This window comes from Notamacropus eugenii, chromosome 4 (assembly GCF_028372415.1).
Source record: "Notamacropus eugenii isolate mMacEug1 chromosome 4, mMacEug1.pri_v2, whole genome shotgun sequence".
Lineage (NCBI taxonomy): Eukaryota > Metazoa > Chordata > Mammalia > Diprotodontia > Macropodidae > Notamacropus > Notamacropus eugenii.
Window position 1 is genome coordinate 71,498,929 of NC_092875.1, and position 56,849 is coordinate 71,555,777.

General features: G+C 47.2%; 4 protein-coding genes across 8 annotated transcripts; 2 read left to right on the top strand and 2 right to left on the bottom strand.

Moving 5' to 3' along the window:
* Window positions 1–707: 707 nt before the first annotated feature.
* TMIGD2 (transmembrane and immunoglobulin domain containing 2) lies at window positions 708–6,333 on the bottom strand. Of its 2 annotated transcripts, XM_072601818.1 has the most exons (5): window positions 6,019–6,332; window positions 5,017–5,370; window positions 2,117–2,152; window positions 1,600–1,698; window positions 708–1,223 (listed from the first exon to the last, which is right to left on the bottom strand). In XM_072601818.1, exons 1-5 carry the CDS (start codon window positions 6,062–6,064, stop codon window positions 1,024–1,026), a joined length of 735 nt encoding a protein of 244 aa, XP_072457919.1. In that variant the 5' UTR covers window positions 6,065–6,332; the 3' UTR covers window positions 708–1,023. The 2 variants fall into 2 exon arrangements, with proteins under 2 accessions (XP_072457919.1, XP_072457920.1); XM_072601819.1 differs by lacking the exon at window positions 2,117–2,152 and having other exon boundaries at window positions 6,019–6,333.
* A 6,097-nt stretch (window positions 6,334–12,430) lies between these two features.
* Window positions 12,431–32,787, top strand: FSD1 (fibronectin type III and SPRY domain containing 1). The gene is made up of 13 exons (XM_072601821.1): window positions 12,431–12,634; window positions 13,289–13,384; window positions 13,822–13,953; window positions 17,410–17,511; window positions 19,918–19,940; window positions 20,362–20,483; window positions 20,652–20,861; window positions 24,966–25,064; window positions 25,599–25,758; window positions 31,042–31,121; window positions 31,435–31,686; window positions 31,841–31,929; window positions 32,293–32,787. Exons 1-13 carry the CDS (start codon window positions 12,440–12,442, stop codon window positions 32,401–32,403), a joined length of 1,671 nt encoding a protein of 556 aa, XP_072457922.1. The 5' UTR covers window positions 12,431–12,439; the 3' UTR covers window positions 32,404–32,787.
* Window positions 32,788–33,430: 643 nt separating this feature from the next.
* On the bottom strand, window positions 33,431–41,387 carry STAP2 (signal transducing adaptor family member 2). Of its 4 annotated transcripts, none has more exons than XM_072601823.1 (14): window positions 41,172–41,386; window positions 39,718–39,789; window positions 39,186–39,311; window positions 39,050–39,106; window positions 38,499–38,599; window positions 37,453–37,587; window positions 37,151–37,220; window positions 36,869–36,971; window positions 36,615–36,689; window positions 34,765–34,908; window positions 34,593–34,648; window positions 34,020–34,112; window positions 33,827–33,910; window positions 33,431–33,705 (listed from the first exon to the last, which is right to left on the bottom strand). In XM_072601823.1, exons 1-14 carry the CDS (start codon window positions 41,268–41,270, stop codon window positions 33,655–33,657), a joined length of 1,266 nt encoding a protein of 421 aa, XP_072457924.1. In that variant the 5' UTR covers window positions 41,271–41,386; the 3' UTR covers window positions 33,431–33,654. The 4 variants fall into 4 exon arrangements, with proteins under 4 accessions (XP_072457924.1, XP_072457925.1, XP_072457926.1 ...); XM_072601824.1 differs by having other exon boundaries at window positions 34,616–34,648; window positions 41,172–41,381; XM_072601825.1 differs by lacking the exon at window positions 36,615–36,689 and having other exon boundaries at window positions 41,172–41,387.
* Window positions 41,388–46,125: 4,738 nt separating this feature from the next.
* MPND (MPN domain containing) lies at window positions 46,126–55,818 on the top strand. The gene is made up of 13 exons (XM_072601822.1): window positions 46,126–46,315; window positions 46,629–46,903; window positions 47,203–47,436; window positions 49,127–49,298; window positions 49,809–49,893; window positions 50,093–50,189; window positions 50,786–50,858; window positions 50,967–51,043; window positions 51,665–51,833; window positions 52,068–52,138; window positions 53,870–53,959; window positions 54,208–54,300; window positions 55,301–55,818. The coding sequence occupies exons 1-13, from the start codon at window positions 46,309–46,311 to the stop codon at window positions 55,385–55,387; spliced, it is 1,530 nt and encodes a 509-aa protein (XP_072457923.1). The 5' UTR covers window positions 46,126–46,308; the 3' UTR covers window positions 55,388–55,818.
* Window positions 55,819–56,849: the final 1,031 nt, after the last annotated feature.

Below are 56,849 nucleotides of genomic sequence, written 5' to 3' on the forward strand. Positions count from 1 at the left end.
TCTTTAATCCTATCCTCCCCAAGATCTCAGCCTCCCCAGCTCCCTCAAGAGAGAGTAAATGACTTGTGGAAGGTCCCTTTAGTTGGGTCAGCTGGTTCTGGGTAAAAATCCTGCCTCCTTTCTTCGGTCTCTTCATCGTAACCCCTGGACTTACTTTCACTCTCCAGTCTGCCTTCAAGTATCAGCCACCCAGAATTTACCTTCCCTAGATTCTAGCCCCGCAAATAATAGTTTTTTCAGATTTATCTCATCAATGCCAGCCCACAGATCCCAGTCTCTCCCCTTCAACCCTACTCCAATTTTAGTTTCCCCAGACAGTGATCTCCAAGGTCTAAGTGTCCCCCAGAGTCTAATGGCAATATCCCCAGATCCCAGCTCCCAGTCTCCTCTATTCCAGTCGCAAGGATACTGGTTTCCTCAGATCTAGGTCCTCTTCATTGCAACCCCTCAGATTTCAGTCTCTCAGACTCCATTCCTTCCCTTTTCCTTCTCAGATCCTCTGAGGTCTTACAGTCCACACCCCTCCCTGGTCTCATCAAAATGGGGCTTAGGTTTCTCAATGCTTGGCTTTATGGAGGGACTGTTAGAATACCAAGTCACTGGGTGTTAGGGACAGGGAAAGGGGGAGAGCATACTTGAACAGTGTCCTAGATGACACCCTAGGAGATGAGGGAGGTGGGGTATGAGAAGACTGACCTTCCATTATCTTTGTTTTTTTTCTTCCAATCAACAAGTATTTATTTTCTCTACTCGCTCCCCCAATTAAAAAAGAAAAAAACCCCTTGTAAAAATATGTGTGGTCAAGCAAAACATTCTCATGTTATCCATCTCCATAAATGTAAGCCCAGCTTATCTTTAAGCATCGCCTCCTCCATGCCTTGGCTGAAGTCAATTTCCTGGCTCCTGGGAAACTTTAGCCCTCCCTCCGTTTTTCTGTTCTCAGCAAGGCTGACCCCTCCCCAGGCCCCACTGGGCTGGGCAGAGAAATTCTAGGTTAAGTTGGGGGTGAGGTGGGAAGGAGCACTAGCAGTATGCAGGCTGGGAAGGGTCTGGGAGGGTTCTAGGGGACTGGACCCTCTGGGGTGGGGGCTTGGGGAAAGTAGTAGAGTAGATGCTCCCTTCTATCTTCCTCTCTGGTGCACATGCCAGAGTCTTGTCCTTGCTTGGGATGATAGCATTAGCCTTCCGGTGGTAGGAGAGAACATTGCCATAAAAGTGATTGCCTGTGGAGAGATACAGGGAGAATCCATCTTAGTCCAAAGACCTTTCTCTAGGGTTGATGTTGGGGGTTGTTTCAGTTTCCCAACCATCTCCTGCTCTGAACCATCCCCCATCTCCAACATCAGGAACTTGACCTAAATGTGTAGAATGCAGCTGTCTTTGAGGGTAGAGGAAATGTCTTTGGGAAGGTAAATTAGGGAGCACAGAGTAAATTGAATGGATAAGAAGTAGCTATGGATCAGATTTGAGTGTCTTCCCTCTTTTCTCCATCAGGGGCTGAGAACACAGTTTCCTAATGTAGTAACACTCTGAAATGGGGGCGTACAAGGGAGGGAGTCATGCCCCTAGAGGCTAACTTGGTACTGGGGGACTACATACCAGAGTCTCTGCTTCTCCTAAGGAATTGCCAGATCATTTTGCCCATCACAGTCCCTGATCCCACCATAACACTTGCCACCAGCAGCCATAAGAGAAGACCTAGAGAAGACATGGTTGGAAATAATAGGAGATTCCACAGAAAGGCAGTAGAGAGTTTGGGAAGAGGGGAGGGAGGAGAATGCGAAACAGAGGTACAGTGGAAAAAGTCCTGGGTTGGGAGTCAGGAGACCTGGGTCTAAACCCTCCACCCCTGTCTCTGACTCACTGCAAAACCTTTGGCAAGGTTGTGGTTTCTAAGGTTCCTCTCTTCCTAGCTCTAACAATCTGTGTTCTAAGGTCCCTCCCAACCCTGACATTCTCTACTCCAAGGACCCTTCAAGCTCTCACTGTTTATGTTCTGTGTTCTACCTGGGAATTGATGATAACAGCCAAGCTAATTAATAGAGATCATCTCATAAGGAGAAAGGAGGATCTGGGAACAGGAACAGGGAGACATCAGGTGAGCAGTGCTCCTTACCTGGAAATCCTTTGATCCAGTTGCTTTGGAAGGAATCTGCAGAGACATTGAGTGTCCCATGGTGTGATTCTCTGGAGGGGTTTTGAGCTTTTAGCAGTTTTGTTTCTCCCCTTTCCCTTCCCTCTAGGGGACAGAACCTAGCCCCTCAGTGTGATCATTAAGGCTCCTTGATTTCGGAGGTCCATAATCCATTGGGAAGGCAGTAACACACATAGTTCTCTGAGATAATCATAATATTAACATATGTCTGGAAGTTGCTGGGTCATCCACTACCCTCTCTACTTCACTCCCCTACCCATATCTAGTAAGAAATATTGCCCCTCTCCCACCCAAGTTAGGAGGTGATTTCTGTTTCTAAGGAATTCTGGTACGTTTAACTGTCCAAGGTGTGTATATGAAGAGCTCAGGATTGAATCTCCATCCCTTACAATTTTCCCAGGAATACTCCTCCAGGGAAGGGGGGAGGGCATGCCTGGCATAATTCCCCTCCCCCCAGTGCAGTAAGGGAGAGATCTGGGAGGGGGTATAGCAGCTGTCAATGTTGGGTCCTTGCCCAGGGGCCAGGCCAGAGCCAACACTGCCTCCTATGTCTCTGCTAATTGGTAATTGGCCCCTCCTAGCAGAATGGAAACTGGTAATTGGTAATTGGCCCCTCCTGGCAGAATAAAAACAGGGTAGGCGTGTGGGTGGCACAGACTGGCACCGGGCCAGCAAACCCATTGAATTTCAGAGAGCTGGGATATCTGTGGGCGGGTGTCATGGGCTGGCACATGGAAAATCTGGGGACATCACAGGGTGTCCTTTAGGGCCACGTCAGAGGCTGTGAGAGTCATTTCTGGGAGATGGTGGGGGGGGATAGAAGGGAGAAAAGACATAACTGGGAAATCAGCCAAAATAAGCCACAAGTCTAAGAATGCAAAAGGAAGAAGGTAGATAATTTTCCCTGGTAGAATCTTGGACTAGAAGTGAGGATCTTTGAGTTTTTAATCTTAGCTTTGTCACTAATCTCATATGACCTTGTCACTGCCCATGGACCTTGGACAAATCATTTCCTATCTCTGGACCTCAGTTTTCTCTTCTGTCAAATAAGAGAGCCATACTCAACTCCTTTTAAGATCCCTTCCAGTTCATTCATTCACTAATCAACAAACATTTATTAAGCTTGTGGACAATGTCCTATGCTAAGTACTGGAGATTCAAAGCTAGATGGGACATATACTTTGCTCATAAGAAGTTCACAATCTAACCATGGAAAGAAATCCTACTTAGACAGTTATGTTATGATAGAGAGTGAGAGAATTACAGAGCAGGGCATGGAACATAGGAAGGGCACTGGGATTTGGAGAAACAGGGCCCAGCTCGAATCCCTTCTCTGTGACCTTGGGCCTCTGTAGGCCCAAGATCATCTGTAAAATGGTGTTGAACTCCACAGACACTTAATGAGTTCCTTCAGCATGCTAGGGGCTAGAGATACAAATACCAAAGTTTCTCCTCTCAGGGGGCTTACATTCTATTGGACAGGCTGGGAGAAGTTACAACATGGACCCAAATAAGGAAATAAAAGGTCATTTGAAGAGGGTGAAAGAGTGAAAGATTGGAGGGATCCAAGAAAGGTTTTTCAGAGGAGGGAACACTGAAATGGAATCTTGAAGGAAGAAAAGGATTCTGAGAGACAGTGAGGAGGACAATAGGCACTCCCAGGCATCTATCAGAGAACAAGATATTCAAAGCCCGAAGTCAGGTATGAGACATTGAATGCCAGCCAGATCTGGAGAGGAACTACTAGTTCAATTTGTCTAGAACACAGTGTCCATGAAGGGGAAGAATACAAAAGAAAGCTGGAAAGGTAATTTGAAGTATGGCTTAATAAAGGCTATAATATAATGTCATACCATATCATATATAATATAATATCTCATATATCACATATCATATAATAATACTTATAATAAAAGCTTCATAAATGTCTGTTGTTGTAGTGAATGAATGAATTGGAAGGGAGCTTTGAGGAAGTTGTATTTTATCCAAGAGGCAATGGGGAACAGCTCAAGATTTTTGAGTATGGAGTAACATGGTTGTATCTAAGACCGTTGGTTATTTTGGCCCTTTCACGAATGATAGATCAAAGAGGGAAGAGATTGGAAGCAAGGAAAATAATTAGGAAACTATTAAGATAATCTAGACGAGAGGTCATGTGGACTTCCAAGAGATGAAAGAGGTGGTAAAGAAAAAACCCAGGGTGTGCTGGGAAATGTTTAACAATTGATTCCTCTCCCCACCCCCCACAAAAAAAAAGTTCATGTGACACACTTTCAAGTTTAATCAGCATTACTTTCTCCGTCACTTCTTAAAGTCTAAATAATCAAGAAAAAAAATCAAAGGCTAATGTGTAGAATTTGCCCATTTCTGAGGTGTAAATAAATGCTCACACTGAAAAACAGTTCTCTGGAGCCAGATCAAGCTGCCTCCAGCACAGCCTTGTATTGAATCAACAAGAACTGGTAAACAAGAAGGTAGATGGGAGAAGGGGGCAGCTGAGAGTTGAGGTCTGGTAATGTTGAAATAGGGATAGAAAACGATGGTGTGGAATTCAAGGACAGAGGGCAGTGATCCTTGGTCAACAGCAGAGTTGAGACTATGAAGGGAGGAAAGTAAGGTCACAGCAGGAATGATGGACAGGAAGAGGATGGCAAGATGGAAGGACTAGAAGCAGCTGTTAAGGCTAGGTATGCAAAGAGTGAGGAGGAGAGAGAACAGGAGAGAAATTTCAGAGTCGAACATCATGGAGGTACCACAGTTTAGGGTGATGTTGAGATCTAAGTCATGACCATGATCACTTGGATTGTCAAAATGATCCTCAACTCCTTTACTATCCTTCCCTCCTGCCTCCTCCCCCATACCTGAGACTATGAGATGTGTCCCATTGCTGTTAGCTTTCTTAAATTCTGGGATTTCTATTGTCACATGGCACACATGATGCCCGCTGTCATTAGCATTCACATCATCCAGACTCAGGATGATGGTGTTTTCTGGGATCCAGACCAACTTTTCTCTGGACCCCCATGTAACCTGGCTGGATTTCCAACTGAGGGGTGTGGACTGGCGCAGCTCCTTGCCATCCTTCTTCCACTTCACTCGGAATTGCTCCACTTCAGTCCAGGTGACATTACATGTCATGTTCACTTTGCCACCCGGGGCTACCTCCAGGACTTGAGGCTGCTGCTTCACCACCAAATTAGTCCCTCTTGAGAACACTGGGTTGGGGTAAGAGAGAAAGTTCAAGGTTGATATTGGGGGGACAAGCTTCTTTCTGGAAGCAAGTCAAGGCTCAATTCCTCTAGAGAGCCTTCTCTGACCACAGAATCTGAGAGACCCAAGGGACTTCAGAAACCTTATAGAGGCAGAGTTGGGATTAGAACCCAGGTCTCCTGACTTCTAATCCTGGGCATTAGCACTTTCTTTAATCCCTCCTCTCTCCCAACACTCTATGTTCTAAGGTCCTTATGAGATTAGATACTATGTTCAAAATCCCTCCAACTCCGATGCTCCGTTCCTATTGAGCTTTTTTTTCTTTTCTATTTTGGACATTCTGTTTTCTACTTTCTAAGAGTCTTTCCAGAACTAATTTTCTATGTTTTATGGTTCAGTAGTTTCTTCATACTTACTAAGAATCTGAACTACTGCCCCCATAAATTCAAACAGTGGACAGTTAGCTAGGGATTTGCTACATTCCTCACATAAAAAAGAAAGGAGAGCTTCTTTAAGACTCTTTGAGATCCCTCTGGTTTGAGAGGACAAGAGACTCAGCTATCATGGGACACCAGAGGGTCATGTTTTCTTGGATGACAATGAGGCTTAAGTGAGCCTCTTACTAGGCAGGGGCCTTGGACTTGGGTACTTACCTCCAGATAGTATCAGGAGGAAAAGGTCCATAAGGGGATATCCCATCACTTCTTCCTCCTCAGGCTCCCTCCTACCTTCAGTCAGCTCCACTGTCCCTTTTTGCTTGTACAGGCCAATGTGTTTCTCAGGGTAGCTCTACTCCTTCCCAGCTCCCCACCTCTTTTAACCCATGTCTAGATACGACTAATGTGTCACATACCATTTCCTGCCACAATATCTGCCTCTCCCTCTCTGAAAAACTTTGAAATTGATTACATGACATAGGAGATACTGTCAAAGTACTGCCCAGCATAGCATGTCCACTGCTGGGCCCACATGTATGAGTGAAGCAGAATTGTAGTAGCTCAAAAGAAGCAAGAGATGTGCAAATTTAGAGACGTCTCCACTCCAAATGCTCATGTAGACTATTTGTGCCCGAGCTGTGGTAGAGCCTTCTGAGCTCACAGTGGTCTGATCAGCCACAGCTGGACACACTGTACCTTGACTCCAAAATAATGATGTAATTTTGATCCTCTTTGAGAATGAAACAATAACCAACCAACTGGAGTGGTTTGCCATTTCCTTCTCCAAATCATTTCAACTGATGAGGAAACTAAGGCAAACAGAGTTAATTGATTTGCCCAGGGTCACCCAGTTAGTAAGTGTCTGAGGCTGGATTTGAACTCAGGGCCTCCTGACTCTAGACCTGGTTCTAATCCAATCTACCACTCTGTGGAGGAATCCTTTCCACAGATAGCCTGAATGTGGGGTAGGAGGGGAAAGCATTTATTTTCCACTTGGACATATGCTCACTACCACCAAAGCAGCCTTTTCCTCTATGGGACTGTCCTGATGGTTAGAAAATTCTTTCTACTGAAATCTGAAAAACACCTTTCCACTGCTATTAGCCAGACAGGTACAGATATACTATAGGTAGCTGGAGAAGGTTGATAAACACTTTGCAGAATCACAGGTTCTTGGGGCAGGAATCCCATCTACAACATCGTAGTCAATAACATGCTTGTAAATCACTTTCCATACATTTTCTCTTTCGATCTTACATGGCCACATGGTTGCACCTCTCCATCATGTATCCTTCCCCAGGAAACTCATTATTGGGACATCACATTAAGTTGCTAAATTGAATCTGCCTGGTCCTCCCATCTCATCAGTACCCTCTGACCCTGATCAGACCCTCTGGCTGGCATGGAGGACCATGGGCTCCAGGGTTGCTATTTTAAAAGGAGGCTTGACATCGTTTTTCTCCCCATTTTCCCAACTCTATACTGCTTCACATCATCCCCTTTTGGGTCAGGTTCTTCTCTCTCTTTCCCCCATCCCCCAGCTTTCAGCTTCCTTTTCTGTATTGTCTTTCTCCATCCTTGAGGACAGGGCGTTTGTTTTTATTTGTATTTCATCCCCGGTGCTTAGCACAGTGTCTGGCACACAGTAGGATCTTAATAAATGTTTATCGAGATTTACTGATTGAATCTCCCAACAACCCTGGAAGGGGGTATTTATTATTGGCATAATAACATCTCTCTTACAACCGGAAAAGCTGAAGCTCAGAGAGGTTAAAGTGCTTTAAAACTCATAATCAAACTAATTGTTTATAAGGGTCAGTCAGGCAATCAAAAAACATATATAAAGCCCCTCCTAGGTCCCAGGCACTGTGCTAAGTGCTGGAGATGCAAAGAAAGATCCCCCCCACCCTGCCAAAAAATAGTTTCTACTCTTAAGGAGCTCAACTTCAGTTTTAATCTTAAAACTGCACTAAGATTTTGAGAACACTCTATATAACTCTTTAAAGATCTGCACCCCTCTCTCTATCTGTGGTTTTGCATTTGCTCTTCCCCACAGCCCTGGGAATTTGGACAGAGGTGAAATATCAAATTAGGTCTTCCTGACTCCTTGTCAGCCCAGCGGTATGAGTTTAGCAGTAGAGTGGGAGACCCTGTAACCAGCAGTGGTGGGGAGATTTCCGGGCAGACAGCTACTACCATGCCCTGTCCCAGTTGCATAAACTCTGATGTGCATCCAGCTCCAGGCTGATCTCTTCTTGCAGGCAGCAGCAGCTGCAGTGGGGCCTGTCTCTTCAGAGGCTTCAAAGAACAGGTGGCCCTCCCCCAAACCAGGCTTTCAAGAGGCTTTAAAACAGCTGGGAAGGGTTCTGCCTTAGAAAACAACTTTCATTTTATGCATGAGGCACCTGAAATCCAAAGAAGAAAAGCAACTTGCCCACACAATAGTGATTCAGTTGGGATTCAAAGCCAAGCCTAGTGATTCCAATTCTAGTCCTCACTCCATTCTGTCCCAAACCAAGGACTCCATACCCTCTAGCCTTAATGGTCCCTTTACCCCACGGTTCATCTTCCCCTAGCCCTAGCTTCTCTGGGAAGTCAAAATCTCAGGCTTAGAAGGAACCTCAGAGATCAACTAACCCTGGAGCTCTTAATTGTGTGTGTGTGTGTGTGTGTGTGTGTGTGTGTGTGTGTGTGTGTGTGTGTGTGTATGAGTGTGCTGTACTCAGTTAGTGGTCTAGTGAAGCCTATGGATCCCTTCTCAGAATTGTGTTTTTAAATGCATAAGATAAAGTAAAGGAATTACCAAGGATACCAATTATATTGAAATATAATTATCACACATAGTTAAAAAAGTGTTCATGGACCCCAGGTTAAGAGTCCCCTTATTATTACAGATGGGAAAATAAGATTCAGAGACTAGAAATCACCTGCCAAGATTACACATGCAGTAAGTAGCAGATATTTGTCTACACTGAAAACCACTGACCAAATGATGCTGTTACCTGAAAATAACAACTCACACAGATTTTCACAACCACAATTAACTCTAAAAATAAAATAAAAACAAAATAAAACCAAAGAGCTAACAGTGGTCACAAGCAAAAAGCTTTCCTTATTCAGTTGAAGGAGGAAAGCTAGATACATGTGCCAAGGCCCCCCGCCCCCAGTAGGAGACCTGCTTTAGTGTGGGCAAATCTCAATAGATATACTAGTGGCTATGTAGTGAGCTGTAGCCTTCACAATGTCCCAGAAACAGTGAGATAAGTTTGATTCATAGCAGGGCTTCATGACTGGAACACAAGTATTAAAGGTGCCTGTCTGAGCTCAGAGACCATCTGATGCTGGTGTGAAACAATTCTTGGATTTTGCTTCAGCTGAGTTCATCCAGAGAGTGAGCACAAAGGATTGTTGTTATGTCAAGCTCAGGGTTCCGCTTGCTTGCTGGGACTAAGATCTGGAAAACAGGGTCTCTCCTAATGGTAAAAAGAAGGGAGTAAAAAGAGAGGAGTGGTCTTGGCATGGGGTTCCTGACAGATTCAAATTCAGATATTTTGACTTCATGTCCCAGTCTCTTTCTAATGCACCATAAGTTAGAAGGAGTGTATCTGGTAACTGGGCAAAAAATGGAAAGGAGTCTGGCAGAAATTAGGCTCAGTCCAATATCTTATACCATGTTTCACTATAAATTCAATTAGAAGAGAAGCATGTCATTGACCTTTTACACCTATGTGCAGATGAGTTCTTAACCAAACCAGGTATAGAAGTGATTGCAAAATATAAAATAGATAATTTTGACCATGTGAAATTGAAATGCAAAAATAATGCATCTAGGAAAAGAAGGGAAAGAGTGGATCCAGGAAAAAAACTCTATATGAAATATCTCAGATAAAGGTTTGATATCCAAGATACATAGACAATTAACAGAAATATATACAACCAAAAGCCATTCCCCCATAGAGAAGTAGTCAGGAGATATGAATAGTTTTTAAAGGAAGTATGAACTATTAATATTACATGATAGAATGTTCCAAATCATTAATAATAAGATGAAAATCAAACAGCCCTAAGTCTCACACTCAGCAAATTTGTAAAGATGACAAAGGACAATGGCAAACATGACCCATCAGCTTTGGTATTCTCTCCTAATTAGAGAGAGATGGAACCAGGAACCAATGTCCATTTAAGAAGGGAATTCAGCTCATGGCATCTCACTTCTCACAGAGATGGACTGCTTCAGACTTTCTCGGAGTTTTCCATCTTCCCTCCATCCTTTTCAGTTTCCTTCTGTGTGTTATCTTCCCACACTAAATTGTAAGTTCCTTGAGGGCAGGAACCATCTATCTTTTATCACTTAACACAGTACCTAGTATGTAGGTTTATTCAATCAATGTTTATTGATTGATCATTGATGGTGTATACGGAGAAGCCTGGAAAGACTTATGTGAGGCAAAGTAATCAGAATAAGGAAAACAGCAACTACAGAAATCTCAGCCACCACAAACAACAGAAGATTAATATTTGGAAAGGATAAAGAACAAGTTTGACCCCAAAGAAGAACGATCAGAAGATGCCGTCCTTCTCTTTTGAAAAGGTTGAGAGAAGAATTGTCCTTAGGTATGGAACATCAGATTTTTTTTCTATATATCCACTGGTTTTGCTACATTTCTTTCTCTTCATCTTCTTTAAAATTTTTTTGTTATACAAGATAGGTGGGGGGATATACAGGAGGAAAGCTAGGCAATACAAAACCAAAATAAAATCACTTAATTAGATGAGGCCTTAAACATATAAGGTCAGAAGTAAAAACTCCCTTCAATATTAGCCAATCCAACTCCCTCATTTTATAAATTGGGAAACTGACACAGGAGTGAGTGACTTACTTTGAGCCAATGTGTAAGAAACAATGGTTGTTTGGGAAGGTCAGGAAAATTGCCCTTCAATCCTTTAATCAAGTAAATCAACCAACACATATTTATTAAGATCTTATTATGGACCAAAATTGGTGTTAGGAATGCAGACAAAAAAGAAACAATCTCTATACATTGTATCAGAGGAAGCAACATGAATACAAGCATAAATATATACAAAATATATACAAATTAAATAGGAAGCAGCTAGGTAGAGCATCAGATAAAGCCTTGAGCCTGGAGTCAGGAAGATCTGAGTTCAAATTCAGCCTCAGACACTTCCTAGCTATATGATCCTGGGCAAATCCCTTAACCCTGTTTGCCTCAGTTTCTTCATCTGTATAATGAACTGGAGAAAGAAATGGTAAACCATTTTGCCAAGAAAACCCCAAATGGAGTCACAATGAGTTGAACATGACTGCAAAACAAGACAAAACAAAAAACATTAAAAACAAGACAATGTTGAGTGTTGCTGGGAACTTATTGGCCACAGAACCCAGGGGGAAAAAGTCTAATGTAGAAGGTGGAGGTTGAGCTGAGTTTTGAAGGAAGCTAGGAATTCTAACAGGCAGTGGTAAGGAGAGGATGCCTACGCAAAAGGCAAAAAAATGGGGAATGCAATGTCACATATGAGAAACAATAAGACAGTTGAAAAAGACCTTTGTCAGGACTCTGGAGACCTAATAGCTGGTGGTGTGTCTCCTCCCTTCCTTCTCCTTTCTCCCATCTGTAAAACAAGGAGGCTGAACCAGATCATCAGTTCTCAAAATTTTTAAATCTCTTAAAATGTTTTGAAGATCTCCTACCCCAAATAGCTTTCATTGATATGGGCTACATCTATCCGTAGTTACCATTTTAGAAATAGAAACATCTTGGTATTATTAGGAAAATAGTTTTGACCTCTCAGATGCCCTGAAAGGAAGTCAGTCATCCCCACCACATTTGAAAACCATCTCCTTTCCCCCACTAGATGATCCCTAAGAACACATTGAGCTCTGCCATTATATATCTTAAAGTCTTTCCCAGCATCAACCTTCTAAAAACCCTTCTAGCTCTGAGAGACTGGGTTCTATGTTCTAAGGACTTTTTCAGCTTTGATCACCTATATCTGGAGTACTAAGGTTCTGCCAGGTCTGAAATTCCATGTCCTACTGAATTCATCTTAAAAAACCAAAACCAAAACAAACAAGAAACCATTGAGGTCATGCTATATGTAAGGAACGGTTCTAGGTGCTGGAGATATAAAGACAGAACTAAAATAGAACGTGACCTCAAGAACCTTACTTATGTTCTACTGAGAACGCAGTGTGTAGGATAATGAGATAGGAGGTAATTTGAGAAGCGAGAGGGCAATTGTAACTGGGGAGAGTATGGTAGAGGTCGTGGGAGAAGTCAGTTAAGGCATAACAGAGGAAATGTCATCTGAGGTGAGCTTTGAAGGAACCAAGGATCCTAAGGGGTGGAGCTGAGTAAGTATGTCCCAGGCATAGGTGAGAGCCTTCGCTGACAAAGAAGGGAGGGATGTCTAGTTCAGGGAAGATCTAGTAAGCAACGCCGAAATGATGGCATGTGGAGTGAAAATAGAGAAATAAAATGAAATAAATACGGAAAGGCAGGTGGAAGTCAGATTGCGTCCAATATTCTAAATTCCTTCCTAGCTCTGCACTCTAAGTTACCCTTCCAGGAGCCTGGAATTCCCCCCTCCCCAACCCTGAACTACACTTCCCAAGATGCCTCGGCTTACACGCCTGCGCCGTAGAGGGGGTGATGGAGCGGCGAGGCTGGGGGTGGGAGAGGACCGAAGTCCCAGGCTGGGCGATGGGTTCTGGGCACCTTTGTGCCTAGGGGCGCGAGGCGGCGGCTGCGCGGGGCGCACGGGTGGCTCCTGCGAGCATCCTAGGCTGGGCGCCATGGGGGATCAGAAGGTAGGGGACCAGGGCCGGGATGAGGGTGGGGGTGGAGATGGGAGACGGGGCGGGGCGCGCGCTGCACCAGGTGCTGCGGCAGCCCACCCTCTGCCCCCGCCCCGGCTCAGGCGGGCCTGGAGTCCGGCACGGCATGTGGGGCCGCGGGGCGACAATAGCCGGCAAGGGTCCACGAGGGCTGGCGGGGAGGATGGACCCAGAGGTCCCCCCGCCACCTGGCCTGGAGCGGAGTTGGGGCAGCCCCAGTCCCGCCCACCATGCTGAAGACCCGCATTGCTGCTGCAGCCCAGAAGCTGGACTGGGAGGGCAGGCGGCTCCCTCAGCCTGGGGACTACTCCCGTGTGCAGGTCGTCAGCCCCCAGCCTACTCCCTTTCTCCCTTGCCCTCCTCCGGCCCCCGTTATTCCACGCCTCACCACCCCCACCCTTTCACACACACCCAGCCTTTCTAAGCTGTTCCTTCCTCTGGCTCCTCCTAGCACCCCCATCCAGGTTTCTTCCCGGCCAAGTCCAGTTCCCACAATTTCTTGTGTCTTCCTTGAACCCCTGGGTCTTGGGACATGGAGGTCCTAGAGCATATTGGGGGCCGTCTGGTCTGGGAAGGATTAGATAGACCAAGTGAGGGTGGGACCTTGTGTCTTGGGTGTTGGCACAGGAGGCCCTGAGGAAGATCATCACAACTCTGGCAGTGAAGAATGAAGAGATACAGAACTTCATCTATGCCCTGAAACAGATGCTGCTGAATGTGGAGGTAGGAGGAGAGGAGAAAGGGCAGGGAGGGGATGGGCCAGCCACCTGGGAACAGTTGAAATTCTGTGATTTTCCCATAGATCCCACTTTCTATGTTCGAAGGTTCCTCCCAGCGTTGATATTCTGTGTTCTAAGGGCCCACCTAGCTCTAACATTCATTCTATGGTCTATGTCAAGTGGGGAACCTGTAGCCTCAAGGCCACATATGGCTCTCTAGGTCCTCAAGTTCAGCCCTTTGAATCCAAATTTCACAAAAAAAATCCCCTTAATAAAAGGATTTGTTCTGTAAAACTTGGACTCAGTCAAAAGGCTGCACCAAGGACCTAGAAGGCCACATATGGCCTTGAGGAGGCAGGTTCCCCATCCCTGGTCTATGTTCTAAGGGCCCTTCAGCTCTGACATTTACTGATCTAAGATTCTAAACCATTGCCCTGCTAGGCCAACTCCAACAAGGTCCAAGAGGACCTGGAGGTAGAGTTCCAGTCACTGTTCTCCCTGCTGGATGAGCTAAAGGAGGGCATGTTGATGAAGATCAAACAGGACCGTGCTAGCCGAATCTATGAGCTCCAGGTGAGTCTGCTCCTTCTGAAAGTAAACTTCCCAGATCTAAGAGAAGAGGGTACAAGTTAGAAGCTTCTGAAAGGCTTTATTGGGCTCCCTAAACCAGCCCTACTCCTTTCCTTCCAATAGACCTTTGAAAATGTCTCTTCCCTTACAAGCCTATTTTTCTTTCCTGGGGTAGTGTGTGACCTTTAACAAGTCACTTTTCCTTTCTGAGCCTGTTTCTTCCTCTCTAATATGAGACAATTGGGCTACCTACCCTAGAAGGTCTTTTCCAACTCTAAACTTCTGCTCCTAGGATTCTACCTGAAACCAAACTTCATCTACCACTGGCGTGGACCATTATCTCAGCATTCTAGTGATAATAACCGACAGTTATATACCATTTGAATGTTAGTGTTTTTACCAGGGTCCACATTAATGCAAATGAGGAATCCTCTTTATTCTAATTCACACTATTTGAAATTTTAATTATGTAAAATTAGTTATTGATTCCAGGTGGTCCTGAAATCAATTTAACCTGGATTCTTGAGTTGCCACATCAAACCCAATGGAAATATGCAATGCATATTTGAGTATTATGCCTACTCCAGGAGATTCATTATTCACACTAATCTGGATCTAGCCATCCATACATTCTCATTTGATCCTCACAACAACCATGTGAGATAAGTGATTACAGGTATTGTTATCTTATTTCACAGAAGAGGAAACTGAGGCTCCAAGAAATGAAGGGATTTGCCCTTGTTCACAGAGATGGGATTGTAGTACAGACCTCTCTTGATATCAAGTCTCACCCTTGTTCTAATCAATTTCTTCTCTAGTCTTTCCCCATCTGAACTCTACCCTTCCTTTAAACCTGAACTTGAGCTATACCTCTTCCGTGGAGCTTTCCCAACTCCCACAGCACCCCATGTCAGGCTACTAGATTAGTCTGCCTAATGAGCAGCTCTGGTGACATTCTTCCCCTGCTCAGGGAGCGCTTCTGGCTGACAATGGGAGTCCAATGTCAGCAGCCTGGCATTGGCAGCCCTTTAGACCCTTCCCCCGTCTCCCTTTTTTAGCCTTCTCTTTCCCTTGCTCCCTTTTTGCTGCAGCCTGGTCTGGCTCTTCTCTTTCTTTTTCTCTCTTTTTCCTGAACAGTCAGTGTAGCTGTAGTGGAAAGAATGCTAGGTTTGGAGTTGGAAGGGCCTTGGTTTGAATTTCAGCTTTACCATTAACTTCCTGGGTGACCTTTAGAAAATGACTTCTTCCCTCTGGTCCTCAGTTTCCCCATCTGTAAAATAGATGTGGGTGAAATAGATGGCCTGTAAGGTCTCCTACAGCTTTAAATTTATGATCCTCTAAAGAAATCTTGAACTTGCTGCTTTTTAAGCCTTCCCTGGACTTTTAAGGCCCAGTTCAGTCACAAGGCTGTTAGCTAGAAGGGAATTGAGGCATTATCCAGTCTGACCTGTACTTCAATAGGAGTCAACTCTGTACATTCAGACCCATAGTAACAGACCTCTAGAGGGGGCAGCTAGGTGATGCAGTGGATAGAGCACCAGTGCAGGAGTCAGGAGGACCTGAGTTCAAATCTCACCTCAGACACTTGACACTCACTAGCTATGTGACCTTGGGCAAGTCACTTAACCCCAATTGCCTCATCCTGGGTCATCTCCAGTCATCTTGATGAATATCTGGTTACTGGATTCAGATGGCTCTGGAGGAGAAATGAGGCTGGTGACCAGCACAGCCCTCCCTCACTCAAAACAAAGTCAAGTGCAAGTCATGTCATCATTTCTCTGATGGCGTGGTCTTCTTCAGCAACGAAGGACGAGCACACACACACAATAGACCTCTAGAACTACCTTCTCTTGACAGAACCCATTTTTCTCTTGTTAGGAAATTTTTCCTTATATTGACCTGAAATCTTTCTCTGCAGCAACTTCTCCCCCTCCCCCCCTCCCCGTCACTCCTCTGCGGCCTCTTCATTTGTTAATTGCATCTAGTGTCCTTCCAATTCTCCAAATTCCACCCATCCTTTAAGGTCCAGCTTGAGTAGTATAGTGTAATATGCATAGCACTGGGCATAGTCTGAGGACTTGAGTTCAAATAAATAGGCATGGATGAGGTGCTTACCAAATCTGCATATGGCCTGAAGGTGGGGCAGATAGCTAATAAGTTGAAGACAGAGTCAGAACCTCAAAGGGCAGAATGATGTGCCAAATCTGAAATGATGAATGTAAAATCTTTCATTTCGGTTAAGAAAATCAATTGCACAAGCGCAGGATAGAGGAGGTGTCTTTTGAAAAGTTTATCTGAAAAAGATCTAGGGGCTCGAGTAGGTCACAAGTTCAATATCAGTGGCAGCCAGAGAAACCTGACATCATCTTGGGCTATATTAACAAAGACATAGTGTCCAGAGTAAGGGAGGTGATAGTCTCACTGTCCTATGCTCTGCTCAGATCCTATTTGGAAAATTGATGTTTCATTTGGGGGCACTGATAAGCTGGAATGAATTTAGAGGACGCGAACTCTGATAGTGAGGGGGATCAAAGGGTGAAAGGATCAGGTGAAGGAACTTGGGATGTTTAGCCTAAAGAAGGTGAGATACAGGGTAGCTTTCTTCAGGTATTGGGAATGCTGTCACCTAGAAAAGAGAGTAGATTCATTCATTCTGGTTGGCCCTGGAGTGGCAGAAGAGGGGGGGAATGATGATGGTACAGAACAGAGATCCATGGGGCGAGTTGCTGAAAGACAGAGTTAAACTTTCTATAAGGAAATTTGCTGATAACAAGCGTCCAAAGTACAAGGTGCTAGCTTGGGAAAGGACCCTCTTCAAGCAGATTGTGGATGACCGCTTTTCAGAGACCTCGTGGACAGGATTTCTTTTCAGCTATGAGCTGGACACAGTGACCTCTGAAGTTCCTTACACCACTGAGATTTTGTGATTCTGTGGATCTTGGCTGTGCCACTTACTGTGTGATGTGGACAAATAAAACCTCTGCAGGCCTCAGTTTCCTTATCTGTAAAATATAGTTTGGCTCACTTTATATCTGAAGGCCTTCAATCAATGAACGTTTACTAAGTACCTACTATGTGCCAGGTACTATGCTAGATGCTGGGCATACAAAGATGAAAGTGGAATAATCCTTGCCTTTATGGAGTTTATAGTCTAGCCAGGAGGCCGGGTTATAATATACATGTAAAGATATATGGATATGAGAGAATTTGGGGAGCAAGGTACTCATAGCTGGGGGGGGGCCTTGAACAAAACGTTAAACGTTTTGTAAACAAAACGTTCCCTTCTCTCCCTGGCTGTCCTGCTCAGGGGGCCCCCAAAGCTGTGAGGTCCCTTTGCTTGGCCCCTTCTCCATTTCTGTGGCTTCTTGGTGTCCAGCACAGAGCCTGGCCCTGAGCATAGGGATGCTTCAGGGTTTGCCTGCCCGACATTACCTCTTCTGCCTCATCTCTCCCCCTCAGAACCAGCTTGCAGCCTGCACCAAGGCTCTGGAGAGCTCCGAGGAACTTCTGGAAACAGCCAACCAGACCCTACAGGGAGCAGACAACCAGGATTTCCCGCAGGTTTGGGACTGGTGCTTGCATTTAGCTGGGGAGAGTCTTGGTGGGTAGGGCAGCCCAAGGAGAAGGCTAGGGATGGGGCTTGAATGGGGTGATAATAATGCTGAAAACAATAACAGTGGCAACTGTCATCATGAAAGCGCTTCCAGGATTGTAAAGGGTTTTACATCCATGGTTGTTGTTGAGTCATTTCAGTCTGGTTTTACTCCTGGTGACCCAAATATACTGGCAAAGATACTGGAGTGGTTTGCCGTTTCCTTCTCCAGTTCATTTTACAGATGAGGAAACTGAGGCAAACAGGGTGAAGTGACTTGCCCAGGGTCACACAGTTAGTGAGTATCCAAGGCCAGATTTGAATTCATGAAAATGAATCTTCCTGAATCCAGGCCCAGCATTCTATCCACTGCACCACCTAGCTGTCCTGCATACACGGGCAAGTATTTAATCATAACCTTTCCTTGGCATTTTATGTGCTTTCCTCTCAACCTGAGATATAGGTTGTAAAAGTTACTGTTCTCAATTTAGAGGTAAATAAACTGAGGTTGAAAGGGGGGAAGTGATTAAGCCAAGTTCACACAACTAGACGTATTTGAGCTAGAATTCGCTTCCAGGCCTTCCAGCTCTGACCCCAGCAACAGAAGTTTGTTGAACAGAAGTAATCCCTGAGTTGATGGTGCCAGGGGGCAGGTTTGGAGAGCCTGGGAGAATGGAATATGAAGAGGACTGTTAAATGATGGTGTTGGACTAGAAGGCTTCTGAGATCCCTTTCTGCCCAACATCTGTGACTTCAATCAAGGGATTGAAGCTGTACAGAACCTCCCACCAGACCCTGTTCCCTTTGTCAGCATGAGTTAGGGGAAAGAGTCCTGGAGTTGGAAGGCCTGGATTTGAGGCCTGGTGCTGGAGCTTCCTACCTGGGTAACTTTGAATAAATCCTTTCCCTCCATCTCCTCATCTGTAAAATGAGAATAACAGGATGTGCGGCCCCCACAGAACTGTTCTGAGGAAAGCTCATTGTAAAACGCTGAGACGTGGGGATTATTATTTTCAGATGCCAGCAAGACAAAGGTAAAATCAGCTTCTGTCCTCCAAGGGTGTGCTAGAGGATGTAACAGGAACATAAACAAACAAACACCAAAGAGAACACAAAATTCTTTCTTCTCTGCTTCCCTATGATCTCCATGAAGGAGTTTTATTCATTTTTGTATCTCTCAGCACTTAACAACATGTGCTGTATACAGTAGGCACTTACTAAATGCTTGTTGGATTCATTCAAACATTTTTTAAGTGTCTGCTGTATGCAGGGCCCTGTACCCAGTGCTATGGATACATAGATGAAAAACAAGGCTGCTGCCCTTAAGGAACTTGTAGTCCATCACACACATACATTCGTAGATAGCTATAATACAAACTGTGACGTGATGTAGATTCTTCTCACATGGCTCTGGGATCTGACTGGCCTCTAGCAATGCAGATCACAACCCATGCACATCTCTCTATCCTGTGCCATTATTGTCTGTGATCTCCCGTAGGCTCAGTAGAAGGGGTCCCCCCAGTGGTACTGGCAGCTTTCCCTGATTGTCCTGTCATCCCTTGCTATCATCTCTCTATTTCCAGCTCGTATGTTATTTCCCTGATTTTTCTTCTCACTTCCTTGATTGTCACCACCTGCTCTCCCCCACAAGGCACCTCTTCCCTGGCTTTGTGCATTATTTCTTTTGCGTCTTTGGAGACTACAGTGTAACATCACCCACAGCCATGTAGCGCAGTCCTGAGGGAGGTCGAGCTGAGGCCTGGGGACCTCAGGGAGGGGGAGGGGAAGTCAGGGAAGGCCTGGTGAACTGGGCCTGGGCCTTGAAGGAGCAGTGTATGACCTCAAGGCCTAACCGGTCTGCTGGGGGGATGAGATGTAGACCCAAGTAATTCACATAAAAGTGTGTTATTTGGGTAATGGGTATAGAATGCCAGGGCAAGGAACATTGAATTTGAAGCCAAAAGTCTTAGGTTTGAATTCTGTCTCTGCTGTTTACTAGCTGGGCAACTTTGGGCCAGTCACATAACTTTTCTGGGCCTCAGTTTCCTTATTTGTAAAATGAGGGCATTGTACCAGATGATCTCTGACTTTACTTTCAGCTCTAAGGCCTAGAAATTCCTTCCCTTCTCTCTCCCCTTCTCCCTCCTCAACTTTCTAGTGGAAAGAACTCTGGGGAAGGGAAACAGGAAGCCTGGGTTTGAGGCTTCAGCAGCTCTCCCACTAACTCACTGCATGACATTGGGTAAATTCCATCTCCTCTCTGGGTCTCAGTTTCCCCTCTATAAAATGAGGGGTTGGATGGATGGACTAGGTGATCTCTGAAGGCTCATCCTGCTCCAAAGGTGTGACTCTTACCCTCTCCTTCCTTTTTCCAGGCTGCCAAACAGATAAAGGACAGGTAAGATTGCCCAACTCTTGGTAGTACCGCCCATTGGAAGAAGTTCAACCTACCCCCCTGCAATTGGGTATCTCAAGAAAAGCCCCTCACCCCACAACCTCCAGGCCAGTATCAGGCTAAAGGAGAGACGGGATGACCCAAAGGATTTAGAATTTGGAAGGGACCTTAGCAATCCCTTATTTACAATGAATAAAATAGAAATCCTCTGAGGTTAATTGACTTGCTGAGAATCATGCCAAAAGTCAGCAAATAGGCTCAGACTCTAGTTAGATCCTCTGATTAACATTCAAGGTTGCCAACTCCAAAAGAAGTCAGGATTCCCTGAAGGGAGTAGAAAAGATGCTCCACTTCCCTACCCATGGTTCCTGGTGGGTCCTGGGATGCCAGACCCTGCAGATGATCCCAGCCCCTCCCCCCGCAGTGTGACCATGGCCCCAGCATTCCGGCTGTCCCTGAAAGCGAAGGTCAGCGACAACATGAGCCACCTCATGGTGGACTTTGCCCAGGAGCGGCGCCTCTTGCAGGCCCTAAAGTTCCTACCAGGTGAGGTGTGGTATTGGGGGCTGGCATATAGCCTGGGGTCTATGGGAAGCAAGGGAGAGGACTGGAGTAAATGGTAGAAATTTGAGAAGGCCTAACTTCTCAGCTGGCAGGAGCCAGGCTGCAAGCTCAATGGGGAAGTTGACCCCCGATACCCCCTCTCCTCTCCAGTTCCTAGTGCCCCAGAGATAGACCTCGGAGAGTCCCTGGTGGCAGATAACTGTGTGACGCTGGTGTGGAGGATGCCAGATGAGGACAGCAAGATTGACCACTACGTGCTAGAATATCGGCGAACCAACTTTGAGGGCCCACCTCGGCTCAAGGAAGACCAGCCCTGGATGGTGATTGAGGGCATCAGGCAGACTGAGTACACTCTGTCTGGTGAGCGGATGATCTCCTTCTCCCGTCGGGCAGAACAAAATCCAGTTCTCTGTTCCATCTGTCTCCTGGGGTCTGGTGGACCTATGCTACTGGGCTGGAGGGCAGGGGACTCTACCATTTACTTGCTACAAATCTTTTCCTCTCTCTGGGCCTCAGTTTTCCCATCTGCAAAATAAGAGCATTGGACTAACTGATCCCTAAAGACTCTTCCAACTCTGACGTTCTTTGAACTCTAGAACCATTCATAAGAAGTATTATTATTTCCTGGAAATCCTAATTAGTAGTAATATGATTTTAAGTAGTGATAACACTTAGTATTTGCAATAGTAGTAGTGATAATACTGAGTAGGTCAAATGTTATCATGATAACATTTATACGGTGTTTTAATATTTGCAAAGCACTTGACAAATATCTCATGTTAACCTCACAACTGCCCTGGGACGTCGGTGCTATTATTATCCCCATTTTACATATGAGGAAATTGAGGCAAACTGAGGTAAGTAACTGGCCCAAGATTGCCCAGCTAGTCAGTGTGTTAAGGAGGATTTGAACTCAGGTCTTTAGCTGAGTTCAGTTTCAGTGCTCTTTCTTCTGTGCCACCTAGCTGTGGCACAGCTATATGGCATCATCATTTGGTGTATATTTATTAAGCACCTACTGTGTGCCAGGCACTGTGCTGAGCACCAGGGATACAAAAAAAGAGAAAAATTGGTCCCTGCTCTCAGGGAGCTTACAGTCTAATTGAAGAGACACCATGTGAATAAGTATATACAGAGAAGGCTTTTACAGGACAAGTTTGTTCAGTCATTTCAGTCGATTCTGACTCTTCGTGACTCCATTTAGGGTTGGCTTGGCAAAGATACTGGAGGGCTTTGCCATTTCCTTCTCCAGTTCATTTTACAGATGAGGAAACGGAGGCCAACAGGAATAAGTGACTTGCCTAGGGTCACTCAGATAGTGTCTGAGGCTGAATTTGAACTCAAGTCTTCCTGATTACAGGCCTGGTGCTCCATCCACTGTACCACCTAGCTGCCCCACACAGGATAAATAGGAAATAATTAACAGGTGAAAGACATTGGAATTAAGAGGGGTTGGGGAAGACTTCCTATAGATGTGGGATTTTAGTTGAAACTTAAAGAAGCCAGAGAGATCAGTGGAGTAGAGGAAGGAAGGCCATCTAAGCCTGGGGAATGGCCAGAGAGAATGCCCAGAGCAGAGAGATGGAGTGTCTTGGTCATGAAACAGCTAGGATGGTGTCACTGGGCTGAAGGGTATGAGGTAGTCAGGGAGCTGTAAGAAGACTGGGAAAGTAGGAGGGGCGAGGCCTGAAGGGATATGAATGTCAAACGGAGTGTTTTGTGTTGGATCTTGCAGGCAATGGGAAGCCATTGAGGAGGGGGTTTCAATTTGATTGTGTCAGCCCTTTAGGAAAATCACTTTAGTGGCTGAATGGAGGTTGGATTTGAGGAGAGACTTAAGGCAGGCAGAGCTGCATCAGGCTACTGCAGTCATCCAAGTGTGAGGTGATGAGGGCTTGCCCTAGAGGGGTGGCTGTGGCAGAGGAGAGGAGGGAGCATATATGGGAGATGTTGCACAGGTGAAATCAACAGGCCTTAAATATGGTGGGGTAAGAGACAATGGGGAATCCAGGATGACTCCTAGGCTGTGATCCTGAGGGACTGGGAGGAAAGTGATGCCTTCTACAGTAATAAGGAAGGCAGGAGGGGAGGGTTTAGGGGGAAAGATAATCAATTCTGTTTTGAACGTAATCAACTTAAAATATCTACTGGACATCCCATTTGAGATGTCTGAAAGACATTGGCAGTCAACAGAGAGATTGGAGTAGGATGGGTAAATTAGAGGATCATGGAAACTGATGAAGTCACCAAGTGAAGTAATAGGTAGGGAGAAGAGGAGAGGGCCTAGGATGAAACCCTGAAGAACCCCTATGGCTAGAGGGTATGATTTGGAAGAGGATCCAGCAGAGGAGACAGAGAAGGAGAGGTCAGATAAATAGGAAAACCAGGAGAGAGTGGTGCCCCAGAAACCTAGAGAGAAATGAGTATTAAGGAGAGAGTGATCAACGAAGTCAAAGACTTCAGAGAAATCAAGGAGGACTGAGAAAAAGCCGTTGGATCTGGCCACTAAGAGATCATTTAGTAACTTTGGAGAGAGGAGTTTTGGTCACATGATAAGGCCAGAAGCACCACTGTAAGAGGTTAAGAAAAAAATGAGAAGAAAGAAAGTAGAGGCTCCTATTGTGAACAGCCTTTTTTGAGAAGTTTAGCTACAAAGGACCAAAGAGACCGAGTATTATAGTTAGCAGGATTTCTGGGGTTTTTTTTAGGATAGGGGAGACTTGGGCATGTTTGTATGCTATAAGGAATGAGCTTGTTGAGAAGAAGAGATTGAAACTAAGTTGTGACATGGAATGCACACAAGGGTTAATATTTTGGAGGAGACACAATAGAATAGGGTCACTTGAACGAGTAGAGCGGTTGACCATGTTAAGGACAAGCTGGCCTCATAGCCAGGAAGGGCCGGAAGTGTCCCACCTCTGACTTACTGACTCTGTGAGACTGGCAAAATCATTTCACTTCTCAGGGGTCTAGACAACCCTCTAAGTTTATAAACTGTAGAGAAGGTGCTGACCTGCATCAGTGGAGGGAGCTTCTTCCATGGGAGGTTCTTATCTCATTGGTCCAGGCCTAGTTTTTAGTAGTATACTATCACTGACACTCCACAATGGACCACTTCATAGTGTTAGTTGTTTTAGTGTGACTTCATGCTAAGGGAAGTAGTGGTGCCATTTTATTGGGATTAGGATCGTTATTTTAGGGTTAGCCAGTATCAGTACTTGGAAGGATTGCTAATAATTTTAGGGTTATTTAGTATTAAGGGTCCTCATTGTTCGTAAGATCATAACATTTTAGAGTTTGAAGGTAACTCAGAGATTGTCTAGTTCCGTTGTTTCTATTTAGTGATTGTTTATGGTCCAAGGACTTTGAAATATTTCATGACAATTTAAGCAGAAAATAACTGTCCAATTACGTTACCATATGCAGATGATAGTAATCTTTTGAGGTCTTGCTGGGTTACTTCTTTTAATTCTGAAAGAATGTCCCACATAGAAGATTCATAATTATTTTGTAGAGTTTTACAATTTTATATCTTTTAGAATTTCCATAATTATAGGTAGAATGACATTTTATATTTTACAGTTATGTTTTAATTTGGAACTTTTTTGGACACGTTATCTTTCTAGTTACTAGAAGCACTTAATGAATGGAAGAATCTTCTAAGTAGTGTATGCAGTGACTCTGGGAATTCACACTGCGTTATTGTTGTTGAAAAGGGTTAGTGGAAGAAGAAACAAAACTTTGGGAAACCCTGATCTAGTCTAACACCCTCATTTTGCAAATGAAAAAACTGAGGTATGGAGAAGTTGAGTGATTTGTCCAAAGACTAATAACTGGTAGAGAGTTTAGACTCAAACTCAGTTCATCTGACTCCACATCCAGTGGCTGTTTCATTATATAACAATGCCTGCTCAGTGTTAAGGTAAGTAGGAGCAGCAGCAAGAAGAGGAAGGAAAGGAAAGAAAGAGATAGAGAGAGAAGAAAGGAAAGGAAAGAAGGAAGAGAAGGAAGGAAGGAAGAAAGAGAAGGAAGGAAAGAAAGAGATAAAGAGAGAAGGAAGGAAAGAAAGGAAGGAAGAAAAAGGAGGAAGGGAGGAAGAGAGAGAGGGGAAGGAAGGAAGAAAAAGGAAGGAAAGAAGAAAGAGAGAAAGAAGGGAAAAGGAAGGAAGAGAAAAAGAAAGGGAAACGGAAGAAAAAGAAAGAAAAAGGAAGAGAAAGAAAGGAAAAGAGGAAGAAAGGGGAAAGGAAGGAAAGAATGAAGAAAAAAAGGAAGAAAGATAACTTAGAGTTCTTAGCTCTTGGGGTGTTATTGCAGTGTGAAGGGCAGTGGTTGGTAGCTGTATGTAGCTTTACCCACTGTTAGCATTGTTACTTAGAGGATGAGTGTACTCCTTAGGGTGCTTTAGTTTTGTTTCTCACAGGAAAGGTGAGGCATTATTGTGAGGTGTCTGTGGCTTTCTTTTAGGTCTGAAGTTTGACATGAAATACATGAACTTTCGAGTAAGAGCATGCAACAAGGCAGTGGCTGGAGAGTTCTCAGAACCTGTCACACTGGAAACCACAGGTGACTCTCTTCCTGCTCTCTTTCCCCTCCTTTGAACCTTCCCTAAGAGCTCTAGATGCCCAATTCTAAGGGCAGCCTGGGGGTCATTCAGTTCCATCTTCCTGGGAAGACTTGCACCAGGGAGGGTCACTGTCTGCCTTTATAAATAGACAGGTTCCATAATGACGGGATGGTGACCAGGGGCCAAGTAGCACTCCAGGCAGGGGTCTGACTTCACTGCTTCCCACTGTAGTTTAAGCTTATTCCCTCCAGTGACCCTTAGTATATAGTATAATAACTTACATTTCTGCAATGCTTTAGTGCAAAAATTACTGATCCATTTAACAGATGAGCCAATAGACTCAGAACATCTGTCCTTCCCCACCTTCACCCTCCTTTCCTCTTCAGTGACTTGAAGATTGTGAGTTCTTGGCACCATTTCTGGCCTGCTGCTCTTTGGCTAAATGGGATAGTATCTCTGGCTCTGGGCTGTCATGGAGGTCCAGGTAGGGGGTTAAAGATGTCCCAGGATGACATGCTTTTGTCTCTTGACAGCTTTTATGTTCCGATTGGATGCCACGACATGCCACCAGAACTTGAGAGTGGAAGAATTATCGGTGGAATGGGATGCCATGGGAGGGAAAGTTCAGGACATCAAGGCTCGAGAGAAAGACAGCAAAGGTCGGACTGCCTCTCCTGTCAACTCCCCAGCCAGGTAATCCCTCCCCTCTGTCCAGAGTCCCAAGGTCCAAGGGACTGACACAGCCCTGCCTTTGGGAATCTTCCTATTTGGAAGGGGCAGAATGTAAGACAAATGCCTGGAAAATTTGCAACAAACATCATTGTTGCATGGAGATGACCCTGGGTTTTTGAAGACTGTGCCAGTGAAGTGTAAACTCCAACAGGCTCTACCAAACTGGAAAGACTTTAATCCTGGTGTCATAATGAGTCAGCTTTCTAAGGGCCAGCCTCACTCAGCACCAATAGGCCTGGATTGGCCAAGGCAGTCCAGCTAAGAAACATTTTCCAGTGACCCTTGGTTCTCTACTGCCCCCTTGTGCTTCCACAGAGACAGTGACAGAAATAGGCAGGAGAGGGTGTGAACAATCAGTTTTTAAACTTTCTACAAACATTGTGTTGATACTCTGAATCTCAGGTCCTTGTCCAATGTTCCATGAGTTGACATACCACTGGAGAAAATTAATTATGTCAAATTTACATGTTCACTATAAACCAAAACATAAGGAAAAAAGGAAGTTGAAGCCAAATTGAAGGATGTCTCCCAAGGTTCTCCTTGAAGTGATAAGAAAAGCACTTTAAGATTTGCAGAGCATTTTGCATTCCTATCTCAATTTATCCTTGATAATTTATCCTTAACAACACTATGAGGTAAGTTATTATTCCCATTTTATAGGTGGGGAAACTGAGGCTGAGAGGTTATATGACTTGCCCAGGATCACAAAGCTCATAAATAACTGAGTCAGGATTAAAACACAGGTCTTCTTGACTCCAAGTCCAGCACACTCCCCCTTGTTCCATCTCATCACCTGAGGAAGCAAAAGAGTTTCCAAAGGCAACAAGACACAGCAGCATCTCATGAGACAGGTGATCATCTTACAATGAGCATTTGCAAAAAGGCCACCATCAGAATAATTTCAGCATCTGAAAAGAATAGGGAAGTAGAGAAATTCTACTAAAAAAAACCCAAACTTAATAAGTTCCTCCAAATTAAAACAATGCATGTTTGAATACTTGGTGGCTCCAGTACAGATGTGGGTATAAAGGAGGATGGGGAAACAAAGGCTGCGAAATATGGCTCAAGATTAAATACACAAAAGACGTCAAAGGCTTGTCAACTACATTGGAGCCTCATAACTCTATATTTATGAATAATTTCTTCAAGACAATGTCCTGGGCACATTCATCATGGAGAGCACTGAAAAATATCATCCAAAATGAAGTCAACTCCATCTTAATAGAGAGGAAACAACTGGTTACCATGTAGGAGTCATTTCCCAATCAGATCGACAATCTAACCGTCGACTTGTTAATAGTAGCTATCGTTTACGTAGCGCTTACTACTGACCAAGCATTGTGCTAAATGCTTTGCAATTATTCTCTCATCTGATCCTCATGACAATCCTGGGAAGTAGGTACTGTTATGATCCCCTTTTTACAGATGAGGAAACTGAGGAAGAGATCATTAAGTGACTTGCCCGGGGTCACACAGCTAGTAAATATCTGAGGCCAAATTTGAACTCTGGCCTTCCCAGTTCTAGGTCTAGTGTTCTATCGGCTCTGCCACCTAGTTGCAAAGGTCAAAATATATACTAAATTAAAAGAAAGTCCAAACATGGGATATGGCATATAATTAAAACAGTCTGAACCTGACCTATTTAAATAAGCTATTCATACCCCAAACTGGAAAATGGATGCTAGAATGTTGTGTTGCCCATGTAGGTTATATATGTTCACGTGGGTTGTCTAATTCAGCCTGTGGAAAGGTATAAATGGGATATCACTGAAATCTTTCCCACCCTTCTCCCAGGAAGACTATGATTCCTACCTAGAGTGGAAGATGAGGGACCATGAGACTGGCCTCTCTGTTTTCTTCCTAGTGGAGGTACTCAACTAGGATTATTTCTGTCCTGCTAAACATTGCTGGTCTAGGTTTAAATTTTTAGGTTCAAATCACTATTTCTTATAGGCGAGGTGGTGCAGTGGATAGCGTGCTGGGCCTGGAGTCATGAAGACTCATCTTCATGAGTTCAAATCTGACTGCAGACACTGGCTATGTGACCCTGGGAAAGTCACTTAACGCTATTTGCTACAGTTTCCTCAAATGTAAAATGAGCTGGAGAAGGAAATGGCAAACCACTCTAATATCTTTGCCAAGAAAACTCCGAATGGGGTCACTAAGAGTTGGACATGCCTGCAAAACAACTGCACAGCAACAAGAAAACTCTAGGCTTATGGCCAAAAGCTTGACTTCTCCTACCAAACACTAATTACTCAAAAAGACTGTCACAAATAGTGAATAAGTAACAAGTAAACCCATCCAAGCAAATAGCACGTGGAAATTCGATTCCTGCAGATTAGATCAGAAAACGCACAAAAGTGAGCTTTTCAGATGAGATCTTGTTTCACCCAAGGGGAAATTCCCAAAGGCTCTAGAGGTAAGCTGGAAATCAGAGTCATGTTGAGGAGCCAGATTTCCCTTTCATATCTGCCTTCCCAATTCTAGCTCTCCACATAGCAAGTTGAACCCCAGAAGAATCTAGAGTGCCATACATCCTCTCTCAAAGAAGTGAAGAATTTCTCTCTTCTCCAAGACTTTTCATGAACTCCTCCCTTCATACAGGCACACAGCATCCAGTAACCATTTTCTCCACCAGTTTGAAGAGTCTTATGAACAATTGAAACCTAAGTTACTGAATGAAAGGACTGGCATCACCACAGATAATCACCTTTTCTCAGGAAGTTTAGCTGATGCAAACTGCCACAATCAAAAAGCTGAAAGAGCCTAAAACTGCCTTGGCCAGCTAGCATTTGATCTCCTGCTCAAGTAGAAGAGAGGTGAGAGTCAAGGACAAGAATGGATTCGAATATAAATGTGTTTGTGAAATCGGACAGATTATGATGGAAGATTAAGCAGAATCACCTCAGAGCAGGGAGCAACAGTGGAAGAACACGTAAGTTTACAGAAAGTTTGGCAAGAGACTCAAAGAAATCAGATAACTCCTAGATCATTTAATGATGAAATTGAAAAGGATAAGAAATAGGAAAAATGGGAAAATCTAAAGATTTCTGTAAGAAACTATTTTTTCTTCAGTGCCAGTAGAATTACTACCACATTTGGCTCCTATTACCTTAGACCCTGTGCTGTATGAACAAGAAATGGCAGAAAAATACAGACATATCATCTACATTAGATGTAAAAGAAGTCTCTTCCAGAGATCAATCCATCTTAAAGGCATTGATCATTTGATTCACAGGAGGGATAAATAAATGCTTAGGAAAAAATCTCAGCTATTATTGCTATTTAAATAAAAAAGGTCATCAAGAAAATCTTCTAGCTGCTATAACCCATCAGGTTATTTTCCTATGTCTATGAGATCCTAATGAGAATAACTACACATGTATCAATCAAGGTATCCTTGATGAATGGAACAGGCAAGTTTTCATAAATGATATTCCATATCTTTATTGTCATGAAATCAACTGAAAGACTCAGAGACTGCAAGATCCTGCTGGATTTATTGTGTGTTGACTATTAAATTTTTTTTGATTGAATAACACAAAATGGCACCTTCAACTCAGTTTATCAAGAATTTAAGCGCCTCCTTCTGTGCCAACCACTGTGCTGGGGATACAAACACAAAAACTCAAAATGGTCGCTGGTTACACCTATAAGGCTGTTCTCCAACAAGTATATGTCAGAATCATACAAGAGTCCTTAAAAATCACAGCAGAGATAATCCTCTGATTATTACTATCAAGCAAAGCTCAGACATCTGTCTGCTCAGCAAAGGTTTTTACTACCATCGTAGAGGCTGTCCAACGCAGAGTCCAAATGGGTGGTGAGGTCCTTCAGATGTTTTTGGTTGTCAGTGATGGTACTCACTGACAACCAAATTGCCTCAAATTCCAGACTACCGCAGAGATAGAGTCACTCAAGAGTGATTATATAGCAAATGAGATATATGTAAAGTGTTTAGCACTGTATCTGGCAAAAAGTTGGCACTTAATAAATACTTGCTCCCCTCTCCTGTAAGAGTGTGGTTTATCTATCCATACAGGAAAAACTAAGTGGATGAAGAACACCTATTGTCCAATCTTTGACATGCTTTCGAATGGATTACCCATGGAGTTAGGTCTTTCGTCTTGAACAGACATCACAGAAGGACAAATAATTGGGCCCAGAACTGGAGAGTGGACTGTATTGCATTGAGAAATTGCACAGGGTTGATACAGACCCCAAGCTTCTTCCTGAAGCAAAAGCCCATCTGTCTTTTAACACCAGTGCTCTTCCACTGATGCTCCTTGGTTTCAAGTTCATAGACTATCTCCGTCTGAAGAATTAGAGTTATCATTCCCACAAAGGTCAATGGAGAGCCATATAGTGGACAAAAATAGACCAGAACATATTACTGATGAACAAACTTCTCATGGTATAAAAGATGTCATCAGAGACATGGTTGGAAAAGGAGGTGGGCCAGTCATGAAGTGAGAGTGAGGCATAATACAACAATGGCCTGTGGTGTCCACACTGGTACCCACATTATCTCATGAAATCTGAATGGGGCCCCAGCATGTTAGGTGAGCCCCTTCCTTATGGAGGATTTGTGAAAGACAGTAGACAAGGGCATAAGACAACATGGATAGACTGTGATTGATCTCTACTACTGGAGGGATGAGTACCCACTCAACTGAGATCCACTGAAATGCTGAGGATTAGCGGTATTCAGCAGCACTGTTAGTTGTGTGTTACTCAATGTTAAGGGTAGCATTTTAAAAATAAGTTTTTACTTATATTTTTCATGTTTTATATCATCATAGTTTTCTCCAGTATTACCTACCTCCCCACTTGGAGAGCCATCTCATATAACTAATAGTATTTTACAGGCAAAAAAGGAAGGAAGGAAGCAAGGAAGAAAGAAAGGAGGAGGGAGGGAAAGAAGGGAGAGAAAAAGAAGAGGGAAAACATCAGCACAACTGAACAGTGCATTTGAAAAAGCCCAAAAACATGTGCACTGGGCAACACCTGTCAACCTCCCACTTTCATGAAGGGGTGGGTTGGGAATGTCCTCCATATTTCTTCAATTTAGCCATGCTTGATCTTTATAAAGAGGCTAGTATTAACAAAGGTGGTTCCTATATCTGGTTGGATGCTCAATTGGACTAGAGATGAATGGGGGGATTGGTCAAGGAAGGCTTCCTAGAACAAGGTAGGGGAGGAAGAGCGGCCCCTTCACTGGAGCCTGCCTAATGTTCACAGATGTGCCCAGTCTCCCAAGAGGATGCCGTCCGGGAGGGGAGGACGAGACCGATTCACAGCCGAGTCCTACACTGTGCTGGGTAAGACGGAGGTGACATGGAGCTAGGGATTGGAGGCAGAGGGAGAGGAGCATGTGGCTAGGAAAACTGAGGGACTCCTTAATGGGGCAGGTTCAGGGAACAGTACCCAAGACCGAAGAGTTGGATCTCTTTCTGCCTCCCCTCTGAGGCTCTCATGTGGGTCCCAGAGGAAGCGAGGATGGGGGCTTGGGACCTTATGGGTAAGAGAGATATGTGAGGTCGGCAAGACTCCAGAATCCAAAGGAAGCTGAGGGAGGGGTGAGAGAACCAAGGCTCTGGACAAGCTTGTTCTGCCCTCCCTGTTATTCCTTAGGAGACACCCTCATTGATGGTGGTGAGCATTACTGGGAGGTACGCTATGACCGGGACAGCAAGGCCTTTGCAGCAGGTGTTGCCTACCGCAGCCTGGGCAGATTTGACCAGTTGGGCAAGACGCCAGCCTCCTGGTGCCTGCATCTGAACAACTGGCTGCAGGTCAGCTTCACAGCCAAGCATAATAACAAGGCCCGGACACTGGATGTGCCTCTACCGGACTGCATTGGGGTCCACTGCGACTTCCACAAAGGTGGGGGGCCTTCCTGGCCCATCCCCCTCTGTTAGGTCCATTGTCCTCTCCCCTAAACGTGACCCTTCTAACTCAGCCCCCTCCCCCTTTTGGTCCCCCTGCCCTGCTGTCCACCTCCCCTTCTGTCTGACCCATCTGTCTTGTCTGCCTGCAGGGGTCCTGTCCTTCTACAATGCCCGAACCAAGCAGCTGCTTCACACTTTCAAGGCCAAATTCAACCAGCCACTGTTGCCGGCCTTCATGGTGAGGGGAATAGGGCTCCCAGTCTGTGCAGTCTGTGCTCAGTGTGTCTGTCTGAACCCTGATCCCCTTTGGACTTTCTCCATTTCTCCTTCTGAGTTCCAAATGCCCCATAATCCCTCTAGTCCCTGACCCCCAGCTCTCTTGCTGCCTCCCTGTCCCATGATCTCTCATCCCCCACATCCCCATGATCAGTTAGATCTCTTTCTGATTACTTTGAGCTCTTCCCCTGCTTCACCTGTCCCTCACTCTGAGCCTTTCACCCCTTCAGCCCCTCCTATAGCCTCCCTCCTCTCTGACACCACTCCAACTCCCCCTGTGGCTCCACCCAGCTCTTCTCTCATTCTCTCCCTCTGGCTTCTTCAGGTGTGGTGTGGAAGCTTCCAGGTGTCCTCGGGCCTTCAGGTACCTAGCTCGGTGCAGTGCTTGCAGAAACGGAACAGCGCCACCAGCAGCTCCAATGCCAGCCTTACCTAGCCTGTCTTTTCCTGCCCCAGGCTGCTGCTCCTGCCCATCCGTGACCACCTCTGGTTTAAAAAGGGCCAACTTCTGCTCTGAGAGCCTCAGGGGGTCCCTAGGGCCACGACCTCAGAGAGTGGACTTGCTGGCTGCTCTGCTCTCCCTAACCTCCCCACCCAAATCCCCATCTGAAGGTGATGTGAAGCCCACAGCAGCCTCTCTGAACCCTGAAAGGGGCAGTCCCCTCCCTTCAGTTACCTCTTCTCACAACAAATGCTGCTTTGGGCCTTAACACTAGACTGGGAGTCCAAATCTAGGGCATGGAAGGGTGGGCCAGGGCTGGATTCATTCTCCTTCTCTTCCCTCCCACCCCCATCTCCCAATTAAAATGAAACACACCTGGCTGGGCCCACGTGGTGGTCATTTCAGGCTTGGATTGAGGACTCAGGACCTTAAGGGTCCAAACTCCTGTCTCCCTAAAGCTGGGTGAGTGGGGAGAAAACTGGAACCCTGGTCACAAGAATCAGAGATATTGGAGTCAAGGCTCAGGGTCAGAGCCCAGAAGCAGAACCCAGGCCTCTTGATTTTTCAGCCCAGGGTTCTTCTCCTGCTGCACTGAGGCAGAAAAGGAAAAACTCTGCTCCTGACCCACTGTGTAGTCCTAGGCAAGTCACTCTCCTCTGTGCCTCAGTTTCCTGATTGGTAAAATTGGTTTTAAAAAAAAAGGCTTTGGACCAGATGGTCCCATGGCTCCCTTCCAGCTCAGGCATTCCATATTCTTTGTTCTAAGGGCTCTTCCAGCTGTGATAGTCTGGGTTCTCAGGTACCTACTGCCCTCACAGGCTATGTTGGGTGTTTTAAGGGCCCTTGCGGCTCTGATGCCTGTTTTCTGAGGACTCTACCTGTTCTCAGGCCCCTCTTGACTTAACCTTCTCCATTGGCTCTTCTAGGGACCTGTTCTCCTCCCCCAGACACTCAGGTATGCATGCAGATACCCCCTTTGCAGGAGGCCTTGTATCATGACCAAGCTTCACTGCCAGGACCATTGTGTTCCTTTAGCTTTAATATCCAAGTCTGGGGGGATAAGGTGTCTCTAGAGAAGGTGGGACTCAAGATGTGCTCCCCTCCCCCCACTAAAGGGCTAAAACTGGAGGGAGTCGAAAGAGGAAGAGGCATCACAGGCAGCATCCCCTGGGGTCAGGGCCCAAAGGAGAGCCTGGCCCCTCTCATCCTAAGGCCTTGTCCACATAGCTGGTCAGCATCATTTCTCTAGGTTGGCTCTCCTCTGCTGCAATTTCCTTTCCAACTCCTCAGTGATATCTGCCAGGCCAAAGGAAAGTAGGGCACAGTTGGCATCTACCACCCCCACCCCACCCACCTATCCCCCCGCCAATCTGGCCTGTCTCCCACCTCCATACCCCCCCCCCACCATGTCCCTTACCTGTGGAGATGGACATGCCAAAAGGAACCTTGGGCTGGGAAGAGCCTGGGGCAACTTTCTTGGGGCCAGCAAGGCCTTTGGGCTCTGGGAAGGACAGAGGGAGGCAGAAGAGGCAGTTGAGGGTTCTGTGGGTGCAGCTTGCTGGGGATCACCCAGTGAGGGGGTGGGAAAGGCTCAGGCAGCACAGCCTTACCTGTCTTGGTCTTGTTGGGCACAGGTGGCACTTTGGGCAGTGGCTTCCCTTGTTTCTTGGGTTTGGGGCTTGCTGGCAAACGGAGGGGCAGTGCTGGAAGGGAGGGAGAACACAGAGGCAATCCAGTTTCGACCAAGAACAGACCTTGGAGATTACCGAGGCCTCATCTGAAGGATGAGGAAACTGAGGCCCAGAGAGGGGAAGGAGACTTGTCCAAGATCACAATGGCAGTAAGCTGCCAAGCTGGGATTCAAACCCATGTCCCTTGATGTGACATTCAGGGCTCTTTCAACTGTACAATATGACAAGTTCTATAATAACTGGTGATGATGATATAAACCTCACAAACATGTTAAGCTTTCATCATGACAACCATGTGAGGGAGACAGGAAACCTAATCATCCTCATTTTGTAGATGAGGAAAGCTAAGGCTGAGAGAATCCAGCTCAGTGGCACAAGTGGGACTCCAACCTAGTGCTTGTGGCCATCCAGCACAGCTAGAGGATGGGGATGGGGGAGGGGAGATAGCCCTAGTTTCCTACCCCTTTCCTTGTCCCCCTCTCCCAACCTCACCCAGGGCAGCTGTTCCTTCTCACCAGGAGCCTTCAGGCGGCAGAGCTGGGCCACTTCTGTGGGAGGATGACATGGATGGCGAGGACCATGGTATAAGAGAGAGTTCTGTGTTAGTAAGGCCTCCCCAGAGTGGTCCCCCTTCCCTACCCTCCCAGGCCCAGGAGCCCCTCACCATCTTCATTCACATATTGGGCTGTGGGCTCATCACTGATGGGGATTATGTAGTTCTCATCCTGAGCAGGTACAGGTGGCAGAGGTGTGGGCACCCAGGGGGGCTTGCCTGGGCCAGGCAGCTGCTGGCTTGGTTTGGCATCTCCTAGAGAGAAAAGGACCAAGGGAATGAGAAGTACCTAAGTGGAGGGAAGGAACATGTGTTTTTCTAGATACGTAGAAAAATCTCAGAATGGTAGAAATTGTCTATTCCCTCATCTTACAGAGGAGGAAACTGAAAGTCCTAGGGGAAATGACCAGGGTCAGGGCCAGGATTTGCATGCAGGGCTAGAATCTTTGATTCCATTAGTTTTTTTTTCTACTAGCCCACACTCCCATGAGTCTTTATGTGTGTGCCTATGTTCATGTGTGTACTCATGTGTAAGTACCTGTGTATCCTTGTATATCTAACCATAGTTCACTACAATAGTAGCTATATTACTTCCAAAGCTCTTCTCAATAATCCTATAAAGAGGCAGGGCAGAAACTGTTATCCCCATTCTACAGATAAGGAAATAGAGGCTCAGGGAAGGAATGTTGAGTTACCCAGAGTCACAGTTCTTAAGATAGAGTTCAGACTCAAACCTAAGCTTTCTGATTTCTAATCCTAGACCCTTTCTGCTATGCTGAGCTGCCTGCTAATGCACACTTATGTGTTTGTGTGCATACATACATGTATGTTCACCTTTAAATGTAAGTAAGTACATTATGTGGATGTACTCCCAATTCTATAATGCGTCAGGACTTACAAAGCACTTTTGTCAAAACCCTAGGATAAGTATCACTGACGAGGAAGCAGTTTGCCCCTGATCACTCAACTAATAAGGTAGGATTGGAACTCAGTCTCTGGACTCCAAGAACAACATTCAAGTATATGGGGCTCCTAACTAACTGCCTCTTTCCAGATCTTCCCCCAGCCCCAAGAAATGGTGACACCTCCCTATTTTGGGCCCCGCCCTGAAAATGTGTCTGTAATTATTTTTGATGTCTTCTCCTATTGTGTTTTCCACCGTAATTGTGTCTCTGTCTTATTTTTCAATCCGTTACCCTACTCTCATTCCCAGGCTCAGCTCCTGGAGGGCAGGAGTTTATTAGTGATTGATTTGTAGCCCACCTCAAGGATCTGCATTTAGTAAGTGTGAACAAATGTATTTAAATGAAAGAATGAATGCTTGTATCCAAGTGTATGTGTGTGTCAATATCATGTGTGTTTTGTATAAGGAATCATAATATGTTAGAGCAAGAACAGTCCACAGAGGTCATCTGGTGCAACCAACCTCTTCCTCTTACACTAGAGAAAACTCTACCCCAGAGAGGGTCCAAGGTCACACAGGAAGGAAGCAGCCCAGAGTCTGCTTAACTCTCACTTTTTTGTTGTTTCCACTCCAGCTCCCCCTTCCACTTTAAGGTGGTGTAAGGGGAGGAGGGAAGTGCTGGTGGGAAAAGGGGTTTCATTTAGGTACATGTCCAACTATTTGTGAATCTTTAGATCCTTTGATTCTCTGAAGTCATGAAGACCTGGCCTCTGGTCCCATCTCTGCCTTTGTGTCTTTGCACCAGGTCCTTCTTCTCCCTGGATTTTATTCCACTCACTTATACAGTAGAGATAATAATAATCCCACCGTGTCCTGGGGTTATGTTAAAAGTTAAATGAGAAAGGTTGGGAAAGTGTTTTGGAAAATAAGAGCCAATTGAGAGTCAAATGGAAAGGATGATGACAGTTGCTTGGGGGGGGGGGGGGGCGCGGGACCTGGCTTGTGCATGTGTGTCCATATCCCTGTCTTTTGGAGGGGTGGAGGGGAAGGCTATCACCTGGCACCGGGGGGACTGGAGGCTTGGGGACTGTCCATGTGCTCTCTCCATTCTCCTGGTTGGCCTCCACAAACCCTAGAATAGAGAGAGGGGCCAGGAGAGGCTCGAGGAAGGGCAGGAAGTCATGCACAAAAGAGGGGGGCAGCCCTGGATGCGGGGGCGGGGGGACATCTAGCTAAACTTTGAACAGCTGAGAGCTTTGGGGTTCCTAAGCAGCCCCGGACCCACCTGCTCCTCGTGAGCCCCAGACCCACCTAAAACCTTCTCATAGTCCTCATCTGGGTAGAAGGGGACCAAAGCCCCCTTGGTGTTGGAGGTAAAGTAGTTCACCACGTCATGGAGGGATGAGCAGGAGATCTGGGGGAAGAGGGGACGTCAGGGGCAGGCAGCGTCCCCCGCCGCAGGGGACCTAAGGCCCCGCCCCCTCCCGCTAAGCCCCGCCCACCTGGGAAAAGGCCTCCGACCAGCGTTTCTCGGAGGCGTAGGCTCCGCCCACCAGGACCCCACCTCCCGATTGGGCGTGGCTCCCCGCTCACCGGCTCTTCCACGTCGATGACGTAACCGTGGCCCTCGCACTTCACCTTGTAGTGTTTCACCATCTCGGCCCTGCAAGAGCAGCAACACGCGCCCCCGCCTCACTGACCCTGCCCCCTCCGTTCCTCCGACCCCCTTATTGCGGGGCGCGATGACCGGCGGCTTCTGGCCCCGCCCCCGACGCGGCCAACTTGGCCGACCGGTCTGGCCACGCCCTCGACCTCCGGCTCCGCCTCCTACTCCCATTTGCGGCTAGAGCCGGGGGGGAGGGCCGGGCTTGGCCCCGCCCCCTGCCCCAACTTACCCATTGAGTATCTGGCGGGTGGTGACGGAGAAGCCTCCGGAGCGGCCCCTCCCGGGCCGCAGTAGCATGTTCCCGCAGTCCGGGTACTTCTCCAGCAGCAGCTGCGCCTCCACCCGGCTCACGTTCAGGAAGCAGCTTTTCGGGGGGGGAGGGGAAGGTCAGTCACCTGCCCCCCACCGGTGACGCTCCGCCGCACCTGGGCGATCTGGGTCAGTCATGTAATGGAACTACGACTAACGCTTCCATTTAGATAATGCCTGAAGACTGGCGAGGCGCTTCACAGCGTTACTTCATTTAAAACTCACCACAACTCTGGGTGCTATCCCCGTTCTAGAGGAAACTGAGGCACGCAGCTATTAAGTGTCAGGCTGGACAGGAGCTCAGGTGTTCCTGGGCTTGGCTCTGTCCCCTAGCTCACGGCCTCAGTTCCTCATCTGTGAGATGAGATGGCTTCTGAACGCCAAAGCAACTGTTATCACCCTTCTCAGCACAGCTCAGCTCTGAGCCCCGTCCCCAGCCCCTTACCAGATCCCCAGCTGGGCAGCTATCCTAGCCCCGATCCCTGTCTGAGCCCTGCCCCAGCCCAGCTGCGCTCCTCTCCCCCATGCCAAATTCCGTTATTCTAGACCCACAAGAGTTTTACACTGAGAAAATCTCCCCCCACACATACACCCCTCACAGCCTTGTTGATTAAAAAAAAAAAATACAACCCCTTCACTTTACAGATGGGAAAACTACACCCTAGAAGTGAAGGATTTGCCTAGACCTCATAGAGTCTGGGACAAGATCAGATGTCTCATCTCCCAGTTCTAGGTTGGCGCTCCCTCCTGCTGCTAATCACATCCCCCAAATTGTGTGTTCCACTCTGGGACAGGAGCCCAGGGCGCATGAGCACCAAGTCCCTCCTTCACAGGGCATTAAAAATCATGCCCTTAACCTTTGCTTGCCTCTGGTTTTCACCTTCCTTTGGCTGCCCAGAACCTTTTAATCATGACCCTGGCTGCCCCCTACTCAAGGAGGCTGAGCCCTGCAGGCAGGAGACTCACGAAGGCTTCTCCTGGGCCCGGCGATCCTTTTCTTTGGTCAGGGCTTCGGCCATCATGTATTTGTGTCCTGGCAGCAGGGTCAGGTTGGACGGGACCTTCATCTGCAATTCAATTCAATGTGGGCTTACTGGACCACTCTCCTAATTTCTCTCTCCCTAGCTGGGCCACACTACAGGGTCCTGCAAGGGAGAGCAGCAGAAGGTATGAAGAGGGAGCTAGCTTACTGTTTGAACAAACACAAGATGAGGTTGACTCCCAGGGAAACATAGAAAGCTAGAGCCCTGTTCCTGAAGGAGCCCAGCCCTGAGATCTTTAAAGGAGAAGAGGCTGGGCTAAGAGGTTGGATTCAGAGGGCAAGGGGCCTTTCATGTCCAACCCAGAAGGGTAGATTTTGTCCTGGGGGCATAGTAGGACAGCATGGACCCTGGGACCTGAGTTACAGGTGGGAGCTGTCTCCTTGAGGGAGGCAGAGGAAGAGGTTGGAGCTGGGCCTTTCCAGTCCTGGAAGGGAGGGAAAGGGGGATGGTAGAAGAGAAGGGGGGAAGTCTTACCTCTACCACTGTCGTGATGAAACCCTTCCACATCTCCCGAGACTCCAGGCTATCCACCTGTAAACAGGGACTAGGAGGTGGCTGGTGGCCAGGGGCTATGTCCTCTTCCCAATTCCAGCCCCAGGGAAGCATTTACCTTGAATCTGATCTCCTGACCTTCCAACGACAGGCAGAAATGAGTACTTGGGTCCATGTTGCTGCTGCCCTTTGGGGCATCATCTGTCAGTGCCAAAAAGTTGCTCAGGTCCACCTTTTCCACATACTGTAGAGAATGCCAGGGTTTTAATCCTCCCTTTCCATGGGAGAAGGGGCTAAATTTCTGGGGGCCCACCCTGTTCCCATTGCCACACAGATCACACTTTCTGAAATGCTTATACTCCTGGACTGAATATCAGAATTATACAGGAGATCCACCATCATTTTACAAAGAGAGAAACTGAGGCCCAGAGAAGGGATGTACCTAAAGATACATTGCTAGTAAGTGGAACAGCTAGGACTAGAACCCAGGACTTCTGGTGCCAAACCTAGGGTTCTTTCCACCAAGCCATAGAGTTAGGGAAAGGAGTTGCCCCACCCAGCTGTGGATAGATAGGGGATGATGAGTATGTAGAAGGAACCCGAGTTCATGTTTGAGAGAGATTTGGGATGTTTTACCTCTTCTTCCTTACCTGGGGGTCCCGGTTGCTGGTGTAAAAATAAATGGTGAGGCCCTGGAGGCCAGCCCAGAACTTCTTATAATCCTGAGGATCAAAGGGGGAAAGAGAGAGGGACAAACATAAGACAGGGAGGTAAGGTGACCCCTGGAGGGACCCCTCTCACTTCAGCCCCAACAGACTTCAGGCTGTCCTACTGGCCTATTTTTGTTCTTGGCATCTCAAGGCATTCACAGAGGATGGCCCCTCTAGCCTTTATGTTGAAGTTATATGTTCGCCAGCAAATGCTAATGTCAAGGGTTCACTGATTTCCCATAGCAGTCACATTTGGAGGTCATGGCACCACTAGATTATTTGGGGACCATGTTAAAGGCACTGCTTCACTCAATCCACAACGTGGTCATTACAGCTTCACCACCTGATATGTTAAGGACCATGTTAAGATCACAGATTTAGCTCATCTCTGAGGCTCCAGAAGCAGATTACATTGAACTCTATAGCCCTATTGTCCTGAATGGGTCTGTCAGAGCTAAAAGGGTCCTTAGAACAGAGAATGTTCTAGGAGGAATGCTAGAAATTACCAAGGTCAATTCCTTTGTTTGCTAGAGGAGGAAACTAAGGCTCACACAGGGGAAAGATCACACAGAGCATGAGGGACAGAACTGGGAAGTAGATTGGAAGATTCCTAACTCTATCACAGAGTTCCCGATCTCCTCTCAAGCTCACATATCCATATTTGCGCGACCATATGGTTGTGCTGAGTGATTCTTAGAACCAGGCTTTGGTCCTAGGCACACAGACTGCCTATACACACACACACACACACACACACACACACACACACACACACACACACACACTCACTCACTCACAATAGCCCTAGGACCCTAATATCCTTCCATCCTTTTTTCAGTGCAGCGAGTAGCTAGTGCTCAGGAGAACAGGGGTTCCTGTTTTCAACAACTTCCCTTTTCCATCTGCAGAAGAGCTTGAGAACACAGCCAGAGACAGAGGAGGGAAAGAGAGACAGAGAGAGAAGGAGAGAGAGACAGACAGAGACTGAGAGAAGGAGGGAGAGACAGTCAGAGAGAAAGAAGGAGGGAAAGAGAGAGAGGAGGGAGAGACAGAGAAGAGAAAGAGAAACAGAGAGAAGGAGGGAAAGAGAGAGACAAAGACTGACATGGACAAGACTTCCCTTGGCACCACAGTCCTTTGCTCTGACTACATTGTATTCCATAATCCCATAGTCCTGAATGAGTCTGTCAAAGCTAAAAGGATCTTTAGAACAGAGAATGTTGTAGGAGGAATGCTAGAGATCATCTAGTTCAGTCCCCTTGTTTGACAGAGGAGGGAACTAAGGTTCAGGCAGAAGGATCACACAGAGAATCAGTGACAGTGACAGACTAGAATTAAGGCTGTCGCAGAGTTCCCAATCTCCTCTCCCTTGACTCCCACCCCCTTAACCTTACCTTGTCCTTTGGTCCCTTCTTCTCCAGAAAACCCTCATAGTAGTGGGAGGGAAGGGGAGGCTTGGATTTCACAGCCCTGTGTCCTGGGGCGGTGGCCATGGCTGTGGGAAGGAAGGGGCCAGGGATCCCAGAGTCCAGGGAGCTGGGCAGCTCACAGACAACAGGAGCAGGAAGCAGAGGAACAGGTTCGAAAGGGAATTTCCTCTCCCTCTGCCCTTGGTGACCCGGGGCCCTCCCTTCCTCCCTCCCTTCCCAGAAGTGATTGGGTGTGGAAATACAGGTACCATGGATCATTGGCAGATCTCTGCTTCTCCAACTCTGTGTACTTGGAATTACGGTATTAAAAGGAACCTTAGACCAGAAAACATCAGAGCTGCCCTCTAGTCTTTGATAATCTCTTCTCTCTAGGTTTTCCCAATGCTGCTCTCTCTTGGTTCTCCCCTCCTACCTGTCACTCCTTTCTAGACTTCTTTAAAGAGCTGGTTCTTCATCCAAGTCACACCCACTGACTGTAGGTATCACCCAAGTCTCTGTCTTGGTCCCTCCTCTCCTTCTACATTATTTCCTTTGGTGTTCTCATCATCTCCAATGATCATCTCTCTGCAGATGCTTCTCAGGACTGTTGGTGTAGCCTTAACCACTCTCCCTGCCTCCATGATCCCTTCTCCAACTGCCCATTGGAAATCTTAATGTCATGGAGAAATCTTAAACTCAATTATGTGCAAAACTGGACTTGTTATCTTTCTTCTCTGGCTCTTTCTGACTTCTCAGTTACTGCCCAGGGTACCGATATCATCCCAGTCATCCAGGCTTTGCAACCCTGGTGGCATCCTCAGTTCCTCACTCTTTCACCCTCCTCCTCATAGTCAATCTCTTGCAATTCCTGTCAATTCTACATCTCTTGTATATGCCTTCTCTCCTCTGATACTCCCACCACCCTGGTGCAGCCCCACTTTATGCCTGGGTGATTACAATGACCTTTGGGTTGCTCTCCATGCCTAAAGTCTCTCCCCACATCCAGTCCATCCACATTTGTCAAAGTGATTTTCCTAAAGTACAAGACTATGTTCCCTACCACCACTACCATTTAATACACTTCAAAGATTCCTTATTATTTCCAAGATAAGATACAAAACCTTCCATTTGTCCTCAAAGCCCTTCATAATCTGGTTCCTTCTTACCTTTCCTGTCTTCTTACACTTTATTCTTCTCCATATGTTCTGTGATCTAGTGACGCTAGCCTCCTTGCCATTTCTTGAATAAGACACTTTATCTCCTGATGAGGGCATTTTCTCTGGCTATTTTCCTATGCCTTGAATTTTCTCCCTCCTTATCTCCATCTCCTTGATTCTCTGGTTTTTTTCAAATCTCAACTAAAATCTTACCTTCTATAGTATTCCTTTCCTGATCCCCCTTAATTCTAGTGCCTTCCCTCTGTTGATAATCTCTGATTTATCCTGGGAGGAAGGGAGAAAGGAAAGAAAAGAGGCTCAGAGAGTTTGTTTGAACTTATCTGTTTGTGTGTTGTCTCTCCTGTTAAACTGGGAGCTCCCTGAGGGTAGGTTCTATTTTTTGCCTTTCTTCATATCCCCGTGCCTTAGCATAGTGCCTGTCGAATAGTAAGTAGAGATCTTAATAAACACTCATTCACTAGACTGCCTTCATCATTGATTTGGAAGAGACCTCGGCCAGGCATCCAGTCCAGTCCCTGTCTGAGTAAGAATCCCCAGGACAACATCAAAGTTGAGAGTTTATCTGGCCTCTGTTCGAAGACCTTAAGAGACAGGGAACATCCTCTAGCCTGGAGCAACCCATCCCACTCTTGCGATTCCTCTAAGTGCTAGGAAACTTTCCCCAAAATTGAACAAAAATCTTTCTTTCTGTAATACAGCACTTTATAACCTAAAAGTTACATAAATGTGGGTTGATGGCTTTTATTCCTCTCCTTGCTTGCAGTTTTGATCTCTAGAGCCATGAAGAACATTTCCCATCTTTCTTCCCCGTGATAGCCCTTCACATTCTTGAATATATCGATTACATCCTGTTTGTCTTTTTTCTTTCCAGTTTAAAAATCTGCAGTTCCTTCAGCTGGTCCTCGCATGTTATGGTCTAGAGTCCCACCACCCTCCTCTGAATAAACCATGGTTTCTTCAATATCCTGTCCCTTCTTAAAATGTGGCATCCTAAAATGAACTCAATACTCCACATGGGTCTGACGAAGGCAGGGTGGCAGAACTATAGCCCCCTCTGATCAGTACTGTATGCTTCTATGAACGATATTACATTATTTTTTTAGATAATAGTGCAGAACTGTTGACTACTAATGTGCTTTCAATCCACTAAAAACTTCAGACCCTGTTCAAATAAACTGTTGTCTAGACATGTGTCCCTCATCGTGTATTTGTGCAATTGATTATTTGAACCCAAATATAGGTCTTTACATTTATTTCTGCTGAATTTCTTATTAGATTTAGTACATTTCTCTAGTATGTTAAGAGGTTTTGCTTTAGTTTGGTTTTTTGGATCCCAGGATTGTCAGCTGTGTTAACTGTCCTAGCTTTAAGTCATCTGAAAACTTGATGTGTCTTCATCTGAAGCTAGGCCCCATAAAGTTCTCCTGGTAGCGATCAATCAAGCTAGAATCCTTATAATCCCCATTCTTATTTTATGGGGCCCCTGGCTCAGAAGGTGAGATTTGTCTTATCTGACCCAAGCCTTACCTTTGGTGTACTCACAGTGTAGCTGGGGAATTCCCTTCAGCCCTTATCCTTTTAGGGATATCCTCGAGGACAGGGACTACCTTGTTTGCTTGTACTTGTATCCCAGTGCTTAGCACAGTGCCAGGTACAGAGTAAATACACTATCAGTCAAAATACCTACCACTCCATCTTTGGAAGGTCCTAAGCTCAGCCCTGTAGGTACAAAGATGGCTGTAATAGAGGGGTTGTTCTCAGGGAGTTTATAGTCTAATGGAAATCAAGACATATCTGAAAATAACTATGATATGAAGAAGAATGAAAAGATAAGCTCTCAAAATCTAGAGTAAAGGAGCTATGATCCTTCTATAGAAATCTCCAGTATTCATTTTCTTTTGGAAATTATTATGGGACTTTGACCAGGATGTTAACTTTATTTTTAAAAGCTGTAATGCCAGGCCTAGAGGCCTGAGGGCTACCCGAGTCTTACCTTACCTATCGCAGGTCTTCGGCTGGCCAAACAGGATAAACGTATGAGAGAAGAGACTTTCCGGAGTCGAACAAGGGTTAGGCTTTATTCAGGGTCTTGGTTATGTGTGCAGGGGGAACTCTTCCTTAGGAGAGAGGGAAATCTCCCAAGGAGGCAAAGATCTTACAGTAAGAGAATGAAAGCAGAAGTGGAAGTGGGGAGAGAGGGGAGAGGGAAGAAAGAAGAGAGGAGAGAAGGAAGAGGGGCCTTCTGTCCTGTAAGGGCCCCTCAGCGCTAAAAGTGCCTTCAGGCTTTCCTGACCCCACTTAAGCTCTCCTGCCGCATAGTTTGCACCTGAATACCGTGCCTGTGAGATAACAATAGGTGTGCTCAGATCTGGGCCAGTCTCGAGGGCGGGGATTCTCTTTTCCAGCACTTTTCTCACGGGAAGAGGCGGAAATGCACGAGATAGCTCGGTCTCACACCTCAATTCCCTGCTGTTCCCTGGGGGGCCTCATGAGAACTCTAAGGTTTAGAAGTTCTCACCTTTACCCGCCCGAGACTGTCCACATGGAACTGAGCTTACACCCCCAACACTGTAATAGCAACCCAGATTCAAAAGAACTTTTAAGTAAGTGCAAGGAAAATACTATGAGAAATTTGAGGAGGGACAGATTACTGTCAGCTGTTCAGGGATCATATTCCCTATCTGAACAAAAGAGGAAACTAAGGGGCATAGAGGGTAACTCCCACAGTAACGGGTCTCCCATTTCAAAGGCTCTTTCTCCTACCTAAAATGAAATCTGTTTTTACAATTTTACGATGATTCCTTGCAAAATTCCAATGTGAGATGGTAGAGATGGGAAAAGAATCCCAATCCCTGTTTCCACACTTCCAGGGGGCAGTGACACAGCAGAGAGAACCCTGAGGCAGAGCTTTTCAGCCTCATTTCATAGGATTTAGAGGTCGTCTAACCCTCTCCCTCATTTGACTGGGGCAGAGAGAGGCTATATTCCCTGGCCAGAGATGGGTCGCTCTCTGTCCTCACCCCACAGGAATTGAAGCAGAAGCAATCTGGCCTGGATTGTTCCGGGAGTAGCAGTGTGGGAAATGAGGAACTTGAACTTGGCAGGAGAGCTGAGCTACGTAAGGGATAAAAGTCCAGGCCATCCACCGACCTGGCAATGCCCAAGCGCAGGACTCCCTCCGCCTGCCCCCTCTGAAAGCAGAGAGTGCCACGTGAGCCGGGGAAGGTGTCAAACCCTCAGCAAATGGGTCCTGCCTCTCGACCCGATTGGTGAGGGGGGGGGGGTCAGAAGGTGGAGTGGCTGCTGATTGGCTAAGACGTTCCAGAGGCTGCGGTTGTTTGGCTACTCGAGGTCTATGGCTTCTACTGATTGGTCGAGAGGGGAGACGCTTTCTAATCCGTGATCGGGCCATACCGGAGGGCTTTCTGCCACGATTGGCAGGTGGCCGCGGTTTCGGGACCAATCAGAGCCGGGGAATTTCGAGGCTCCGGGTGGACCGACTCTGGGGCTTGGAGGAGGGGTGGATCCCTAGCCGCTCTCACCCGCCCAGCACCTGCCCCCAGCGCAGGCTCGGAGGTCGTGCCCGGTGGGAGGCGTGGGGCAGCGTGTGTGTGGAGGGGTGTGGGGCGGGGCGCCCTCTTCTCCATCGTCCCTTCCCTCGCCGGGCTTGGGCCGTGCCTCAGTTTACCCGTTTTCTCGGCGGGATCTCCTGGCCCAGGAGCAGGGGTGGTGGTGACAGGCGCGCGTCACCCTGAGCCCTCCTCCCCGCCTCCTCGCTCCGGCCGGGCGCGGGGTCGGGGGCGGGGACAAGCGGAGCAGCGTCACGTGCCGGGAAGGAAGCAGCCGGAGCCGGCGCGGAGCCAGAGCCGGGGCTGGAGCGGGGCGAGCGGAGGCGGAGCGGAGGCGGAGCGGAGCGGAGCGGAGGGGCCGGGCCGGGCCGGGCCATGGCAGGTACCCAGGCCGGGGCCGGGAGCCCGGGTCGGGCGGGCGGCGTGCGCACCCAAGGCCCCGAAGGGCCTGGCCGGGCCTCCCCTTCCCCTGCCCCATCCCCACCTGCTCGTCCTGTCCTCGCCTGAATCCCCTCGAGCTCTGGTCCGTCCTCCCCGGGGCTCCTGGGCCCCTTCCCGAAGGCCTGGCCTGGCTCTTGGACCCCCGCCCCCGCCCGAGCATTCCGGGTCCCCCAGCCCCACGCCCCCTGCTGCCTTCCCGGCCCCGCCCCCCGGGCCCGTCCCCACTTTGCCCCCTCCTGCCTTCTGTGCCCCAGCCCTAGATCCCCAGTCCCCCGTTGGGGCCGGCGTCGCCGGGGAGGAGGCGCTGGAGGAGGAAGAGGAGGAGGCCGAGCCGGAGCCAGGCCCCGAGAACCCCGAGGACTCGGACAAGGCCGCCCCAGGCTGCGGGGCAGGCAGCGGGGCTGCGGGGTCGGGCGGGGGCGGGGGCGGGCGCGGCTGCGTGCTGACCCGGCGAGGAATCACGCTGCGGGTGCTGCTCAAGGACGCGCTCATCGAGCCGGGCTGCGGGGTCCTCTCCATCTACTACCTGGTGAGAGCCTGGGGCACCCGAGCCCAAGCCCCTGCCCAGGAAAGGAGGGCGGCGGGATGGGCAGGGCGGTTGGCGTTCTGGTTCCATAGCCCCCCACCCGGCGGCCCACCTCAGGGTTCGGCCCACCGCACTGGGCCTGCCGCCACCTAGAAATGGGACTCCGGGCAGTGTGTGCAGCGATGCCAGAGATGGGTTTGGGGGCTAGTCCTGTCTCTACTGCGGGAAGGTGCCGCTTACTCTGAACCCGTGCCCACCCTGTGCCCGTGCCCACCCTGTGCCCTCATCCCTTCCCATTCCAGGGGAAGAAATTCATCGGGGATCTGCTGCCAGATGGAAAGATCACTTGGCAAGAGACCGGCCAGGTCTTCAACTCACCCAGCGCTTGGGCCACCTACTGCAAGAAGCTGGTGAACCCGGCCAAGAAGTCAGGCTGCGGTTGGGCCTCGGTCAAGTACAAGGGGCAGAAGCTGGACCAGTACAAGGCCACGTGGCTGAAGCGGCACCAGCCCAATGCTCCCTCCACCGCCGAGGAGGTGAGGGTGCCTGGGGGTGGGGGGAGCCGGCTGGTGAAGCTGCTCCGTCCTTCCTCTGACTTCCATCTGTCAATAATATCCCATTTCTGTGGCAGTTTTAGGGATTACCACAACCGTTGTAGGTCAGAGTGCCAGGATTATCGCCTCCAATTTACCCAGTAGTAAACTGAGGCTCAGAGAAGGCAGGAAACAGCTGGGATTCAGAGCTGGGTACTGTCATCACTTAATCGCCACGATACTCAAGACTTTGCTGGGCTTTCTCCAACCCAGTTCCCCTAATCTCCCCGATATGATTGGGCCTTTATAAACAAAGATCTAAGTAGTAGGGTATGGACTATGTCAGAGGCGGGAGAGATCCATGGGGTCTGGCCATGGTCAAGTCAGACTTCTTAAAGATGGGACTGAAGGATGGAGATGTGGGGTGTGAAAGAATGGCCTGAGATGCCAGGGAATTTAATGTTCCATTACTTTAATGTTTATTTAATATTTATAGTTTAATTTTTAATTATTTAAATTAATATTTAAATAATAATTTAATTAATATTTAAAAGGGGTTAGGGAAAGGCCAGGTCAACTACAGGATAAGGGAGGGAGAAGAGGTTGGTCCAGATAATCCAAGCCTTCAAATGCCCTTTGAAGAATGGAGCCTTTGGGGGCAGTGGCAGCCATACATGTCTAAATGGGTGAGACATTGTGACCAGAGTTGGGCTTGAAAGGAGGAGGTCTGCCTTGGAACTGGGTTCAAATCTCAGTTGGGACGCTTGCTGGGCAGGACACTTAACCTTTATGAACTTTGGTTCCCTCGTCTAGAAGATGATAGACCTTCTTATCTATAAAATAATTCTTGAACTGCTCAGGGTTGTGAGAAAAGGGCTGTGGAAACCTTCGAGGGCCATAGAGACATGATGGGTTAGGATTCTTTGGAAAGATGGTCCTGCAGACCGAGGCAGGAAGGCCCAAAGGACCAGCGATTGAGTGAGAGGGCAGACACACAGGCTGGAGCCACGGCTTCCGGCTTGGGGCTGAGCAGATGTAAGAGAAATGGCACAGGTTCAGAGACCATCAGTTTAGCCCCTTTGGCATCCTTACTTATTGTAGCCAGTAGGGGGCACGAGGCTAATAGAATTTCAGGTTGGAAGAGACCTTAGAAATCATTGAGTTCCGGGAAAGGGTTCTTAACATTTTTTGTGTCTTGGGTCCCTTTTGAGTCTGGTATAACCTATGAATGGACCCCTTCTCAGAATAATATTTGTAAGTGCATAAAATAAAATACACAGGATTACAAAGGAAACAAATTAAAAACAGTTACATCAGATAACACACCATCTTGAGGAAAAGGGAGGGGGAAAACTTTAGAACTCTGAGTCTTATAAAAGTGAATGTTGAAAACTAAAAATAATTAATTTTAAGAAAAAAATAAAAATTCCAAAATATTTTTTAAAAACAAGTTCACAGACCCCAGGTTAAGGACCCCTGACCTAGGCCAACTGTCTCATTGTGCCGATGGGGAAGCTGAGGCCCAGAAAGACTAAGGAAGGACCTTTCCCAAGGCCACCTAGGTAGTAAGGAGCAGTGCTGTGGTTCAGACTCCTGTTTGCTGACCACCGCTCCATTGTACTTTGCACTGGGCCCCCAGGCCTGACTCTGGACTGCCTAAAAGATCAGCCTCTGTTTGTTTCTGTTTGCATAGAGCCTGGTCAGCGAGGGTGAGGAGGAAGAACTGTTAGAGGAAGAAGAAGAGGAAGCAGCAGTGGCTCGGGAAGGGAAAATGCTGACCCCAGCCTCAACCTCAACCCCGGTCTTCTTGGAAGAGAAGGGCAGGAAGCAGCTGGGAAAAGTCCTGACAGAGTCTCCCAACCCAGGTATATTTGGGCCCCTCTGAGCAGTGGCAAGATCCCCCAGCTGGGAGTTAGGAAGTGAAGTATGAGAGTCTTGGCTCTGCTTCTGACACACTGTGACCTTGGGCAAATCTCATCTCATCCCTGAGACTCAGTTTCCTCATATGTAATAATATATCCATCCTCCCTCTCTCCTAATGTGGAATTGCAAGGGCCAAAGGAAAGCCTGACTGCAAAAGCCTTTGAGTGAGATCTAAGCAGTGTTCTTATGTAGAAATGAGGCATTCATCCTGTCCTACTCAGTGAAGTAATTTTTATAAATTGTCTTTTTGTGGCGTGTACAATTTGCATTGATTTTTCCCACACCTCATGATCTGATTTCTTTTTCTCATCTCCCCACCCCCTGCTTGATTTTCCTTGGTCTTATTTATTCTCCAGCCTCAGCCCAGTCTCTTTCCCACTGAGCTGGGTTTAGGTATAGGGGCATGGCAAAGGTTGATTCTTCTCTCCCCACCCCATTATTTTCCTTCACAGAGGCTGGACCCCCTGGGAAGCGACCAGAGAACAAGGGCCGGGTGCCAGTCCGATACTGCACCCTGGGTAGCCGAGACTTGGCCAGGTTAGCCCTGCTACCCTGCTGTAATCCTGACAAGGAAACCTTTGGCCCAAAGCTCTCAGCATGAGCACCCTGCATGGCCCCTGGGCAGAGACTGAAGGGCTTTGAGCTGGGGATGGGGGGGGAGCTTTTTTCCCCGGGGCTGTACCTCATGGGAGGGAAGAACCCGTGCCTGAGGTTGTGGGGGCTCCTGGGCCTGCAGGAATCCGCATACCCTCGTAGAAGTGACATCCTTCACAGCCATCAACAAGTTCCAGCCTTTCAACGTGTCCGTGTCTAGCAACGTGCTGCTTTTACTGGTGTGTGGCCCCTCCAGTCTGCCCTCAGTGCTCTTGGGCCTCCCTGCCTCTCTCCTTCTTCTGTATTACTGAGCCTCTCCTTCCTTTCTTCTGTCCCCCTGGGCCTCTTTCTTCTGCCCTTTTGGAGTTGCCTTGTCTCCTTTCTTAGCCATGTAGCCTTCTGACTTCCCCTGTTCCCTCAGACTTCCTCCCCTCCCTCTTCTATCTCTCTGGACCTTTCTGCTTCCTTCCTATGTTCCCAGTGAATTGATGTGTGTAAGCTGACATGGGTGCAAAGTCCTGAAGGGGAGGGTGTGAGTAGCCAGGATGTGTCCCATAGATGCCAGAAGCTGGAACTTAGGTTATGGCTTCTGTTAAGACCTTAGAACATCAGAGAAATCCCCAGAGATGGACTCATCTAGGGGAGGTGGGACATGAGTTAAAGACAGTGGCCCTGGCTTCCTTAAATTTTGGCCAGGGATTTGCCAGAGCCCAAGGTCTACAGAGGGGGAGAGGGAAAAAGAATTGGGGGCATCTCTGCTGAACTGGTTTTGGTGGTGGTAGTGTAAGGCTTGGCTGCTTCTCTGATCTTCCCTGTCCCCATCCTTTGGTCCCAGGACTTCCACAGCCACTTGACAAGGAGTGAGGTCGTGGGCTATCTTGGAGGTCGCTGGGACACCAACAGCCAATGTGGGTACTTGTTAAAGCCAGGGGAAGGGTTGGGGAGGGAAGGGAGGCTTGGAGAAGACCAGCTCTTGGCACACACTTCGCTACCCCTTCTTGTCCCACCTTGGACAGTGCTGACAGTGCTGAGAGCCTTCCCCTGCAGGAGCCGTCTGGGCGATGCTGACACGGCAGCTGCCATCGAGGAGGAGGTGGGCCTGATGTAGGGCTGGGGTTGGGGGAATGTGGCCAGTTTGACATCTATCAGGGGCATTTGGCGATGGTAGAAGAGGGGATGGTGGGGGCGTTGTGTAGTTTGTGTATGCATGTCTGTGGATAGCAATAACACTTCACAGTTATTTAGAATTTTAAGATTTACAAAGCATTCTTCTCAGAAAAGTCTTGTGAGGAAGGCATTCCAAGCATTATTTTTGTCAGTGACATCAGAGAAGAGGTGACTTGCCCCAATTCACATAGAAAGTGGCAGATCCTGAATTCAAAGCCAGGTCTCTCCTGACTCCAGCACTTCCATCAGGGGTTTTCCTAATGCATATTCCTTATAATCCCTCTGTGAAATAGATTAGTCCCAGTATCATTATTTTCATTTTAAACATGGGGATACAGCGGCCGGCAGAGGTTTAAGTGATTCACCCATGACCCCATGCCTTGTTGGATTCAAACTTGGGTCTCCCGACACTTAAGTGCAGCTCTTCTCATGTGTGTGTGTGTGTGTCTGTGTCCATGTTCATGTCTGTATCCATGCGTACCTTTTGGGTAGGGTGTGCATGTGTATCTTATCTCTCTCTCCCTCTTTGTCCCCTTCTTCTCCTCAGATCTGCCAGAGCCTGTTCCTTCGTGGCCTGTCACTGGTGGGCTGGTACCACAGTCACCCCTACAGCCCAGCCCTGCCCTCCCTGCAGGACATCGATGCCCAGATGGACTATCAGCTCAAGCTGCAGGGCAGCAGCAATAGCTTCCAGCCTTGCCTTGCCCTGGTTTGCGGTGAGCTCAGTTTGAGGCTTGTGCCCAGGAGACCCAGGATGGGGAGGAGGGAGGAAAGAGAGGGGCTATGTGAGTCTAGAGAGACTAACACAGACCGGTATGCCACCAGGTCTGATTTAATAATTGAGGTTGGCATGGGAAATCAGCAACCCGGGTAGCAGAGAAGGGAGTGCTGCCAAGCCCATCTCTTTCCCAGTTTCTTCCTGACTTTGGCACTTTCCCTTCTTTTCTCAGCTCCTTATTACTCTGGAAATCAGGGGCCTGAGTCCAAGATTTCTCCATTTTGGGTGATGCCACCACCAGAGGTAGGTAATGGTTGCCAATCCAGAGCAGAGAAGATGGGGATCTTACGCTGGGAGAGAGGCTGGGGGTGAGGCAGGGGCATCAAGGGCCTTCTGAATTCTTCAAAGCACATTCAATTCTATTAAGTAGAAATAATTTGAAAATTGGTGACCCATCTACAGTATGTGTGGTATGCCTTAGTTGACCAGAATACTGGCATTGCAACTTCTTACAGTTCTGTAGTGTGCCCAAAGGCTTCCAAAAGGCTGTCTTCACAGTCTCCTGTCAGTGAAGGAGGATGGAGAAGTGTTTTTACCTCCACTTTACAGATAAGGACATGGAGGCTCAGACAGATCATTTGAGGTGCTCTGAGACACAGGTGTTGGAACCAGGATTTGAACCTCATTATCTTGGCTTCAAGACATTCTTGATCCCAAGATCACTGGACATGGGAGTCAGGAGAGCTGGGCTTGACCCTCAGCTCTGAACTTGGGCAAGTCATCTACCTCCTTTGATCCTTCCCTTTAGCTGTCTGATGGGGACAGTGAATACTGCTGGTATGGCTTGAGTAGGGTTGTTGTGAGGAAGGCGCAATCACTGGAGGAATGGGAGTGTTCAGCTCAGACTGAAAGGGTCTCCCTCCAAGCCCATCTAGTCTAACGCCCTCATTTTACAGAGTAGGAACCTGAGGCCTGGAGAGAGAGGTTGTAACTTCTCTTTAAAGACCTCCTTATGAGGTCATAAGGAGGGCTGGGATTGAAAACCACATCCTCTGATGCTCTTTTTCTCACTGTGCTGGTGGTGCCATCTCCCTCCTGGGCCTGCAGCATCTATCTACACTGGTGACCCCATCCTTCAGAAATTTTTTAAATTGTATTTATTTTTAGTTTTCAATATTCACTTCCACAAGATTTTATTTTCTTCCCCTCTCTTCTTACACCCCCTCCTGAAGATGGTGTTCAATTTCATATAGCCTGTCCTTCTCAATGAAACAGAACACTATAGCCAAAATGGATGAGTGCGGTGTACAGCTACACCCAATAGGAAGTCACCATGTAACACCTTCAGAATGCCAGGGTTGGGGGTGGGCGCTTGGAATGAAAATATGACTCTGGAAGGGGACTGACATCTTTCAGTGCTTGACTGACTTCTCAGGGTCATTGGCCCTGAGTTGGAATGGCAGGAACAATAGCCACAGCCTTCACACTCAACAGAATGATAGCCTGAGAGGGGCCAGAGAGATCTTCCAGAAACTGAGGCCAGAAAAACAGGTGACTTGCCCAAGGTCACACAGCCAGTGACGGCACTGGGTTCCCAGCAGACTTGGATTTGAATCCTGGCCCTGCTGCTGTAGAACTTGATAAGAAATTTTCCCTCTATAGACTTCAGTTTGCTGATTTAGGAAATGAAAGTGTGGACTTCATGATTTGTCCTAAGAGACCATCTTAAAAGACTAAAATCCTGCAATCAGTTAATCTTATAAATGTTTATTGAGAGCCTACTTTGGGTCAAGCACTGGGAATAAAGAAAAAGCAAAAACGGTTTGTTCCTGCTCTTGAGGAGCTTGGTCTAACGGGACGTACAGTGTGTCTTTATAAATAGGTAGTGGGGCTGAGATTCAAACCCAGATCCACTGATTCTGACTGCTCTGCTCTATGTGTTTTACTCTCCAGCCTTCTACTGGGCTTCAGAAAGAGGTCTGGGTAGAGGAGGATGGCGGGGAATGACCCAAGGCTTTTTTTTTTTTTTTACAGCAAAGGCCCAATGACTATGGGATCCCTATGGAGGTAGAGATGACATACATCCAAGATGGATTCCTGACCAATGATATCCTCCATGAAATGGTGAGACCACAGGTTCTGGGGAGATCAGGTGAAAGGCAGACCCCGGAAACTCCAGGGCCCTGATGTATGGGAGGAATGGGAGGAGGTTGTGAATGGAGTGTTCATTAGATCCCAGAATCCCAGTCTGGCACTGGAGCTCACGGTTCCTGGGAAGATTAGGCCCTTCCCAGGCCTGGGGCTGACTGGTGCTGACATTGGGTCATTTTCCTGCCTCATTCTGGCCCTACCACCCCCACTGCCTGATGTAGATGTTGCTGGTGGACTTTTACAAAGGAGCCCCAGATGTGGTCAAGTTTCAAGACCTGTGGAACCAAGAGCAGACCTATCTAGACAAGCTGAAGGTGAGAAGGAAGCCCAAGTCCAGCATGTACCACGTGGCCCTCTGCCAGCATGGCCCTCCCTCAGCCTCGGGGATGGGGTCTTGCACTTGGAATTCACTGACCTGATTTGGAGGCCAGACTTTCAATGACAAGCAGGCAATCAGCAGATTCAGAAATTAATGAATTCATGGTTCTCTTTAGTCTTCTTTTTTCAAGGATAACTGCATGTTTATGTAAGGACTTGATTGTGACCCAGGTATATTTGAATGATTTTCACACTGTGGAGCTAAACTCCTAAGGGGGTCTGTGTGTGCGTGTAAAAAACTTGTAATTTAGACCAAAATCCAGGGCATACATTTGCAAGTAATTTTTCCATTACAATGGAAATTGGGACAGCTAGCTGGTTTCTTGACCTGGAGTCAAGAACATCCAAGTTTAAATCTAGCCTCAGATTCTTACTAGCTTTGTAACCCTGGGCAAGTCCCTTAACCTTAACCATTCAGCCTCCATAAAACTGGGGTGGGTAATACCAGCACCTACCTTTATAGGGTTGTTACAAGGCCCAAATGACATAATATATATAAAACATTTTGTAAAATTTCATATAAACGATCCCTTCCTGACAGCTGAGATTACACTTTTCCTACAGTCTCTTTCTAGACTGTGAGCATCCCCTGTAGAAATAGTGCTCTGAGTCTTTGGTTATACCTTAGTAGGAATGAAATGATCAGCTCCTGGGACAGACACTGATGAATGAAACACATTTTAGAAAGTTGTCACCATGTGTCAGGAACTATATTGTTAGACCAATTTCATGATTTTGCTGAGGCAAGTGTGACCATAGGCAAGGCACAAATTTCTCAAACTCATTTTCTGAGTTGTAAGGGTTACAGATTTATTCCTCACTTCTCACTCAGGCTGGGGGAGGTTTCTGTACAAAGTTTGAGGTAGGAGTGGGCCAGAAAGCCTTTTCAGGAATTCTTTGGGGCCTGATCCCCTAATGGGTGGACTTTCATTTCAGGTCTCCTTGGCCAGCAGGACACCAAAGGACCAAGGTCTATGCCATGTCTTGGAACAGGTCTACTGTCTCCTTAAGAACAGCAGCTGAGATCATATAGCTTCTGGATTCTGATGTACTGAAGGGTGGCAGGGGAGAGCTGATACCCCACAGGCCAAAGACAGCCAGCCCCTGGCAGGTCTGGTGTCATCCCTGTACCATGTGAACTTCTGAGGCGGGAGCTGGTGACCAGCTACTTTGTACTACTGACCATTGCCTTCAGGTGGGAAGGTGATTACCGAGCATCTGGCGCTAAGGATGGGGGGTTGGGGGAATGCCACATCTGGAGGAGCCGGACTAGGCTTCTCTGTGTTTCTCCGGTTCTTTGCTGTGTTGCATGTCACGTGTCCCTGTTGGCCCTGGGCTGTAGGATATAGCTGGCTTGGGGGAGCACAGGTATTGCTGTTCCAGTTCATTCAGGTGTAACTTATTTGTGCAGTGGTAGTGTTCAGACAATAAAGTGGGAAAAAAGAAAACAATCACCTCACGTTCGTGGCCAGCATTTCTGACTCGGAGGGGAGCCAGGTCCTGAGCTTAGGGCTCTCCTTGTAGTCCCTATGGTTTGATTACAGCAGAGCCTAGAGAGTAGATGAGTAGTCAAGTCCTTAGAGGGACTCAACCTATTTCACAGCCTTTTGTCCTCAGTGGGCAAACTTCAGCAAAGCTGAGCTGAATGTCTGGCTGCCCACGCAGCAATGCAGGTATAACAGGTATGCCAACCAAGGCAGCTGCAGAACCAGTTAGCCCCTCATGGCCACAGCACAGTAGAAAGAGGGCTGGATTTGGAGTCAGAAGATGTGGGTTTAAATCCTGTTGTCACCTCCTTATAATGCTTTAAAGTCTACAGATGCTTTACACATATTATCCCATGTTATCCCCCACAACTCTTGAGAAATAGGTGCTCTTATCCCTCTTTTACTGATGAGGAAACTGAGGCTGAGAGTTAAGTGACTTGCTGAGGGTTCCACAGCTAGCAACTGCCTGAGACTGGTTGTTCTGGCCCCAAGCCCAGTGGTCTGGCCACTACATCATGCTGCCTGACTTACCAGCTGGGGGTGATAGAGGATGAGGCATCTCCCCTCTTTAAGCCTGTTTCCCCATTTGTAAAACAAACATTATCAGAAAAGTGCTTTGTGAACTTTAAATTGCCATAAAAGTGGGAATTATTAGTATTGCTTTGTCACTTCTGAGCCTCAGTGTCTGTGACTCTAAGATGGGCCTACATGTCTGCTTCACAGGCAGTCATGGTGTGAGGCTAAAATGAAATAAGGGACTTCTTGAGTCAAAGGCTCTTGAAAGTGCCAAGAGCAGTACCACAAATCAAGGCATTGTTATAAAGTGGGCTGACGAGACTAGGAACATGAATTGTCAGCACTGGCCATTAAAAACTGAGGCTGTTAACTGAGTTCCCCTTCCTTGCTCTTCTCCTATGACTCACCCACATGCCTCCTGCCATGGTCTGCTCCTCCACCCCCACCTTACATAACGAGACAGCCCTTTCCTGCACAAAAGA

What these genes read in the sequence shown, in the direction of transcription:
- TMIGD2 (XM_072601818.1), bottom strand. Translation starts at nt 6,064, where the DNA reads ATGGGATATCCCCTTATGGACCTTTTCCTCCTGATACTATCTGGAG. An exon ending in CTGGATCAAAGGATTTCCAG is followed by an intron (nt 1,699 to 2,116) that starts GTAAGGAGCACT and finishes TGTCTTCTCTAG; the next exon opens with GTCTTCTCTTATGGCTGCTG. An exon ending in TAGGAGAAGCAGAGACTCTG is followed by an intron (nt 1,224 to 1,599) that starts GTATGTAGTCCC and finishes ATCTCTCCACAG; the next exon opens with GCAATCACTTTTATGGCAAT.
- FSD1 (XM_072601821.1), top strand. Translation starts at nt 12,440, where the DNA reads ATGCCTCGGCTTACACGCCTGCGCCGTAGAGGGGGTGATGGAGCGGCG. An exon ending in GACTGAGTACACTCTGTCTG is followed by an intron (nt 20,862 to 24,965) that starts GTGAGCGGATGA and finishes GCTTTCTTTTAG; the next exon opens with GTCTGAAGTTTGACATGAAA. An exon ending in CCTGTCAACTCCCCAGCCAG is followed by an intron (nt 25,759 to 31,041) that starts GTAATCCCTCCC and finishes TAATGTTCACAG; the next exon opens with ATGTGCCCAGTCTCCCAAGA.
- STAP2 (XM_072601823.1), bottom strand. Translation starts at nt 41,270, where the DNA reads ATGGCCACCGCCCCAGGACACAGGGCTGTGAAATCCAAGCCTCCCCTT. An exon ending in GCCCAACAAGACCAAGACAG is followed by an intron (nt 33,911 to 34,019) that starts GTAAGGCTGTGC and finishes TGTCCTTCCCAG; the next exon opens with AGCCCAAAGGCCTTGCTGGC. An exon ending in TGGCATGTCCATCTCCACAG is followed by an intron (nt 33,706 to 33,826) that starts GTAAGGGACATG and finishes TTGGCCTGGCAG; the next exon opens with ATATCACTGAGGAGTTGGAA.
- MPND (XM_072601822.1), top strand. An exon ending in TTGCCTTGCCCTGGTTTGCG is followed by an intron (nt 51,834 to 52,067) that starts GTGAGCTCAGTT and finishes TTCTTTTCTCAG; the next exon opens with CTCCTTATTACTCTGGAAAT. An exon ending in CCTATCTAGACAAGCTGAAG is followed by an intron (nt 54,301 to 55,300) that starts GTGAGAAGGAAG and finishes CTTTCATTTCAG; the next exon opens with GTCTCCTTGGCCAGCAGGAC.